Below are 72,089 nucleotides of genomic sequence, written 5' to 3'. Positions count from 1 at the left end.
AGGCCATCTGTGTGTAGTTTGTACATGCTGTGTGTACTGAAATATTTTTTACTTCGACAGTCCACCCTTTGGCAGTCATCAATAACTGCCACACTTTACTACTAAACAGAAAATATTATCTACACAATATATACAAGTTTGGATGATCGGGGGAGAGTTGTAGGTGTGAAATGTATAGCCTAGTGGGATAGTAAAAAGCATGTATGTATGAATCAATGTCTGAGAGGCATGTATCATCATGCCGTATATGTTCTAAATAAGCTTCGAGGTATTGCGAAGTATACATTAAATCTTTCTTATCCCGTATTAAGGGTCTGCACTTGGGCAAACAAACACTACCGAGCTTCGTTCGGGCAAGGGCTTTTAATCCCTCGCCTTTTCGGCTTCTAGTACCAACAAATGGGGAGCACATTTAGTTGATGATACATGGAGGGGGAACATATGTGAGTGCTAGTATATGTGGATAACACCTGTCGACTATGTGTGCCATTAACTGAGGGTTGCAGAGATTAAGATAAGACACATAGATATAAAAATACATTCACATAAATATTGGGTAGGGTTGACGTATTTTCCGGTTGGATGTTTTCCGGGTAAAGGGGGAAACAGAGAAAAATGGTGAAAGAAACAGGCCATGAAATTCATTTGCAATCCTTATCATAACACTGTTTCTATTGATGGGTCATAAACCAAATCTGCTGCTGTAACAACACCCTCGCTCCTTAGACTCATCAAATGTGTGCCGTGCTTGTGCCGCGTTAGAATTCGAACACACCTGAATATCAGACCAATAATTATGACGACATCCAGGATACAAAGCAGAAACTTCCCCACACTCATAATAACATTCTGTGCCCACTCTCCTAACCCTGAGAACCATTTGCGTGGGTTCAACCATGAGACCCAGCCAGTCAGTTCATTACCCACAGCCGTCAAGGTAAGATTGTGCTTCCTCCTGAACTCCCACTTCAACTGCAAGATCTCGTACATCTTTTGATCGATGATCTCTGTGGGGTCGTCAGTGCTACTCGTAATATACGTACAGCACGTCACATCATATTGAGTTGCCAGGGTAACACAGTACCCACCCATCACAGCTCTAACATAATTAAGGACCATTCTGTGCTGGATCAGCTCTTTCTTGTAAGCTTCCTGTATACCTGTAGGTGTCATCATACATTTCAGTGATATTATCTATCAATAATGCTGTACAACACTAGTGGCAAAACTTCTGGCCACAACAATCCAGTTTCAGCCATCACTTTGCTCAGCTTGTTCTTAATAGTGCTATTCATTCTCTCCACCTTTGCACTCGCCTGTGGTCGGTACAGAGTATGTAGCTTGCTATTAATTCCCATCAGTTTGCACATGACCTGAAAGACTTCACCTGTAAAATGGGTACCCCTATCACTTTCAATCATTCTAGGGATACCATATCTGCACACAAATTCCTGCACAATTTTCTTTGCAGTGAACACAGCAGTATTTGTGGCAGCGGGGAATGCTTCTACCCAGCTGGAAAACACATCAGTACATACTAACACATATTTCAAATTCCTACAGGGGGGGTAACTGTATGAAGTCGATTTATATTACTTGAAAAGGTCCGTCTGTAGGAGGGATATGGGATGGCTCCGTTGGTATTGCCTTACCAATATTCTTCTTCAAGCAAGTAAGACATGTCATTGCTCTCTTACCTGCATGAGAAGAGAATCCTGGCGCACTCCAGTAGGCTCTTACCAGCTTGCACATACCCTCTTTGCCCAGATGAGTCAGACCGTGTGCCGCCTCACCTAGACTTGGAAGATATGCTCTAGGGGCCACTGGCTTACCGTGTCCATCTGTCCAAAGTCCTGAGGACTCCTGACCATACCACTTCACCTTCCAGACCGCCTTTTCCTGTAGGGAACACAAATTTTGCATTTCAATTAGCTGTTGCATGTTAACTGTTTCAAATGTCATCAGTGATGTGATGTTCGTTTGCATGGTTGTGCTTGCTGCTGATTTAGCAGCTTCATCTGCCCGGCTGTTACCAAGGGAGATTGGGTCTTGGTTGTAAGTGTGTGCTTTACACTTGATAACAGCCACTCTGTCTGGTTCCTGTATTGCTGTCAGAAGCCTTTTGATGTGGGATGCATGCGCTACAGGTGTGCCCGCCGCCGTCATGAAATTTCTGAGGCGCCACATAGCCCCAAAATCATGCACCACTCCAAAGGCGTACTTAGAGTCCGTGTATATATTAGCTGCCTTAGCTTTGGCCAACTCACATACTCTGGTTAGGGCGACCAGCTCAGCGACTTGCACTGAGTGTGGTAGGCCAAGGGGTTCAGATTCTATGATACCTTTGTCATCTACAACTGCATATCCGGTGCACAAATCTCCCGATTCCGTCTGTCTGTGGTAACTACCATCAGTGTAGAAGGTAATTCGACTCATTCCAGTGGGTTGTCACTGATGTCAGGTCTCGCTGTAAAAGTTTGGTTCAGGTATTCCATGCAATCATGCATCTCAGTATCTGCACTAAATCCTCCTTCACCATCATTCTCATCCTCCACCCTTTGTGCATGACCAGACACACTTGGCAAGTAAGTTGCAGGATTTAGTGAGCTGCATCTCTTAATGGTGATGTTTACAGGGGCCATCAGTGATAATTCCCACTTGGTAAACCGAGCAGATGAGAAATGTCTTGTTTGGGCGGAGTTCAGCAAGGCTGATACTGCATGAGGTGTATGAATGGTCAAGTCATGTCCTAACACTGCGTCCTCGCTTTTACTTACCAGCAAAGCTATCGCTGCAACACTTTGCAAGCAAGTGGGGAGAGACCGTGCTACGGTGTCCAACTGTGCACTGTATTAGGCTACCGGTCTGCTGGCATCACCATGTCTCTGTGTTAAAACTCCTGCCACGCACCCAGCACTTTCAGTACCGTACAATTCAAAGGGCTTCTCATAATCTGGCATACCTAATGCAGGTGCTTGTGATAAACACTGTTTGAGTCTCTCAAATGCTATTTCGGACTCATCTGTGTGAGAAATCCGTTCCGGTTTGTTCGAGGAGACCATTTCTTGCAAAGGTAAAGCCTGTATGGAGAACCCAGGAATACAGTTACGACAGTACCCACACATTCCGAGGAAAGTGCAGATCTGTTGCTGAGTTTGAGGCAGAGTCATGTCGCAAATCACCTGTATCCTATCAGCGGTCAGGTGCCTAAGTCCTTGTTTCAAGTAGTGTCCCAAGTATTTGACCCTGGTCCGGCATAACTGAAACTTATCTTTTGAAACCTTGTGTCCTGTCTGGGAAAGATTAAACAGATGCTGTTTAGTATCTTTCAAGGACGACTGGAGTGAGTCAGAACACAACAACAAGTCATCAACATACTGTATTAAGACTGACCCACTCTCAGGTTGAAAAGATTGCAAACAGTCATGTAAGGCATGGGAGAAAATACTTGGGCTGTCAATGAAACCTTGGGGGAGACGAGTCCAGGTGTACTGTACTCCCCTGTACGTAAAGGCAAAGAGGTATTGGCTGTCAGGGTGAAGAGGGACAGAAAAGAAAGCAGAACAGAGGTCAATGACAGTGTAGAATTTTGCGGTAGAGTGGATTAGCATAAGGATGACAGCTGGATTGGGCACTACGGGGAATTGGCTCTCAACTATTTTGTTTATCCTCCTTAGATCCTGCACTAGCCTGTAACCCCTCCCCCCACTCTTTTTCACAGGGAAGATGGGACTATTGGCGGTGCTGGACGTCCTGACTAGGATGCCCTGCTGTAGCAGCCGCTCTATGATGGGGTACAGTCCTAATTCTACCTCTGGCATCAGAGGATATTGAGAGATTTTTGGAGCTATCCTGCCATCTTTTACTTGTACTGCTACTGGAGCTACATTTGCCATCAATCCAGTGTCCTGTCCATCTTTGGTCCAAAGGGAACCCGGTATTTGTGAGATCATTTCCTCTACCTGCGATGGACACGTGTCTATAACAGTAGAATGCGACATTAGCCTTTGAGGGGTGTCTAGTATATCTTGCACTTCTTGTGCGTGGTTCTCAGGTATATCCAAGAAGACACCCTCAGGTGTACAATATGATATACCGCATTTTACACAATAATTCTCTGCCGAGTAGATTAGTTGGAGCCAATGCAGCCAGCAGAAAGGAATGTTTTGTCTGCAAGGGCCCTATCGTAATCTCTGCAGGTCTACTCAAAGGGTATTGTTGCACCGTTCCTGTTACTCCCATTGCCGAAATCGGTTTACCCGTGGTTTTTACACCTGTTGTGGAATTCAACACTGACCTGGCCGCCCCTGTATCTACAAGAAAAGGTAATGATACACCAGCTACATCAACCATGACCTCAGGTTCACTACCAAAGCTAGCAATCAACTTCACTGGCTGCAGACTACAGGTGTGGCCCAACCCCTATTGTGTAGTGGGACCCTCCCGCAGCACGTTGGCAGCTACAATATGTGAGGGGGTTAGCTGTGAGTTTTCGGAGGCCTGCCAGTCCCTCCTGGGTGGATACCTCCTTGTTTCCCCTCTATGTGGCACGCATTCTCTTCTATATGATCCCTGATCCCAATTATGTGAATTGTAGTGTGGCTCGTATTCAGGTCTAGGGGGTCTGTATATGTTATGTGTCCTTTTACTCCTACAATCCCTTGCAAAATGTCCTTCCTACTTACAATTGAAACATACTATTGACCGTGACTTACCATCAGACGTCTGGGGTCTTGGCTGATGTGGTTTTGCTGTAAGAGCCTGTATACTTACCGTCATCAGCCTATCCCCTTGTGACTCCCTGTGTTTACTGATGTTACAATCATGATCGATAGCGAACTCTCTCAACGCAGCCACCGAGATACCTCTCCAGTTAGGTAGAGAGGTTTGCACCCTTGTCCTTAGCGATTCCTTTAAACCGTCCATCAACACAGAAACAGTTACCTCCCTGTGGTGTGCATTATCCTTAATAGTCTCGATCCCAGTGTATCTAGCTATTTCCTGCAGTGCTCAATGGAAATATTCAGATGCCATTTCACCTTCCTTTTGTCTTATGGAGAACATTTTATTCCATTTGACAACAGTAGGGAAATATACTCCTAATTGCAGATTGGTTTGCTTTACTTTCTCTTGATTGTACTCATCAGTGAGAGGTACCTCTGCATCTAACTTACAATCCGTTATGACATTTTGTGATGTCAATATTTGAGGGTAAGCACACCCATAGCACTGGTCGCCAATCTTTATTTGTGGGTTCATGGGCGTTACCTAATTCTTTAAAGAATTTCTGGCATCCGACTAGATCTTTTCTGGGATCGGGGAATTCTGACATAATTGACCTTAACTCTGCTCGGGACCAAGGACAATGCATGGCAAAGTTCCTGATGGGAGTTACTCCCTGATTGTCAGTTCTCCCATTGGGAACCGCAATCACCCTGACAGGATTTAGCTCAACTATATAAATTTTGTTTGATTCTATAATGCGGGGAGCTATCGTCTCTGCATAGTGTATGGTACCGTACTTACCAGTGGACACAACCTCACTCACCCCTCCGCTGGGGGGTATCGCTACTAATCTTGGTGGTTGGGCCGTGCCCACCTAGGTGTCCCTTATGGTGGCTGCTAGAGAGAGTGCCGATATCGTGCTGGGCTCATCTTCCTGTTCACAATCCTGGGGAAAATTTAAGATGGGATACAACTGGCATTGATCAATCACTTTCCTATCCTTTATCAATGTACCATTGCTTGTAGCCAATTTCTCCCCATCAACATATGGTGGTGCGCTCGCAGTTGCTTTCCCGCTAGGTTTGGAACCTGTTGTGCGAGCTACTTTCTTCTGCACCTCCCCCTCTTGCTGCCATAGGTTTAAACAATCAGTATGTCTGACCCTTTGTTTTCTAGATTTAATCAGACATATTTCAATCCTTATGTTCTGCAGTACCTCTGATTCAAAGCTACCCACCCCAGGAAATGCTGCCCTATCTTTAGCAGTCATACATACCCATTCATTATAAAAAGCTTCCGTGTGCGAACCATATTTCTCACACATAATAAACCTTACTGATCCCCTGGGCCGTAATTCTCCAGCCTGAACCCTAGCTACCAAACGTCCACTGCATGTGCAATTGGATCCCATCGCTGACTTTTTGCCTGTAAATGCAATCCCCAAATGCACAACACAATAGACGGTGAAAGACACCTAACGCTTTCACTCGCTCCTTCTCTGCTGATGTACCATGACTCACTCCAATAGTGACCACCGCGTACCCAGTGAGGACCCTACCTGGCTTCTATTCACTGGAAGTTTTAGGAGTAACTTACCTCTTCCAGTGAATATCTACCGATTAAGATTTTCATGAGAGAGACCAGCGAAAACTTCCCTTTTTGACGTACACAAATCATGCTTGCGTATGCTCTATGCAGCGCTAATGATACCGTGATTTTAAGCAATGCTCGCAAAGGGGTATCAAGTTGTGCTGCGTATCGCACCCACAAACATGCGGTCCAATCGCACAGCGTATAGGTACTTGTTACCTATCCGCCCTACGATCATTGGAGATGAATATACAAGCTGCGCTCCTCATCCGGAGCATAATACTAAACCTTTAAACTTCAATCCACAATATCTATACTTCTGCACAATGCACAATTCTATATCACGCTCCTCTGCAAATCGCCTCACGATTTGCGTATTATCTCTATCTGTATTAACGTATGTTAGCCGCCTCACGCCACCAAACCTCCACTTACTTGGTGTACCATGGGACCCGAATTTCCGGGGTTCAACTCCACTCACTCAGCTTTCACTCACTCAAATACACCTTGTTTTTCTTTTCTGTAAAGAAAATTTCCACTCCCCTAGGTTGATGGTTGCTTTATCCCAGAGGTACTTACAGTTTTAAACTAAATGTTTAAAGAAACCTGTTTTTGAAATTGGATAGTTATGTGCTATTGTATTATATGTATACTATCCCGCCTTTTAATTGAACAAACTATCGTGTGATTTGTACTTAGCGTCCGTACTCCTACGCAACCTTGCATACACATGCTACCATGCGTGCCTTTTACGCCGCGTGTACGACCCTGTACTTTGTCCGGACCATGTGTACAAACGTGCATCTGTAATAAAACAAACCACACAATCTCTATAAATAAGAACAATACAAACTATAATCACTCACAAATACTACCCACACTTGTTCTGTATAAACCTTTACAACCAGGCCAGAAATGCGTTTTGTGTCTTTATAATTACTCCCTTAATACACTTATTTAAAATTTATCTATATAGCAAACAAATGTATCCGATTTCACACAGGTCTAAAATGACTAATAACCTATGGTAACACTATGTGGGGGGAGTATGCAAAATATTGGTACGCTTTTGGCGCCAAAAAAATTACACAGATTATTAAATAGCTTTTTTTCCTGTTTACCTACAGGTTCTTTCAGCACCTCTGCAGACCAGACAGAGCAGATGCAATCTAACAGCACACAAATAGGGTTTTAAAAAATCCAACCAACCAGAAAAAGGTTTAAGTTAAAGATGTATTTCCACCCTTTGCTAATAGATTAAAGTCTGCTATGAACTGCTAGCCTTTGAGCATGTGAAAAACCGGATCGAGACCCCAGTTGTAAATGATGATTTACTTACAGGACTAAAAGCAATACTTTAAAATACACTCAATACACTTTAAAATTGAGCCGCTGCGGCAGCTGTATTCAATCCTTACCCTACGTACTTTTTACTCAGTAAGCGTACAAAGCCCCGTACCGTGTACGCACTTTGCACGGACATACAAATTACACGCAGTGCATACACACACACACTGACACACTGAGAGCACAATGCAGCTTCACGTGTGGTTGAAATACACTTATAACCTTAGCAGGGAAAGAGACACGACACCAATGGTATTTAAAAAGTTGGGATCCGACCTGCTAACATATAATTGATAACAGGGGGTTACAACAAAGATACAATTACAATAACAGAAAAGAGGCTACAGTCAATGGTACATATGTTTGTACACCTGCGCTTTCCGGTCTGGTCCTCAATCATCAAGGTAGATGATCTTCAGAGATTTGTGTGTGACCGGGCCTGCAGCTGGCTTTTTATACATTTGTCCAAAACCTAACACAATGGAAACTGTAATCTCTTTGTCTATTGGTCACTGGGAGGGTCATTTACAGTACAGGAGAGGTCATAGGTCAGTTTGAATAGGTGGGCGATGTCTGGTCCAGGTGCACTTGCAGATGTTCTCCACTGGGTTCCCGCCGAATATCAGGAGTACAGTAAATACAGTTGATATTAATATTCTGCTCCTATGCATAACTATTCGCAGGAGCGTGCGATTCGCAAACCAACACCGGAATATTGCTCTAAAAATACCCTACCGTTGGATACCTAACACCACCTCATAACCTAATGCTGTCCCCTCATATCCTGTAAAGGTGAATCCCTTTGTCATTATACCCTTTAAGCAAGTATAACTCGCTGGTGTGGTGCATGTAGACTATGTGGGTCATTCCGAGATGTTCGCTCATTGCCGATTTTCGCAATGGAGCGATTAAGGCAAAAATGTGCATGCGCATGGTACGCAGTGCGCATGCGCTAAGTAATTTAGCACAAAACTTAGTAGATTTACTCATGTCCGAATGAAGAATTTTCATTGTTGAAGTGATCGGAGTGTGATTGACAGGAAGTGGGTGTTTCTGGGTAGAAACTGGCCATTTTCTGGGAGTGTGCGAAAAACCCCAGGCGTGCCAGGATAAAACGCAGAAGTGGCTGGAGAAACGGGGGAGTGGCTGGCCAAACGCAGGGCGTGTTTGTGACGTCAAACCAGGAACGAAACGGGCTGACCTGATCGCAGTGTAGGAGTAAGTCTCGAGCTACTCAGAAACTGCAAAGAATTATTTATTCGCAATTCTGCTACTCTTTTTCGTTCGCAATTCTGCTAAGCGAAGATACACTCCCCGTGGGCGGTGGCCTAGCGTGTGCAATGCTGCTAAAAGCAGCTAGCGAGCGAATAATTTGGAATGAGGGACTATGTGTACATTGTGCACTATGTGGATTAAATATGTAATGTGTTTTTATGGCTTTTCATGCGATTACAAATACTACCGTAATTACTCATAACACGCGCTAATACGCAGGACCGCAGGAGCGGTCATACGCAACTTGCGAATATGTGCACACACGGCAGAACAAGCACGCGCACGGAGGCCATCTGTGTGTACTGAAATATTTTCGACTTCGACAGTCTGGTACTTCTTCCATCTTGATCCTTATTATTTGCCTGTTTCCATTTTCCAACTTCTTGTACTACATATACAATACTTCTCTGTAAACTTGTTTTGTCTTTCAATTTCAGGATTCTTTTTCGTGTTAACTCTGGAGCTGCTGGTGCTCTTATCTTCTGCTCATGGCACCACCCCTGTAATCTTGCCATGTAATACTGACCACTTTCAGATGTCTTACTTTCCATTTCTAGTGGTGCTGCGATTATAATTTCACAACCATGTTCAGCTACTTGTGCTGGTCTTGTAGCTATTTCATGTGCTGCTCCTGTTCCCAATAGGGCTGTACATAATTGGTCTAAGTCCACCCATGCTGGTGCCCAAATTGCATGAACTTTCTTCATGTAAGACCAAAATGCCACTGGATTTTTTCTGGGGTCAGGTGCTTTTGATACAATGTCATTCATATCAGAGGCAAACCATGGACTATGCTGCTGGTTACCTATGATAAACTCTTGTCCCACTGCTGGTTGTATTGGATTAGCAGCCAGATTTTCTGGTATATAAACTGGGTTTCTTATTCTTTGTACTTGTATTGGATATGTTTGTGGTCTTCTCGAGGAGACTCTCCTATACTGGAACCTTGATCCGGTCTTGTTAATAATTCCACCCCTGAATTCCATGTGTCTTTAATCCTAGTCATGATTCTGCTGGTAGATTTAACAGGAGTGAACTGCATCAAATCATTACAAGGTGGTTGGTCTGACGAAATTTGATTTCCACAAAATGAGCATACTATGGAATTTTCAGAAAAACAATTAGCACACACTGAACATTTTCTCTGAGGATAATGTGCATATTCTCTTGAACTGGCTCCATCACTGCCCAGAATCCATGTTGTTTCCTGTCTAGTGAGTGTGAGTGGAGGTACTATTGGTTCCTGTTGCCCTGAGACATGAGTCAGGGTCACTGGTGCTGTGGGCATTGAACATAATGCTGCCCCATATGGTGGTGGGTTTGTCTAGGGTCTGTGATGAGAAATGAATGGTGAAATAATTTCAGTCATTTCTTCCTCTATCCATTTCTGTTTTTCTCCACATATTTCCCTAGCCAAATTTGTCCACATTGCTACTTGGTCTGTATACTGATGTTTATTTATCCACACTCCATTCTTGGAGGCAAATTGTTCCCATTTGTCATAATTTAAAGTTCCTTCTGGTGGAGAGCCTGCTCTCTTAAAAAGCCTCTGTTTGCCTTTTAAGGCTTTTTTTGCTTCCCTCTGTTGAACAATATCCACGGGTTTGTCTGGCCTCGACATTTTACTACTGGATGCACCCATATCTAGTAGAATAAAAGAAATAACCTCTATTAAGCAACCCTGCTGAAGTTTTGCCTTCAAAAATTACTGAAATAGAGTGAAGTCCTGTTAGGGTCTCCTGCCCTGTGCTGCCACGTCGTCATGGCAACCGGGAGACAAGTGCTAGTGGAGTAACCTGAGCGCAGCTGATACTCCGGTTCGGGTCTTTTGCTGTGCAGTGGTTATAGGCTCTGTGCACGGCAGGGGATCCGGTGCTGGTTTTTGTGCTCACAGTCTGTGAGGTCTGAGTGGGGCGTGGACAGCACCTGCTTTATAAGGCCTCTTTTCAGGGTAAGCAGATGCTGCTGAATCTCTGTTGGTTAGTCAGTTCATGAAAGTTAGCCAGTACTGTGTAGCTTTGTATTTGTTTGTTGCTTACTGCAAATAGGCCTGGGGATTTGGTATTACACTCTGCCAATCCAGACCTAGCAGTAAGACTGGAGTCAGTCGTTTAGCTTGCTGGGGTTCTGTTATTACTCTGTGAACTTAGCAAGTTTGCGGCTGTATTCTAACACTTGCCTGTCTAATCCTGTCTCACTGTGCTAGGTGTCAGGGGTCAGTTTAGTGGCAGTAAGCTTAAACCTGTGCACTGCAAGTGAGAATCAGGATTGTGGAGGCTCTCCTTGTGTCTATCATTCCATCTCTGACCAAGGAGTTTACTGCCACACCCGTTGGTAACCCTTTAGGGTTTTGCTGTTGCCCTTAGCAACAGCATTTCGGGTTCTCTACGTATTAAAACACAACATCTTGCTTTTTACATCTGAGCAGTTCTAATACAAGGGAGATACCCAGTTCCTTAGCCTCTGGGCTTCTCTGTTCACTGTGTGTGTATTTTGTTACCCTATCACCTTCTGTGTACGTTATGTCATATTCCCCAGTTTGTCTGTGAGTCCATTTGTTTTGCATAACAGTTCAAACACCAGTACATTCCTGCAGACACTGGAGTGCATAACAGTTCTGACACTAGTACTTTCCTGCAGGCACTGGTGTGCATAACATATTCAGCAGCCTAATACTCCTGTTGAAATTTTGTGGGAATATGGAGCATACCCCTCAAAATACGTTGCAACAGGTGGTCGATCAGGTGCAGGTCCTGACTCGGCAATTTAATGATTTGTCCATTAAAATGCACACCTCCCAGGCTGCTGGCGGAGCTCCCGCAGCAGCAGCACCTGCAGGGGTTAAGGAGCCGAAAGTAAATCTCCCGGATCGTTTTTCTGGAGATCGCTCGCAGTTCTTTTGTTTCAAGGAGAGCTGCAAGCTATACTTCCGGCTTAGGCCTCAGTCTTCTGGGTCGGAGATTCAGCGGGTGGGCATAGTGATTTCCTTGCTACAAGGAGACCCACAGGTCTGGGCATATGGGTTGCAGCCTGACTGTCCGTCGCTTAAAAGTGTTGATGCTTTTTTTACGGCACTGGGCATGTTGTATGATAACCCTGACAAGACGGCCTCAGCCGAGGCTCAGATTTCGATCCTTAAGCAAGGGCGAAGGCCAGTTGAGGTTTACTGTACGGAGTTTCGGAGGTTGGCCCATGATACCCAGTGGAATGACCCAGCCCTGAGACACCAGTACCGAAGAGGTCTTTCTAACCAGATAAAGGACCAACTGGTACAATATCCCTTGCCTGATAGCTTGGATCAGCTCATGCAGTTATCCATCCGGGTGGATAGACGGCTGAGAGAGCGTAGGCTTTAAAGGGAGACTGAGATTTCCTTCCTTCCCAAGGGAACCTCAGACTCTGAGGAATTTTCTGAGGAGCCTATGCAGATTGGGGCTACCCGCCTCTCCTCGCGTGAGAAGACGCGGAGGAGACAGCAGGGGTTGTGTTTGTACTGTGGGAATAAAGGTCATGTGGTAGTATCATGCCCAGAAAAGCCGGAAAACTTCAGGGCCTGAGGGTGATGGGAAATATCCTGTCAGGCCAGAAGTCAGAATTTCCCAAGAAGACTTTTATCATTCCGGTGACCTTGAAGATCCTCGGTCAAACTGTCAAGACTGAGGCCTTTGTGGACAGTGGGCCCGACGGGGTTTTTATGGACCGCCAATTCGCCCTAAAACACTCTGTTCCCTTAGTACCCTTGGCATCGGAAATTGAGATTTGTGGGTTAAACGGGGAACCATTATCCCAAGGTAAAATTACCTCTTGCACTAGCCAGATTTCTTTGTTTATTGGAGCCACACACTCTGAGGAGTTGTCCTTTTATGTGACTGTCTGTACTTTTGCCCCATTGGTGTTGGGGTTACCCTGGTTAAGGGCCCACAATCCTCAATTTGACTGGGTCTCTGGGGAGATTCTTAGTTGGGGTACTGATTGTTTCAGGAGTTGTTTGAGCCTTCCAGTCAGGCTCTCGCAGCTAAGTTTGCCAGGATTGCCAGGGTGTTATGCAGATTTTGCGGACGTGTTCTCCAAAAAAGTTGCAGAGGTACTACCTCCCCATCGCCCCTATGACTGTGCCATTGATTTGTTGCCAAATGCTAAGCTTCCCAAGAGCAGGTTGTACTCCCTGTCACGTCCTGAGACTCAGGCTATGGCAGAGTACATTCAGGAGAACTTGGCTAAGGGATTTATCAGACCTTCACAGTCTCCAGTTGGGTCGGGGTTCTTCTTCGTGGGTAAAAAGGACGGTTCGTTGCGACCCTGCATCGACTTCAGGGAATTGAACCGTATCACGATTAAAAACTCATACCCACTGCCTCTCATTTCGGTCTTGTTTGACCAGCTTCGTACTGCCACCATTTTTTCTAAGATTGACCTACGCGGTGCGTACAATCTAATCCGAATAAGAGAGGGGGATGAATGGAAGACTGCCTTTAATACCCACTCAGGGCATTATGAATATTTGGTGATGCCTTTTGGGCTCTGTAATGCCCCGGCAGTCTTCCAGGATTTCATGAATGATGTGCTCAGGGAATATTTGGATAGATTCTTAGTTGTATACTTAGATGACATCCTAATCTTCTCCCATTCCCTGGAGGAACATCGGAAGCATGTACGCTTAGTCCTCCAGAAACTCAGAGACCACCGGCTTGGGGCGAAGCTGGAGAAGTGCGAATTTGAAGTTCAGCAAATCGCATTTCTAGGATATATTATCTCCCCAGAAGGTTTCCAAATGGAGGGTTCCAAGGTACAGGCAGTCCTGGATTGGGTGCAGCCCACTAGTTTGAAGGCGCTTCAGCGTTTCCTGGGCTTTGCGAATTTTTATAGACGATTTATCGCTGGATTTTCGTCTATAGTGGCGCCCTTGGTGGCACTCACTAAGAAAGGGGCGGATGTTGCTCACTGGTCTTGTGAGGCTAAAGCGGCTTTTGCCCGTCTCAAAAGGGCATTTGTTTCGGCCAAGGTGCTGCGACACCCAGATCCAGAGCGTCCTTTTGTGGTGGAGGTGGATGCCTCTGAGATGGGTATTGGGGCAGTGCTTTCTCAGATGGGAGTGTCTGATAATCGCCTTCATCCCTGTGCTTACTTTTCCCGTAAATTTTCGCCTGCCGAGATGAATTATGACGTGGGTAACCGGGAATTGTTGGCTATTAAGGATGCACTCGAGGAGTGGAGACACTGGCTTGAGGGGGCTAAGTTTGTGGTCTCAATTCTCACTGACCATAAGAATCTGGCATATTTAGAGTCAGCGAAGCGTCTCAATGCCAGGCAGGCACGATGGGCTTTGTTTTTTGCTCGCTTTAATTTTTTGATAACATATCGCCCTGGGTCAAAAAACATCAAGGCTGATGCGCTCTCGCAGAGTTTTGCTCCAATCCAGGAGACCACCGAGGAGCCGTTGCCCATTGTTTCCCCATCATGTATTAAAGTGGGCATTACCCAGGACCTCTTATCATTAGTCCTTAGAGCACAGGAGCAGGCTCCTCCAGACCTTCCGGTAGGTCTTTTGTTTGTGCCTCCTAGGTTAAGACAGCGAGTGTTCCTGGAATTCCATGCCAAGAAGTCGGCAGGTCACCCGGGTATTGCCAGAACTCGGGAGTTGCTATCTAGGGCGGTGTGGTGGCCCTCGGTGGCTAAGGATGTGGATCAGTGGGTTCGGGCATGTGACATCTGTGCCCGAAATAAGACTCCTAGAGGGGTTCCTGTTGGCCCATTACATCCACTCTCTATCCCATCTAAGCCATGGACCCACATTTCAATGGATTTTGTGGTGGACTTGCCCAAATCCTCGGGGATGACAGCCATCTGGGTTGTCGTTGACAGGTTTTCGAAGATGGCGCACTTCGTTCCACTGGTTGGGCTGCCATCAGCCAGACGCCTGTCTGAATTATTTATGCTGCATGTTGTGCGTCTCCACGGGTTGCCACTTGATGTGGTCTCTGACCGCGGATCCCAGTTTGTGGCCAAATTCTGGAGGGCATTTTGTTCCGATCTCCAGATTTCTGTCAGCTTGTCGTCAGGCTACCATCCGCAGTCTAATGGGCAGACTGAAAGGGTGAACCAGTCCTTGGAGCAGTTCCTCAGGTGTTATGTCTCCAAGTGTCAGACTGACTGGGTTGCTCATCTGTCCATGGCGGAGTTTGCCTATAACAACGCGGCTCACTCTGCTACAGGGATCTCTCCCTTCCTTTGTGTGTATGGGCATCATCCTAAGGCCAATTCTTTTGACCCCCTGGACTCCACGCCTGGTGGTTCCTCTGTGGTTTCGGTCCTTAGAGGTATTTGGCGGAAAGTGAAGAAAGCCCTTGTGTCTGTGTCATTAGTGACCAAAAGGGTTTTTGATAAGCGGAAAAGACCCTGCAGCTTCAAATTAGGAGACTTCGTCTGGTTGTCTACCAAGAATTTGAAGTTGAGACAGCCATCTCATAAGTTAGGGCCCCGGTTCATCGGCCCTTATAAGATCACCAGGGTTATCAATCCGGTGGCATTTCAGTTAGATCTGCCCCGTTCTTTGGGTATCAATAAAACATTTCATTGTTCCCTTTTAAAACGGGCGATTAGTAATCCTTCTTCCAGTGGAAGACCTTCCCCTCTTCTGATACGTGGCCAGAGGGAGTTTGTTGTTGAAAGGATTCTTGACTCCAAGGTGGTTCGGGGTCGGCTGTCATTTTTGGTGCACTGGAAGGGGTATGGCCCGGAGGAGCGGTCGTGGGTGCGCAGTTGTGATCTTCATGCCCCCAGACTGATACGCTCTTTCTTCTCGCAGTTCCCCGATAAACCCGGTGGTAGGGGTTCTTTGACCCCTCGTCAGAGGGGGGGTACTGTTAGGGTCTCCTGCCCTGTGCTGCCACGTCGTCATGGCAACCGGGAGACAAGTGCTAGTGGAGTAACCTGAGCGCAGCTGATACTCCGGTTCGGGTCTTTTGCTGTGCAGTGGTTATAGGCTCTGTGCACGGCAGGGGATCCGGTGCTGGTTTTTGTGCTCACAATCTGTGAGGTCTGAGTGGGGCGTGGACAGCACCTGCTTTATAAGGCCTCTTTTCAGGGTAAGCAGATGCTGCTGAATCTCTGTTGGTTAGTCAGTTCATGAAAGTTAGCCAGTACTGTGTAGCTTTGTATTTGTTTGTTGCTTACTGCAAATAGGCCTGGGGATTTGGTATTACACTCTGCCAATCCAGACCTAGCAGTAAGACTGGAGTCAGTCGTTTAGCTTGCTGGGGTTCTGTTATTACTCTGTGAACTTAGCAAGTTTGCGGCTGTATTCTAACACTTGCCTGTCTAATCCTGTCTCACTGTGCTAGGTGTCAGGGGTCAGTTTAGTGGCAGTAAGCTTAAACCTGTGCACTGCAAGTGAGAATCAGGATTGTGGAGGCTCTCCTTGTGTCTATCATTCCATCTCTGACCAAGGAGTTTACTGCCACACCCGTTGGTAACCCTTTAGGGTTTTGCTGTTGCCCTTAGCAACAGCATTTCGGGTTCTCTACGTATTAAAACACAACATCTTGCTTTTTACATCTGAGCAGTTCTAATACAAGGGAGATACCCAGTTCCTTAGCCTCTGGGCTTCTCTGTTCACTGTGTGTGTATTTTGTTACCCTATCACCTTCTGTGTACGTTATGTCATATTCCCCAGTTTGTCTGTGAGTCCATTTGTTTTGCATAACAGTTCAAACACCAGTACATTCCTGCAGACACTGGAGTGCATAACAGTTCTGACACTAGTACTTTCCTGCAGGCACTGGTGTGCATAACAAGTCCTCATGTAATTCCTTGCTAGTTAAAAAAGGTTCCCTTCAACAGGATTAACCCCTGTTGGACCCTTCAACCATAAATTCTGGCTAGAAGAATCTCCCACACAGCCAATGTCTATGTGAAACCCTCTCCCAACCGCAGTCTTTGCTTGACATTGTTCCAACAGATCTGGATTGTGGACAAATGACTGGATTTGCTGTACTACTCTGCCGTTGTTACTTTTAATAAAATGCTTATTACCTTGGGCACTCTATGTTTGTTTGCAAAACAATAATACCAGTACAATTTTTAAACCTTTAAAATTAAACATATGTTCTCCCAATTAACTGATTGATTGACCAACAGACAAGAATAAGAAAAAGGCAAAATAAAATGTACAGGTGGCAATTATGACAGTATCACTCCAAATTCAGTTATCTTTTTCTATGAAAAAAACTGACAATGGTATTACCAAATCTTGTATGTCACATTTTGACTGCAATTTTCTTACACTAAAAGAGGCACACAGTTTCTGGCTGTATTTGTGTCTGTGTAAGTTATAGGCTTCCTCCAGTTGCATATATATTCCTTCCAAGAGGCGACTTTGAATAAACTCCTCTACCCTTGTAACCAAAGAGTTTATCATATCCGTCTGCGGACAGATGACTTGTGTTGTGGCATTGCCTTTTCCTCCTTGTGATGGTGGAAAATCAATCACCAATGTTCCCCAAGTGAGCCCTGTATAATAGACTACTTCTTCTGGACTGCTGAGGTATGTCCCTATGATTATTGTTAAATTACTCTGGGAATCTGTACCTTGACCTTCATAAATTCCTCCTTGTATCATCTATTCTGTTGCCCCTGGTATTCTTGGAATATGGTCCCCTTGAGTTTGAAGAATTATGTGTCCTGTATACCCTGGGCAATCATATCTGAGCCCCCTCTCTATTGACCCCATCATGCACTAAGGGCAATGATACACGAACTCTCTTTCTATTGAGTCCATCATACCCTTGAGTCTGAATTACAATATACTGTATATATTACAATGTGTGCACAACAATCTAGGCAGTGGTTCCCTTACCTAGAAAATGCTTTATGCCTTTAAACCACTCAGAAATATATCAACATATCACTCACAAAAAATACTTCAAAACCAAGAGCAACAACAAGCACTGACTTGGAATTTTGACCATCTTATATTTCTTATTTTCCTGTCTTGTGGATAACATTTTACCATTATCTCTGCTGCTTGAGTATGTAGCAGCTGTTTAATACTATATGGGCAAATGGGTCTTAAACCTGAAATTATATGATTTTTAGGCTAATAGTTTAAAACATTAGACCAATCGTCTTCAATGTATTGTTCTAACAATTCCCTTTTTAAATGACACCCTATTGTGCAATATGCTTCCTTTTCATTTTCAACATAACCAAATGATATGTTAGTATTTATAATTGCTATCAACCTAGGTGCAATAGACCCTTTGTATTTTATTAAAACAACAACACAGGTACAATTTTTACACACACCCATTTGATTACCTATTGTTTCAAATTCTCAGACATCAGAATTTATCTTATTAATATATAACAGTTTATATTCTTTACCTTAAAGAAAATTTCTTTTGACTGACGCCTGGTTAATTAGGATACTCTCTGATCACCACCAACTAAACCTCCACAGACAGAAGAAGTACTAAACAGAGTAAGCAGGTAGATATCTACACACAGTCGCACTCACCGGTTTTGTTGCTCAGTAATTCTCGAGATGTTAGCAAATGCTATCGTCAGTTGGTGAGATGCAGAGTATCCCGGATGAGCCCCCAGAATTGGTGAGATGCAGAGTATCCCGGATGAGCCCCCAGAAATGTTAGGGTTCAAGGACAACCTCTTGGTCTGAACATCAAATACCTTCGAACATCAGTCAGAGGTTCTGTACTTAGCAGCCGGCTGGAGACCAGAAATAATGAGACAACACACAGGAGATATGTAGAAGCTCAGCAGGTCATTTCTGATCTGACTCATTGCTCTAGGAGCCTTTCTTTATACACAAATGAACAAAGGAATAAAGGTATCGCAGTGTGTTAGCCAATCAAAGTACACCATGTGCAAAGATAAACAATTATTTAATTAAAACCAATTATAGCATTCCTGAATATATTCTTATCACTGTTTACTCATTAATTTAATGAGTAGGCCTTTTTCTTTTCGCCATCTAGGCATTAATCTCGAAAGCCTTCTTTCCATTGTCACCTGGACATTCCAAAACATACTCCTTTAATGTTCTCATCACGCAATTAAAGTTTTATCTTAGCCTGGGAGTTAACTAAATGTCCTTGTGACTGCAGCTGGAGAAATCATATTGTTCTCAACAAAATAGTTTCTCACATAAATATCTAAGTAATTCATTTAAGGAAATTACATAAACTAGCTGGCTATGTTCATTGATTATAGCAATGAACATTCTAATTAATACCAAATTAAGAAACCTAGAATCATATAACTGCTTATTGAGTTGAAACTTATATAGCATTATACATATTTTAGCTATTAAATACAAAAATTACAACAATTATTAAGATGTTTTTATATTTATAATTGTTCTATTTCCTTCAAAACGCTTGAAGGTTCTTTTCTGGGCATCTTGCCAATATCTGGGAATCTTGCCAAAAAATACTATCTAGCAACTATAAATCTGAAGGTGTGAATTCTTTAGCCTAACAAGCTACATGTACATGTAGGGAGTCTCTTCCCTGTCAGGTCATCATTTTTAACAAGCTACTGATTCTTATCATATACTAAACATACTGCTGGCTACAAATATATTTCTAACTGTTAATTGAAAGCATAGTGCTTATAAATCAGAAAGACAAAACCTATACAAAATGGAGTCTTTGTGGTTAACGTGTTTTAGCCCCATCACAATGCACATGGTTTTGTCCATTAGAGGAAAATGTTGTTTTGCAATCAACTTTGAAATAGGCCCTATGGGCATAATTCATGTTTGTAAGTAAAGCAAATTATAAAGCAACTGGGCAAAACCATGTTGCACTGCAGGTGTGGCAGATGTAAAGTGCACAGATATTTAGACTTGGGTGGGTTATATATTTTCTGTGTAGGGTAAATACTGGTTGCTTTTGCACATAGCCCACAAATATTCAACAGCTTTATTTTTCACTGCAGTTTAGATTTCAGTTTGAACACACCCCTCCCAAGTCTAACTCTCTGCACATGTTACATCTGCCCCATGTGCGGTGCAACATAGTTTTGTCCAGTTGCTTGATAATTTGCTTTATTTACAAACATGAATCAGGCCCTATCTTTGGGTACATAGCAAACCACAGCCCTAACTGTGTGGAGTTTTTATATGTTCCCCGTGCTTGTGTGAGCTTCCCCCTGGTACTCCGGTTTTCTCCCACAATCCCAAAAATAAACTGCTGGGTTAATTGATTCCTGACAAAATTAACTCTAGTGTAGGGAGCAGAGATTGTATGCTCCTCTTCGGCAGGAACTAATATAAATTGGCAAATGTTCTCTGTAAAGTGTTATGGAATATTTGTGCACCACATAAATAATTGGTAATAACAGAGCAGGCCCTAACCAATATGATGCCCTAGGCAAGATTTTGGCTTGTGCCCCCTAGCACCGCTGCTAGTTCCACCTCTAACCCTGCACCCCTTTCCCAGCACCATCACCCTTACCCATAGCAGTCCTCATTTTGCTGTTCCTACCCCCTATATTTTAAATAGGAACAGTGCACACATTCACCGCGCACAGCCCAAAAAGGGAGGTGTTCTTGCTGGGTAGGGGCATGGCCACACAATAGTTCCCCCAATTCAAATAATGCCACACAGTAGTGCAACTTTATTCACATTGTATCATGCACAGTGGTGCAAGTATAAAAAATGTCTTACGTGTACTGTGTGCGCGCGTCGAAGGCGCGCGTGCAAAAAATGGGTGTGGCCAAATGCCACATGGGGCGTGGTCAATGAAAATGGGGGCGTGATACACATATGGGGGAGGGGCAGATACACGTATGACCCCAATAGTGCCAGATACACGTTGCCCCACAGTGCCAGATATACATTGCCCCACAGTGCCAGATACACATTGACTAACAGTGCCAGATACACATTGCCCCACAGTGCCAGATACAGAAATGCCCCCAGAGTGCCAGATATACATTGCCTCACAGTGTCAGATACACGTTGCCCCACAGTGCCAGATATACATTGCCCCACAGTGCCAGATATACATTGCCCCACAGTGCCAGATACACATTGCCCCACAGTGCCAGATACACAAATGCTCCCACTGTGTCAGATATACATTGCCCCCCGTGCCAGATACAGAAATGCCCCTACAGTGCCAGATATGCCCCCAGTGCCAGATATCCCCCAGTGCCAGGTATACATGCCCCCCCAGTGCCAGATATCCCCAGTGCCAGGTATACATGCCCCCTGTGCCAGATATCCCCCAGTGCCAGGTATACATGCCCCCCTGTGCCAGATATCCCCCAGTGCCAAGTATATATGCCCCCCAGTGCCAGATATCCCCCAGTGCCAGGTATATATGCCCCCCAGTGCCAGATATCCCCCAGTGCCAGATAGAAATGCCCCCCCAGTGCCAGATATCCCCCAGTGCCAGATAGAAATGCCCCCCCAGTGCCAGATATCCCCCAGTGCCAGGTATAACATGCCCCCCCCCTTCCCTGCTCACCGCTGCCGCTGGCCGCTGCCGTCCTGTGTGAGGGAAGGAGAGCGCAGCCTGTGCCTCTCCTTCCCCTCAGTCTCCGGCGGGTGTCTCACAGTTTAATTCAGCGCCGATCCGTGAGCCAATCAGAGCTCGCACCGCGAGCTCTGATTGGCTCACGGACCGGCGCTGAATTAAACTATGACACCCGCCGGAGACTGAGGGGAAGGAGAGGCACAAGCTGCGCTCTCCTTCCCTCACATCAGCGGCGGTGCGAGGAGCGGCGGCCCGTCGGTGTGGGTACGGCGGACCCACGGCTAAATTCTTACGGGTACGCCGTACCCACCCGTACCCGCCCACTTGCACCACTGATCATGCAATAGTGTCCCTAATTCACATTACATCACACAGTAGTACCACTTTACCTTATAAACGTTACTCATTACAGTAGTGCCCCTTATTCACATTAAATCACACTGAATTGCTCCTTATTCATATTACACCACACCATATTGCTCTTTATTCACATTAGACCACACAGTAGTGCCCTTTCTATACGTTACACCACACAGTAGAGTGCCTTATACACATAATGCCACACATTGGTATTGCATTTATACACATAATACCGCACAGTAATGCCACTTACACACATTACACACATTATTAATGTCCTTATAAACATAATTAGACATTATGCCAACCTTGATTAATGCCCTTATACACATAATGCCCCTCACACATATGCCGCACATTACTAATGCCCTTATTCACTTAATGACACACATAATGTCCCTTATGCATATGCTGTACATTAATACATTTATACACATGACACACATAATACCTCTTACACATATGCTGAACACTACTGCACCACCAACCCATCCGCACATAGCACTCACGTGGCTGCTAACACTGTAACCTCTTCCTCTGCTTGGGTACAGATGTGTCCTCATACATCTTGTTTCAATATGCCATGCAGCAGGAGATGCCTGGCATGAGTCAGCTGGCAGCTCTTTTAACGTTAGGCGCCTTTTTTGATGAAAATGCATCTTATTTGCATTACTATGTGGTTACGATGCACAAGCAGCTTCTGCTAATTAAAATGATATGCGGCATGCCTATATTCTGCGTGCGACTGTGACTGTATCTGCTTACGAAATGCTATGTTACAGTGATTTCCAGGAATACATTGTAACGTAGCATTTCGTATGCAGATACAGCGCAGCCACACACAGAATATAGGCATGCTGCATATCATTTTAATCAGCAAAAGCTGCTGGTGCCCCTATGCCTAGAGCCAGCTCTGGGTAATAACTTCAAGTCAACTATATTTGGCACATAGAATGTTCATTTAAATAAGGCATGGCCTCTGAAACAAAGAGACAAAGAGGAAGATTAAAATGTCCTGTCCCCTGATGCAGCAATTTTTATATACCATGTACTTCTCCTACATTGTCTTGTACTGTAAGTCGCTGTTTTCTTGTTTTGATCATTTGTTTATGTACTTTGTTAGGTGCTGCAGAGCCATAGTGGTGCCATACAAATAATCAATAAAAATAATAATAATGGCCTGCTCACCCTCAACTTTTATATATCCCCAGGTAAGAATATTCCACCTTCTTCTATAGGTTAGCTGCCATGTTACTCACTGAAATCCTTACCTTCCCACAGACCACCTCCCTTCTCATCTTCTAACTCAGACTAACCAGCTGGCCAGGTCTCTTTACATAAAAAACAGTCACTTACTGTACATAACCCCAGACTTAAATAAGTATTCAGCTACTTTAAGTCGCCCAGTGGTTTTATTATTCCAATCACCTTGGCTTATAACCTTTGCACTATATAAATATGTAATGACTTAGGCCAGCATGTGCTTCCATCAGAAATTTTGGGGCATGGGACAGGCAGAATGGGCAGGGTTCCCCGGGCCCTTCCACTCCCCCTGTGGCCTCCACAGCTTACCATTCTGAAGGATATCAGGTGGTGCCCGTAGACATGACTGCGGCATGCCGGGACCACAGCAGCAGCACATGGAAGGAGTCTGGAGCAGAAAGCAATAGAGGCGCAGCACCGGCAGAATTTTGAATTTGGAGCCAGCCGTGAGCCCCGGACTGGCAGCCACTCAGGTGCTGCTGCTGCAGCAGCCAATCCTGATTGGCTGCCAGTCCGCAAGCTCCGTTTGTCTTATGGTAATCGTCAAATTCAAAATGCCACTAGTGCTGTCCCTCTATAGCTGCCTGTGGTTCACGACAATCTATACCATGGCCATATGGGTCCACTAATGACCCGGAACTCCAGTCCCAGCAGTTCCCCCTGATGGCGACCCGAGTCAGACAACAGAATTGATATTAAAGAGTTCACAGACAAATTTATTGAGTGAATGAATTAGAATTGTACAAGTATTTAATGGTTATGATAGAAGCAGTGTGTACCGTCGGCAACAACCCCATATTAATATATGATTTATTAAATGGGGCAAAAAAACATTCCGTCCCCGTACAGCTGGATTGAGTGGTACCACTCCCGTTTTAGTAAAGTTCCATAAGCTTCATTAAAATCAATAAATATTCATAAAAAGAAAATGCTACGAGTTATAGAAAAAGAAGTGAAAGGCAAGGAAAGCATGTAGAAAAAGTTAATAAGAGTTCTAAAAGTTGTGAATCTGTATAAAATTTTAAATAAAAATAAAACTGTACAGACAAAAGAAAACATATTTGTAAAATACAAACAGAATTGCAAAAGAGATAAAAGTTACAGCAGGCTTGAAAAGTGAGGTGAGAGTATAAAGTAATAGGTCATGTGTAATAAAACCAATTTTTACAATGCTCATCAGTCAGCCTGTACTGTATATACAAAATACAAATCCACCACCTACTCTAGTTATTTAACTCATCTATTTATTTATATTCAGAAAAAACTGATGACATCATCAATGCGTCTTCTGCGGTCACTGTGTTAATTCTTGCAAGCCAGGATGCAGTAGTGTTTAATATGAGCGTTCATCACAGCAGAATCAGCCGTTTTTCCCAGTATGTCTCGGAACCTGCAAGAATAGAGTGTATTCAGTAAAGTACTGCAATATAGACCAACACAATTATAGAATCATTTCAACTATACATTTTTAATGTGTTGCCTTTGTGTTATACTCAGTGGCGCCAAGAGAGGGGGAGAGGGTACAAATTACCTGGGCCCAGTAGGGGCCTAGACCACACCTCCTTTGATTGGGCCATGCCCCCTGAAAAGTACCTGGGCACAGCCGGGCTCTCTGCTGCCCCGGCTGGGATGTATGCCATGCTCCTATGAGTGGGTGCTTCTCATGTGCTAGACACCCCCCCAAAGTGGTGTGGCCATGCGCCCCGCATGCTGTGGTCACATCCCCACCGGGGGGGCGTGGGATGGGCCCAGAAAGTTGTTGTACCATGGCCCAGGATTTCTCTTGGCAGCCCTGGTTGTACTTATTGATGCAAGGATGTATATTGCAACTTTTATTATGATGCACTGGGATGTAGGTATGTGGTGACTATACCGCCGCCGGGATCTCACTCGCTTAAAATCCCGACAGTCAGCATGCTGACGGACAGGGACTATTCCCACTCGTGGGTGTCCACGACACCCATAGAGTGGAAATAGAACCTGTGGCGTGCACAGTGAGCCACCAAGCGCGCAAGAGGCTTCGCCGGCAATCTAAAGCTCAGGATCCCGGCATCGTTATGGTGACCGGAGGGATCCCAAATGCCGGTCAAACGAACCCAACCCAATGCACCACATCACCACATCACTTTCAAACTTTCTAACTAAAGTTCTGTTTTTAAAATGTTGGTGCAACTTAAGAAAGATTTTAAAAACAGAACTTTATTTACAATGTTTAAAAGGACGTAGGCAAATGTTTCTGTTTGTTTATGTTGGGAATATAGGGGGTAATTCCAAATTGATCGCAGCAGGATTTGGGAGGGTTATTTTGTTTCTGTGCAGGGTAAATACTGGCTGCTTTATTTTTACACTGCAAATTAGATTGCAGATTGAACACACCCCATCCAAATCTAACTCTCTCTGCACATGTTATATCTGCCTCCCCTGCAGTGCTCATGGTTTTGCCCATTTGCTAACAAAAATCCTGCTGCGATCAACTTGGAATTACCCCCATAATGTTCTGCACTGTGTCAATATCAGATGCCTTTATAATTAAAGCTGCATGATTTAACAAAGCTAATTTGCACACATCGGAGCATATCCAAATAGCCTGGATTCAAACGGCTAAAAAAAACACGGACTACTCCCCAGAGGCAGGATTTTTACTAGCAACCTCTGGAGCGTCGAAGAAAAAAAAATTATATTAAATATACCCCTCTGCATTTAACACATCAGGAAACCTCTTAAACTCCGTATTTATCACAGAATCAGTGGGTTTCTGCACGTTACCACAGATTTTACTGTGCAGGGAAAAGGCTAAATAGTTAAATAGCTCTGACCGATAAAACCAAAGCTTTGTAAAACGTGCCCTTAATTGACAATACCCCATAATGTAGGCTAACATTTAGTTTGAGAATGGTGGGGGACATGTACTAACCAGTGATAAAAGTGGAGAAGTGAGCCAGTGGAGAAGTTTCCCATGGCAACCAATCAGCATTGACGTAACATTTATAATTTGTACACTGTTATAGTATGCAAATAATAAATGTTACGTTAATGCTGATTGGTTGCCATGGGCAACTTCTCCACTGGCTCACTTCTCCACTTTTATCACTGCTTAGTACATGCCCCCGGTGTCTTTCAGGAGCAGAGAAAAGTCAAGTGACAAGCAGACCACTGGCACAGATAAAAGTCTTCTTCTTTTTTTCAATAGTAAATGCTTCATAGTTAAGGCCAGTACTCACTGGCCGATGCGGGAGAGATGTGTGCTGAGCGAACCGCAAATGTGGTGATAGCAGCTTGACACTTAACGCGTTTCCCTAGGCTAGGTCGCCTGGCTTCATCAGAATGACCTAGCCTAGGGAAACACGTTAAGTGTCAAGCTGCTATCACCCCATTTGCTCCACTTTCCAAGGATCCAGATATGGACTTTTAATCTACACTTTGCTTTTGGAACTTTCTCTGTGGGACTGCACCTTTACAGCATTGATTGGAGAGACCGAGCTTCTGCCTAATCACCACAGCTTGCCTGCTGTCAATTATCAAGCATTTGGAAGTCTCCGTCACCATGGGTAACACCAGCTGTATTTAACATCACTCTTCCCCAGGGAACTTTTATCCATTCCTAGTCCGGGATCCTATGTGGACCTACATTAGCAGCTGCATCAATCATATGCTCAGTTTTTATATGCCCCAATTTTATGTTTTTATTTGAGTATTATTGCTATGGTACACAAGTTGTTTAGTTAATACATTTTATGTACTTTTACATTCATCCACGTCTGTTTATTAATATTGGAGAAACATCATTTTGCGCCAGTTCATACTTGCTCTTTCCATTATTAGTGTCCATATATATTTGCTGTCCTTCCTTAGGGACTGATCCTGATTGGTAAAACCTTGTTGCACTGAGGGTGGGGTGATGTAAATTGTGCAAAGAGATTTAGGGGGAATTTAATTGTGTAATTTTTCACAAATTAACTTTTTGCACATATCGAGCGGAAATTATGTTTTTTGCTAGTATGCGTGCTCCTGTTTATCGCCCAATCCAATAAGAAATTTGTGAAAATGTAATTTGCTCAATAATCTGTGCTGGTGCTACTGGCGTTAAGTGTAGGTGAAAATGGGGAAATACAAGCCTATTGCTGGCCACAATAAAAGTATTATGGGTTTTTAAATTGTGTCAAATGGCTGTTACTGTATAAGCATTTGTTTAAAACAGTGAAAAAATGATAGAAAGCAAGTGTTTTTTCTGCAAAATAAATGCTTTACTTAAATTTCGGGTACATAAAAATGGGTGTTAGTATATATTTGGGTCATTTTAAGTCCGTTTTAAAAAAGTTGCAAAATAACCCAATAATTCCCACCTGCAAGCCTAAAAACGCTTGCTCCACCCCAATATACCTGCCCCATACCTTGTACCCCAATTTCCTGTATTTTGCATTTTTTCACCCCAAAACTTGCATGTAATTATTGGCCCAATCAAGCTAATTAAAAAATAATTGGTTCTGAACCAAGGCCCGACATTTTTATCTTAAAGTAGGGATTTTCCCCAACTTTCACCTGCTCAGGAAGTAATGAAAAGAAATTTGCATTAAACCTATGGAGAATTATCGCTGGTAAATGTTTGCGATTAATTAAATAGGTCCATTTGCGCTAATCGCAATAAAATACTGTCTTTTGCATGAAAACAGGTTATCACGGACAACTGAATTTCCCCTTAGAGTTGAGGGGGCATGTGCAAACTCAAAGCTAAATGGCAGTTTAAAAGTAAAAATTTCCAGCATTTGGGCTACATACAAAGCAGCAAATATTTACCCTGCATGCAAATATTGTAAATGTAGTTGCCCCACCCCCTGCATTGCAAAATGGTTTGTCCAGCTGCAAAATGACTTGCTCTTTTTGCTTTTCTCCCACATCAGTATTAGGCCCTTTACGCCCTTTAGTACATCAGCAACACTAGAACAAATTCAAAAGTATTATTTCTTGATTTACAATAAGAAAATATTTTTGCTTTCACTTGTCATTCCTGCCTTTTGGTACCTGAGTGTCCAACTACAAACACACATGATAATATATTGGCAGTTCCACACACTGTCCAGCACAATGACATATTATGGGGTATTCAATTGGTGCCGGTTTTTCCGACAGTCGGAAAAACGTCACTTTACGGCAGTTTTTAAGTCAAATATACATTAGACCTATTCAATGAAAGTGCAGTTTTTTCGACTGTCGAAAAAGACGGCACTGTCGGAAAACACGTGGATCGGCGACTTATTCTTGGGTACTGGATGGGCTGTGGCCAAATTTAGGAGGCATGGCCACACCCCATCCACAAGAAAGTAATGGAAAATACAGTGTACTATGGGGGTCATTCCGAGTTGATCGCTAGTTGTTTGCAACACAGCGATCAGGCTAAAAATTGTCATTTATGCGTATGCACCGCAATGCGCACGCGTGATGTACGGGTACAAAGTCCTTTGTGGTTTTGCACTGGTTCTAGCAAAGCTTTCAGTCGCACGGCACAACGCAGGAAGATTGACATGAAGTGGGCGTTTCTGGGTGTCAACCGACCGTTTTTAGGGAGTGCTTAGAAAAACGCAGGCGTGTCGGGGAAAATGCAGGCGTGGCTGGGCGGGTGTGTTATGTCAAAAGCCGTCCCACCATCGTTAGAATCAACACACATGAAGAGTAACTACAGGGCTGGGCTTGTTTTGCACAAAATGATGTTGCAGGCGCTCTGCTGCACAGGCGTTCACACTTCTGCAAAGCTATAATACACTCCACAGTGGGCGGAGGCAATGCGTTTGCACGGCTGCTAAAAACTGCTAGTGAGCGATCAACTCGGAATGACCCCCTATGTGCAGTGGCAGTAAGCGGTGTCATGCGCGGCAAACGGAAACAGTTGTCCCCATCACCAGCTGCCCTGGGCCCCTACAACAGGCCCAGACCCAGGTAATTAGAACCCAATGCCCCCCTCGCCCCTGCATGTACTTCTGCTCAGTCTTTATCAGGAACTCTGCTGCTCCATTTGGGTCTTTTTCCACAAATGCCTGGAACATGTATACTGCCTGGATGAAGCCCACAATGTCTGATATGGACATCCCAACTGTGACTGGTATGTCAGTGATCCTGTAAGAGACAAAAGGAATGTATACAATGGATTATTAACTACAAGGGGTTAACAAAGGCAGATTTATTCTAATTATATGATTTCAAGGCTCAGCAAGTTTTATAATGAATATCCGTTGGTATTAGAGATGAGCGGGTTCGGTTCTCTAAGAACCGAACCCCCCCACCCCAACTTTGCGATCGGAGCTGGGATCCGAACCCGGCTTGGGTTTACCCACCCACCTCAATGACGTCATTGAGGCAAAACGTCATCATCCAGCTGTCGGATTATCGCGGGTTTTGGATTCTATATAAGTCGCCGTGCATCGGCACCATCTTCACTCCGGCATTGGAGAGAGTACTGGATGGACATGTTCGTCTCAGTACTGTGTTTGTCTGGCGAGGCGTGGGGTGGGTGGTCTGTCTGCTGTATCTAAAAGGGGTGCAATGTCTGCTCTATCAGTCCAGGGGTGCCCTGTCTGCCGTATCAGTCCAGGGGTGCCCTGTCTGCCGTATCAGTCCAGGGGTGCCCTGTCTGCCGTATCAGTCCAGGGGTGCCCTGTCTGCCGTATCAGTCCAGGGGGGCCCTGTCTGCCATATCAGTCAAGGGGGGCCCTGTCTGCCATATCAGTCCAGGGGGGCCCTGTCTGCCATATCAGTCCAGGGGGGCCCTGTCTGCCATATCAGTCCAGGGGGGCCCTGTCTGCCATAGCAGTCCAGGGGGGCCCTGTCTGCCATATCAGTCCAGGGGTGCTGCTAAATTTGTCCTATCAGTCCAGGGGTGTTGCTAAGTCTGCTGTATCAGTCCAGGGGTAGCCTGTCTGCTGTATAAGTCCAGGGGAGCCCTGTCTGCTGTATCTGAAAGGGGTGATCTGTCCGTCCATCCAGGGGTTCTGCCCCAGTTTAAAATTAAAATAATGAAAGCTAAGAAGAAAAAAACTAAAATTATAATTATACATTGTTTTTTATTTTAGTGTGAGTACAGCTTTATTAAATAGAGCCCTCACATTCTAACTGCCCAATCCAACAGTGAATACTAGACCCTCACTGGACATTACCTTACATTTTACATTACCCAGCAAGCTCTACTTTTTACTCAAGCCACAATATTGGACCCCTCCTTGTACATTAGACAACAGCCTGGACATTATGGGGCAGATGCTGGGACGCACTGGGCCTCTTTCCGGCCCTGGCATTCGTGTGCGCGCACGACTACAATGGGGCACGCGGACACTGCGGCATGCCCCCATATTGCTAACTAACGGGGCACTACGGCAAGCGGCAACGGGGGACAAACCAGTGAGCCTGGAGCTGCGCTGCGTGCGGCTTTCCCGACTCTCTATGGACCGGACCGGCCTACCAGCCCATCGGCCCTTCAGGCATTTGCCAGAAGTGCCAGATGGGCACTCCGGCCCTGTGCAGATGTATTAAGCCTGGAGAAGTGATAAAGCAGTGATAAGTGCAAGGTGATATCACAGCCAATCAGCTCCAAACTGTCAATTTACATATTGGAGCTGATTGGCTGGTGCGTTATTACCTTGCACTTCTCACTGCTTTCTCACTTTTCCAGGCTTAATACATCTACCCCTTTGTTCTATATTAACCACCAGACCAAGCTCTGGTTTACACAGTTGCCGCACAAGTCACAGCTGGGCTCTGCTAATACATTAAACTAATAATGCATCATACTAGTCACAAAACTTGGCCTTTCTTACTACCCTATGTTTATTTGTTTTGTTATTAAACAGGTATATCCCCTGTATCCACAGAAGATGTGGAATTTGCACATAACATCAAATTAATGGAGAAAATACAAACAACCAACATACCACAAAAGTTTCCCTTTGTGCCTCTTCAAATCTGGGCCCTCATTCCGAGTTGTTCGCTCGCAAGCTGCTTTTAGCAGCTTTGCACACGCTAAGCCGCCGCCTACTGGGAGTGAATTTTAGCTTATCAAAATTGCGAACGAAAGATTCGCAATATTGCGAAAAGACTTCTCTGTGCAGTTTCTGAGTAGCTCGAGACTTACTCTTCCAGTGCGATCAGTTCAGTGCTTGTCGTTCCTGGTTTGACGTCACAAACACACCCAGCGTTCGCTCAGACACTCCTCCGTTTCTCCAGCCACTCCCGCGTTTTTCCCAGAAACGGTAGCGTTTTTTCAATCACTCCCATAAAACGGCCAGTTTCCGCCCAGAAACACCCACTTCCTGTCAATCACACTCTGATCTCCAGAACGAAGAAAAAACCTCGTAATGCCGTGAGTAAAATACCAATCTTCATAGCAAATTTACTTGGCGCAGTCGCAGTGCGAACATTGCGCATGCGCAATTAGTGGAAAATCGCTGCGATGCGAAGAAAAATACAGAGCGAACGACTCGGAATGACCACCCTGGTCAATATGACACCGTGCACCAATGTAATCCACAAGAGTACTTTAGTTTTGGGAGACTCAACTAGAAATGCTTTGGACTAGAATTAAAGATCATGTACACACTAAAGAAGAACTTTCTATCACTCCAGCGTTAAACATTGCATCGAGCGTCATGTACTCCTCGCTGCTAACGTGCTTTTTTGCTGCTAACTCCAGAACAGCTCTTTAAAATAGGGTGAATGGGTTTGATCCACAATGTAATTTAGTATTTTAATGCCATGTTTACAATTTTTGAAAGTCTCACAAGTTCCTTTTCATGTGGTAACATTTACCACAAGTACAGTAGATTGCTTTGAAAAAGCACATGGAAAACATATTAATATGTGTGACTAAATCATATCCTGAATTTCCAACCATATTTTTAGTGGATAAGTGTGACCTAGGTTGATATGAAACTAATGATAATTTGTGAAAACTCCAAAACCATAAATCTGGAAATTATAAGTGTAGACACCAGCCTTGTGTATGGAGTATGTTCAGTTTGTGCCAGGACACACTAATGTTGACTAGTGAACCTGTTCACCTGTCTGCTCCAGTCACCCTGCCCATTTTCTGTCTCCTGTCTGCACCAACCTCTGTCCTTCCCATGAATCTTAGCAGCAGTGTCTCCCCATCCATAGCATACAGTATGCCATTCTCTCTCTCTTTTTCCCTCCCTGCAGAAGCCTCTCTTCTTTCCCTGTCTGTGCCCATATACTGTACGTCTCTGTCCCCCTCTTTTGTGTGTGATTCTTTACTTAATCTTTGAGTGTGAGTGTTCCTTTCTTTCCCTCTCTGTGTGTCTGTCTCTGATTTTTTATGTGCATTTGTCTCTTTTTGCCCCCACCTTTTATAATTTTTTTTCCATGAGCAACTAACAATTTTCCTCTTGCTCTTCACCATCTCCTCTCTCCTCTTCCACTGCTTTTTTCCTGTTATCTTTCTCCCCTTCTGACAAAGTGTATGTAGCCCTGTTGTCTGCTGATTAATAACAATGAGGAGAGATGGAGACACAGCCACATCTGATGCCGAAAACGTGTACCTCAGGAAGGCATCTAAGTGACTCTGATTTGTTGAGCAATGACACAATGAACTTTTTCTACAGTACATTATACAGTACATCCTATTCATCAAGCTCAAAACATAATTTGCACACACACTAATGGGATTTTGAGACACATCCGACCAGGAATTCTTCACCGATAATTTTACAAAAGCTATGAGGCAGATTTATTCCTGTAGGCTGGCTATGACTCTTTTAGTGGCTAACTATGCTTCTTTAGGGGCTAGCCACATTCTTCTGTCACTGATCATTCTCCTTCTACGATGTGGTTCCGCACAACCTTCTTCATGATCCCTTGCATTTTGTACTAGCCCAGTGGGCCCTTCATTCTACAGTACAACACTGACCCTATGCCCATTACAGGTGGTCAGCATGATCAAGCACATTGCAGTGACTAGCGGTGCAGGCTTAGTGTGCTGACACTTGTCATACACTATTTGGTTGGAATGAAGAGGGTGGTGCACTTCTGATTATGGGTGTAATTTCAGACTGCATTGCTGCAGCGGCACTGGTGCGGTCGCCTCTGCCTGAATGACAGGCAGAGGAGGTCGCTGGGTGGGAGGGGGCATGCCAACGGCGCTAGAGCGCCATTGGTGGGGCGCAGTTCGGACAACGGAGGCGTGTCCGGAACAATGAGGGGGGGGCAGGCCACGATGTCACACGTAGCCGCTGCTCTGCAACCCAGGATGCGGCGGTTAGTCCCCTGCCAGCGCACAGTAGCTGCGCTGGTAGGGAGCTACTTGTCAGGTACAAAAGCATCGCCACCGTTTACTGCTTTAATACCTGTGCAGTTGGGGGGGGAGTTAGGGCCTGACATGCAGGGTGGACTAGCGCTGTGCTGGGCATCCCCCCGCACTTCAGAGAAACTGATCGAAGATATACTAAATTTAGCACATCTACGATCAGGTCTGAATTACCCCCATGTGGGAGTGCAGTATCAAACATTCTAAAAAGTAAAATTGAAGAAGCTGACATTAGAAACCAATCAGATCTCCTCTGCAGCTGTGGGAAGCCAGAGCGGAACAAAACTTTCAACATTTATTGTAGATAGGTATATATTGAAATCTCTTTTATATCTTGTAAATGAAGTATTACAAAATATTAATGTTGTCATAAATTATTATATACAGTACTGTATATACATAAATGGGTCTCTCTGGATCTAAGTCATAAGAATCTGCTTCTCTAATTACTCACCACATCTTGTCTTTTAGTGGCACAGCTTTATATATTTTTTTGTATTGGCATAGCATGTGGTTTGTAGACTTCACAGAATGCTCGAATAAAATGTTCCATACCTACATAGTTGAAAAAAATCACTTTAATGAAAGAAAAAAACATTTATTTTTTAACATTAAATAATGCCTAGTATTGGTTCGTAGGATTCTCTGGTAACCACCTAAGCAACCAATTTATTTGTTAACATTAAGATGAGATGTACTAAAGGGAAAATGCGGTTTTACCACATTTTCCTATGTACCAAGACCCGGCCGCCAGGTTTTCGCCACTGAGGGTATTGCTATCTTTTTATGGTGATACTAAACCTATGGGCTTTTTTCACACACACCTCCGCATCCTGCCGCGGAGCGTAGCACCTGCCGACCTTTGCTCACCTGTGTCCAAGCAGCGCTTCATGATCCCCAAGCTCCTTCTTCCCCGCAGCACAGCCATTTCTGCTTCCAGCTGCAGGGAGGCGGAGGAGGAGCTCGGGGACTCCCAGCACACATCATCTCCCGGGGCTGGGAGGTGACGGACCCCACAAAGCCCCCCCCCCCCCCCCGCACACCTTCTGACAGGTATTGCGGGGGGCCTCTGTCACTGCATTGCAATGTTAATCGCATATGTTAGGACATACGTGAGTAGCGTTACTGCAAGGGGCAGTGGTGTATTTTAATGCATCCTGCCCTAAGTGCTAGCATACAGATGCGTCCACATACACCTATCCACAAATTGTGCCAAATTTTCTAATTTGGACCCCACAGACTTTGCAACTAAGCCATGCCATGCATCCCACCACACAGTTTTGTACCAACTTTTCATCTTATTCCCATCACCAACGCATCATAAGCATCATAAGGCTCCCTACCTATCTGACCAGGGGCTGCTGGCTGATCTCCTTCTGACTCCCTGACTCTGCCCTCCCAGTAATTCATGGCTGACATCACTGGGAGGTGGTGCTTAAGTCAGTGGCAGTGGGAGGCAGGGCTTAAGTCCAGCGCTGGTAGATAACAGACTGGCTTCTAGGGACTGTATGGGCTGCAGCACCTACAAGACAGATTCCGTAATAGCAGGGAAGTGGCATCCCATGGGAAGCATTCTCTCTGCTATGGCTGTCTGGACTGGTTGTCCAGGGGGGAGAAAACACCTCCCGCTGGGACTGCCTGTCTAGCTGTGATTAGCAGGGAGCTTCCTATGGGAAGTCACTGCTAGGCAGTTCCTGCAAGTGGCATGCATGCAATGCCTGTGCTAGTCTCCTGCAGCCCATAGGTTAAATCACCACCGTTCAAAAGTACAAAGTAGGACTACCTTGGACACTGGCACAGGCATTGCATGCAGCAGCTGTTTGTAACTTGAATGCTTACCGGAGTAAAAAGATAAATGACTGAGGACTGATAGGAGTGCTCGGTCTGCCACTTCATTATAATTGTTTTGCAACAAAATAGTAATCCTAGGTAGAGCCGGCAACAGAAATCTTGGGGCCCCAAACAGTGATATCATTGGGGCCCCCCTTAGATATTATATATATGTGCCTCTTGAACCATTTAGCTCACCGCACGTCCCTGATATATATATATATATATATATATATATATATATATATATGAATGTGCGGCGCTAAATAAGAGCCTGTTCATTAATAAACATATATTTATACAAATATATAAATCTGTGTATCTCTGCTTCCTCCCCCACGCACACCACAGTCCGTCTCTCCCCAGTGACTCCATACTGCATTCCCAGCTCCCCCATCCCAAAGCCCTGTATGCCCTCACCGATTCACTCTTACACCGGGGAGAGACTCACCAGTGCTGCATGACCCAGACCCGCATACTGCACAGCAAGAACCATGCGGCACCCCATCAGAAGAGGTCAGTGCAGGGCAAAAAACTCCTGGCCAGTGGAGCTGCTGCCATGTCCCGTAACTGCCTGCAACAGAGCTGGAGGACCGGGAAGAGCGAGTGCACACTCACGCCGCACAATCACTGTGTGTGAGAGGCTCCTGTCACTCTGAGGCTGCGCACACTCGCTACCCTATTTGGACAAGGCGGCTCACATCCCTGCTGGGCACTAAGCGGTGTATCCTTGGGGCTTCTGTGATCCTTGGGGCCCAGTACAGGTGTCCCCTTTGACCCCCCCTGTCACCGGCCCTGATCCTAGGTGCCCAGGACACTATAAGTGACTTTGGATAGATATATGATGTGACAAAGAAGCTAAATTCAAAAATAAGCACAAATTGCTACAGGTGGTGGAGCGTCTAAGTCACCGGATGCATCTCGTGGGATATGATGCAAAAAGGATAGTTACATGAGGAGTCAGGTATTCTGTAGCACTTTACAACTGGGAAGAAACATGTAATAAAACAAGACTGGGCCTGAACAGGAAGAGAGGGAGGTACTGAAAGATGTCCCTGATCGCAAATTTGCAATCTATAAACAATTAAAAATATTTAAAGTAACCGGTTACTTTCCAACACATGTCCTATACAATATTTAACAATCAGCTCACATTTGGGGACTACAGTTAAGACCTCCAGCCTCCACGTCAGTGTTGTCAGTTTCTGAATACTTGTAGAGTGAAGATAAAATATAAAGAAATGGAAACTGACAGCAGTAAAATGTGTATGAATGACAGACTGGAAATCCGAATAGACCAACTTTAAGAGTTTATTCATAATATACCAGTATTCTGCAAAAACTCTAATCCATGCTCTCATTATCTCCCGCATTGATTGTTGCAATAGTCTCCTTACTGGTCTTCCCACGAAAAGACTCTCACCACTACAATCCATTCTGAATGCAGCCGCAAGGCTAATCTTCCTAGCAAGACGTTCATCGTCTGCAGATCCGCTCTGTCAGTCCCTCCATTGGTTACCTGTATTCTACCGTATTCAATTTAAAATACGTCTACTCACATACAAAGCTATTAACCAAACTACACCAACATATATCTTTTCGCTTATCTCAAAATATCACCTAACTCGACCTCTCTGCTCTGCACAAGATCTGCGTCTCTCATCTGCACGGATCACTCGCTCCCATTCAAAATTTGGAGGACTTTCTTCAGGCAGCACCCACACTACGGAATGCCCTCCCATGCACGATAAGACTCTCCTCCAGCCTCCAAACTTTCAAGCTTTCCCTGAAAAGTCACCTCTTCAGGCAAGCCTATCAAATTCCTGAACCGTCCACATGACCTTCAGAAGCATTCATATCTAATAACATTCCATCAGGACTGTCTTTGCAATCTGGTGGGACCGCTATGCTATAGATAGTGCCTATCATTGTGTATCCTTCCTAATTCCCTATAGATTGTAAGCTTGCGAGCAGGGCCTTCCTACCTCTATGTCTGTCTGTTATTACCCAGTTTGTCTTATCAATGTTATTTCCAATTGTAAAGCGCAACGGAACATGCTGCGCTATATAAGAAACTGTAAATAAATAATTAATATGAATAAATGGGCAATGCATTCCACTTAAATTATATCTAATCTTAAATCTGGATGGCAGTCATTAGGTCGACATACATTTTCCATGTCGACCTAGCACATGTTGACCTAATGACCATGACGACCTAGTGATCATGTCGACCTAATGCATGTCGACCAAACGTGGTCGACCCAATGTATGTCAACCTAACTCATGTCGACCTAATGAACCACACCGCTTAAATCATTTTTTTTTTTTATCTGCTGCTTAACCTCTGTCATTAGTGCTGTAAGTTCTCCTGACAGATCACCATATTCAATTTCAGTGGATGGATGGAAAGCATGGACAGCAAGGCAGCCATTGGCCTTGAGTACTCTTGCTGCTTCATGGACAAATTTGTCAACCTCAAACCAATGAGCAGCGAGACCGGCATTCACTAGGTCCACAGAGGCATCTTTCAGTGGTATCTTCTCAGCTTGTCCTACCCTAGAAAGGATATGAAATGTGATTAATGCAGCCTAGTTTTGCTACAATTTGTGTTATCTATATAGTTGGATTACTGTATGATACTCACATGTAGGACACATTCTCCGCTAAAGTGCATCTTCTGGCCAAATTTATTTGAGATTCACTGGTGTCTATTCCCAGAACCTTCTTGAAGTGAGGAGCTAGAGGCACAGTGTAACGGCCTGTCCCACAGCCAACATCCAGCGCCATTTCAGGAGAGTGCCCTTTCTGCTAAAGAGAGGGACAGGATACATTTAGTGAATATTTGCTGATCTCCATGTATGGTAAATTTCTAACTATGACAGTTGCAAATTATAAGTGCACACAGTTAACATTGCCGAATGGAAAAATGCACCCTATAATGATAGTTTAATTTTACTATGTTCATAGGGGGTCATTCCGAGTTGATCACTCGCTACCTACTTTTTGAAGCCATGCAAACGCATAGTCGCCGCCCACAGGGGAGTGTATTTTAGCTGTGCAAGTGTGCGAACGCTTGTGCAGCCGAGCAGTACAAAAACAATTTGTGCAGTTTCTGAGTAGGTCTGAACTTACTCAGCCGCTGCGATCACTTCAGCCTGTCCAATCCCGGAATTGACGTCAGACACCCGCCCTGCAAACGCTTGGACATGCCTGCATTTTCCAACCACTCCCTGAAAACGGTCAGTTGACACCCATAACCGCCTTCTTCCTGTCAGTCTTCTTGCGATCGGCTGTGCAAATGGATTCTTCGTTAAATCCATCGCCCAGCAACGATCCGCTTTGTACCCGTACAACACGCCTGCGCACTGCAGTGCATGTGCATGCACAGTAGTGACCTGATCGATGTGCTGCGAAAAACGGCAGCGTGCGATCAGGTCGGAATGACCCCCATAGTACATATGCTCTCCACATACTGTAACTGCATTTGTTAAAATAAGTGAGAACTATTACTTATTCTGTAGAGATAAAATTATATAGAATGTCACTGTACTCATTGCAAATTATTCAAGTACTGTACACAAAACATTTATTTTGCCTCAATGTGCCTATTTATTTACCTTGCACATACTGTATGTGTACAGAATTGGAGTAGTTTTAGTCACCGCCCCAGGGGGAGTGTAAATTCGTCATGTAAAGGCCAGTACTCACGGCCCGATTGAGGAGAGATGTGTGCTGAGCGGAACGCTCAGCACATATCTCTCCCGGCGCTCAGCACAGCGCGATGTGTGCTGAGCGTGCGGGCGGAGACGGGGGGGCTCACTTCACCCAGCGGGTGAAGTGAGCGACCCTCTAGATTGGCCTGCATGCAGGCCAATCTAGCAGCAGCAATAGCGGTGCGCGGGCTGCGCATCGCTATCGCTGTAGGGGGTACACACAGAGCGATAATGCTTAAATTCTAAGCAATCTAGTCAGATTGCTTAGAATATCGCTCCGTGAGTACCCCCCTTAAGTGTGCGATTGCATGTGTACACAGAGGTGCAAAAATCCACTGTGTGCAGTCTCTGCGCAGCCCAGGACTTACTCCTTGCGAAAGACCCAGGCTGATCGGGGCCGGAGCTGACATCACACACCCTCCCTGAAAACGCTTGGGCACTCCTGCGTTTTTCCGGACACTCCCAATAAACGGTCAGTTTACCACCCACGAACGGCTTCCTCCTGTCAATCATCTTGCGGTCGCATTATGGGTATTATACACAGGTGCAGCAGTATATATATGTGGGCATTATACACAGGTACAGCAGTATATACATGTGGGCATTATACACAGGTGCAGCAGTATATGTATGTGGGCATTATACACAGGTGTAGCAGTATATACACCTGGGCATTATACACAGGTGCAGCAGTATATACATGTGGGCATTATACACAGGTGCAGCAGTATATAAATGTGGGCATTATACACAGGTGCAGCAGTATATACATGTGGGCATTATACACAGGTGCAATAGTATATACATGGGGCATTATACACTGGTGCAGCAGTATATACAGTATATCTGGATAATATACACAGGTGCAACAGTATATACATGTGGGCATTATACACAGGTGCTGCAGTACATACATGTGGGCATTTTTTCCACACACTGTATAAAAGAAAATGCAAATGAGCTCTTTTTTCGTCTGAAATGAGTGATCAAACTCATTTGAGCTTGCTCATTGTAAGGGAGCTTGCATTTTAAAGTGAAGCTTGGATTTTTAAGTGTATGTGAGTTGGAATCAGCAGCAGCAGGAGCCAGAGGCCGAGTGAAAAGGAGGTGCAGTGAGCTGGAACAACTGCAACTGCTAGGTGGAGTATCGGTGCCGCAGGAGAGGTCCCACTCATATAAGTATTGATTGATTACTTACTTATTGTGTATTGATTGTATTGGCTAGTTGGTTTTTATTCTCTTTATTGTACTTTTGAAAGGTAATAGGGAGTTGAGTTCTCAAACAATGGGAGGGGCCGTGATTGAGAATCTCACTCAGTGCGTGTCGTGCAAGATGTATGCGCACCTGGAGCAGCCAACCCAGGGCAAATACATATGCACGAGATGTAAGCAAACGGTTGCCCTGGAAGCCCAGGTAACTGATCTAGAGCAGACCGTTATGCGACTGAGGGATATTCACAATCTCGAGCGAAGTTTAGATAGAACGGTGGAGGAGTTGCAGTAGGGGACACTGGTAGATGAGTAAAATCAGGTAGGCAGTTGGGTCACTGTTAGAAGGAAGAATAAGAGGGGGAGGCACGACATCTCGGATCTATCAAACCCGAACAAATTTGCCCGATTGGACGAAGATTCGGTGGATGATAGCGACGAAATGACGGAGCTGGAGGAGACTGCTCACTCTAGTAACCGGAGAAGTGGTCCCTCTGGCTCAGATGGGATGAAAGCTAGAGAGGCGCCCAGGCAGATGGTGGTGGTAGGGGACTCTATCATTAGGAAGGCAGATAGGGTAATCTGCTAATGGGACCGTGATCGCCGTATGGTCTGTTGTCTCCCGGGTGCTCGGGTACGGCACATCGCGGACCGGGTAGATAGATTGTTGGGAGGGGCTGGGAAAGACCCGGCGGTCTTGGTGCACGTTGGCACCAATGACAAAGTTAGAGGTAGGTGGGATGTCCTTAAGAAAGATTATAGGGACTTAGGCCAGAAACTAAAAAAAAGGACATCTAAGGTAATTTTCTCCGAAATATTACCAGTGCCACGCGCTAGCCCAGGGAGACAGAGGGAGATTTGGGAGGTAAATGTGTGGCTCAGAGACTGGTGTAGGAAAGAGGGGTTGTGTTCTTGGAACACTGGGCGAACTTCTCAGTCAGGCGCCATCTTTTTTCTCGTGACGGATTGCAGCTGAATGAGGAAGGGGCTGCGGTGCTGGGGGGTAGGATGGTAAGTAGGTTGGAGGAGCTTTTAAACTAGGAGCCCGGGGGGGAGGGTTTAGCTAGAAACTATGGGTCATGCAGCGAGTATAGTAGGGATGGTGGTAGTGAGATAAATGGGGGTGGAGAAAGGGGGAGGGAAAGTGCAGCCGGTAAGGGTATTTACATGGGTTCTAATAAGGGTGTTAAGAAAGGTTTTGCTAAAGCATTAAATAATAACAATTATGTGTCATCATTACAGCCTATAGCAAATGTTGTATGGGACTTAAGGGAAAATACTTATGTCAGGGTGGTGAATTTAGACGGGAACATTGGGTTGACCAAAGAGAAAAGTAAGGTGGGCAATACTAAGTACGGTGAGGTTGGAGAGGGAGCGAGAAGGACAGTCTGTATCAGTAACTCTACGGATGCACTAGTTAACCAGGATGGGAAATCTTTAGGAAAACAAACAAACAAAGGAACCAATAAACTAAAATGTATGCTTGCAAACGCAAGAAGTCTAGCAGGTAAAATGGGGGAATTGGAATTGTTAGCATCAAAGGCTGAGTATGACATTATAGGTATTACGGAAACATGGTGGGACAACTCTCACGACTGGGTTGCTAACTTGGAGGGGTATTCTCTTTTTAGGAGGGACAGGGCTAACAAAAGAGGAGGAGGTGTATGTCTTTATGTTAAACCATCACTTAAACCATACCTAAAGGAGGTTATCTATGAGGAGACTGGCGATAATGTGGAGTCACTATGGGTAGAAATCTCAAGTGGGGGAATTGATGCAAAAAAACTAGTCATAGGCACGTGCTACAAACAGCCAGGTATTAGCATACATGAGGAAGAACAACTATTGCAGCAAATCAAAACGGCTGCGGGATTGGGGGACATCCTTGTGATTGGGGATTTTAATTACCCAGATATAAATTGGAGTAACGATTCATGTGCTAAAGCAAGGGGCAGCAGGTTCTTAAATATGTTTAGGGATCACTACATGTCTCAATTAGTCGAGGACCCAACTAGGGGTAAAACTACCCTGGATCTAGTATTTACTAATAATGTGGACATTATATCAAACACTAAAGTTGGGGAGACTTTGGGTAACACTGATCACTATATGATCACATTCGACATCGGTTTCAGGAAACAGCTACAGGGGTTCCACCGAAACTTTTAACTTTAGGAAGGCTAATTTCAGCATGCTTAGATGTGCACTTAATGACATAGAGTGGTTGGTTCTGTTTAATAACAATAACACTTCGGAAATGTGGGATGTTTTAAAAGGGTTGCTGGATAGCAATATTCATAACTTTATTCCCATGGCCAGTAAACGCAGAAGTATTAAACTCAAACCGATGTGGCTTAACAAGAATGTTAAGGCAGAAATGGATAAAAAAAAGCGGGCTTTCAAAGCATTTAAATCTAATGGAAAGGAGGAGTCTTTCAAGTATTACAAGAAGTGTAATAAGAAATGCAAAAAAGCAATAAGAGCAGCTAAAATGGAAAATGAAAAGCAAATCGCTATAGAGAGTAAAACCAATCCTAAAAAGTTTTTTAAATACATAAACGGTAAAAGGTTAAAAAAGGAGAATATAGGTCCATTAAAAGATGAATTAGGAGAATTGATAAATGATGACGAAATAAAAGCGGAAATACTGAACAAATTCTTTTCATCAGTATTCACCAGTGAAGAATTGATGGTGGGAGTAGAGCATAACAATTGTGACAGTAATGATTCATGGTTAGATACTTGTTTAAGCGAAGAAGTAGTCCGGGAGAGACTAAGCAAAATTAAGATTAATAAATCACCTGGTCCTGATGGACTTCACCCGAGGGTTCTTATGGAGCTTAGTTCACATCTAGCATGACCCCTATACTTGATTTTCAATAGTTCAATTAGATCAGGCATGGTATCAAAGGATTGGCGTATAGCTGAGGTAGTGCCATTATTTAAAAAGGGATCCAAAAATCTTCCGGGAAACTACAGACCAGTTAGTTTAACATCTATAGTGGGGAAAATATTGGAAGGAATTCTAAGGGACGGCATACAGGAGTATCTACAGTCCGCTAGGATTATTAGCAAGAACCAGCATGGGTTTGTGAGGGACAGGTCATGTCAGACTAACTTAATTATCTTCTACGAGGAAGTGATCAATAATCTTGATCAAGGAAAAGCAGTGGATGTGGTCTTCCTAGATTTTGCAAAAGCCATCGATACAGTTCCTCACAGGAGACTGATGATCAAATTAAAGGAGATTGGCCTAGGAAAAACAATTTGTACATGGATAAGCAGCTGGTTGGATAGCAGGGTACAGCGAGTAGTGGTCAACGGGAAGTCCTCAACCTGGTCCCCAGTAGTCGGCGGAATACCACAAGGGTCCATACTCGGACCACTACTGTTCAACATATTTATTAATGACCTAGAAATAGGCCTGGAAAGCACAGTGTCAATCTTTGCAGATTATACTAAACTGTGTAAGGTAATTAATTCAGAATTGGATGTGGAGTCCTCGCAGAATGATCTATCTAAACTTGAACTCTGGGCGTCTAAATGGAAAATGAGGTTCAATACAGACAAATGCAAGGTTATGCATTTTGGGACTAAAAACAAACTTGCATCCTACATATTAAATGGGGAACGCCTAGGGGAAACAGAGTTGGAAAAAGATTTGGGGGTATTCATTGATAATAGGCTTAATAACCGTACACAATGTCAAAATGCAGTAAAGAAGGCAAGTAAGGTGCTAGTGTGCATAAAAAGGGGAATTGAGACAAGGGACTCAGATGTAATCATGCCGCTGTATAAGGCATTGGTACGTCCGCACCTGGAATATTTTGTTCAGTTTTGGGCACCATTGTATAAAAAAGACATCAGTGAGCTCGAAAGTGTTCAAAGGCGAGCTACTAAATTGATTAAAGGCCTAGAAGGACTGGACTATAAGGAAAGACTTACTAGGCTGAATATGTATACACTAGAAAAGAGGACCCTAAGAGGAGATATTATTAATATCTTCAAATATGTAAAGGGACATAAGTTTTTAAGTTTGTGCAGTCTCTGCACAGCCCAGGACTTACTCTTCCAGTGCGATGATCGGGGCCGGAGCTGACGTCAGAAACCATTCCTTCAAATGCCTGGTCCCTCCTGCGTTTCTCTGGACACTCCTTAAAAATGGTCAGTTGCCACCCACAAACGGACTCTTCCTGTCAGTCACCTTGCGATTGCCTGTGCAATGGCTTTTCTAGCACATCCCGTCGCTGCCCACCAATCCCCGTCGCTGCGGACCGACGCGTCTGCGCATTGCGGTGCATATGCATGCGCAGTTCAGACATGATCGCAGGCAGTAAGAAAATGCAGCCTAGCATTTCAGCTCTGAATTAGACCCTATATACTGTATGTAATGTGGTCTAAATAAAAGAGATGCATGTAAAAGGCGAAAGAAAGAAAAGGATCTGTTTTATGGTGCACAAAAAATACTAAATATAACTTTTAATTCACACTTTAAGAAAATAATGACATGTTTTATCTCATGTCCTACAAGTTGACTTATGTAAAGTATTTAAAAAAACATGTATAAAGTTTATGTGACAACGTAACAACACTGTGAATTATAAGAAAGAAAGAGAAAATAAACATAAATATTTAAAATAACTGAGCGTCTTTTTTGTGTCTGTTCTCTATAATTAATGTCTTTGTATAAATCCCTGGTATCGTGTATCCACTTTAAGTCCATATTGTGGATATTTTATGACAAAGTGTCACTTTTGTGCTTCTTGTAAAAGTTTTGGCATATTGCCCAGAAAAGACATAAGATAGAACTTTGTAGCACAATGAACATAAATTCGTAACAAAATGTTACTATTGTGCTCTTATAGAGATCTTGGCATATTGCCCGGAAAAAACGTTAGATAGTACTTTATAGTACCATAATTATTCATGTAGAAATATTGGACACATGTGCCCCAACTAATTTTACTGTTATAAGTCAGAAAAGTAGTTAGTGGAAATTTTAAACCAAAAATTCATTTAGCAGATGGCTATAATTAACATACAATTCTTCTCTTCCTAATTGCATTCACGGTGACAAGTACACTGTCAGCTTATTATGCAGTAGATGATAGGTACGAAAGATCTTATAAAGGGAGGGTTTTTTGTATTATAGATTAAATAAGTATGGCCAGAAATACCTCTCACATATAGTGTCAGATACAGGATCAGGGCCGGAGCTTCCACTAGGCAGCTTTAGGCAGCTGCCTAGGGGCGCCGGGACCTGAGGGGGCGGCCTGCTACAGCTGCCTAAAAAAGGTAGCATAGTCCTACCTTTCACAGCCACTGCAATCCCCCAGAACTCTTATCTTACAGTAGCCGTGACTGCTAAGCTCCCGTATTGCAGCCTCCAGCTCCATCTCCACCCGGCACAGGCAGTAACTTTGACAGCTCCTGGAGTACTGGCTGGGGGTGATATGCAGCACTGCTCTTCATACCAAGCTCTTTCACAGACTACTCAGTTTCAACTCTGCACTGCAGCTTGCAGGTAAGGTGGCTGCACAGTGCATTCTCTGCATTGATAAGGAAAGAGGGTGAGAGCAGCGGTGTGGTGAGGGGGTGGGGGGAGGAGATAAGGAGCAGGCATGCACACAGTCTGGGGGGATGAGCGGCAGCATGCACACAGATTTTGGGGGGATAGAACTGCAGACATTTACCAGAGTAGGGGGGAGGGGGGAGAGCAGCATGCCTTTCATCTGAAGGGTGGGTAGGGGGAAGGGGGTGTAGTATGTTATGCCGGCGGCTGGGCTCCCATCGACCAGCATACCGGCGCCGGGAGCCCAACTGCTGGCATACTGACAGCGTGGCGAGCGCAAATGAGCCCCTTGCGGGCTCGCTGCGCTCGCCGCACTGCAGGCACGGTGGCGCGCTTTGCGTGCCACGCTATTTATTCTCCCTCCAGGGGGGTAGTGGACCCCCACGAGGGAGAATATGTGTCGGTAGGCTGGGTGTCGGGATTCCGGCGCCGGTATACTGTGCGCCGGGATCCCGACATTCGGCAACCAGAAGACCACCCGGGGGAAGGGGCAGAAGGCAGAAGTTTTGCCTAGGGTGCCGAGAAACCTTGCACCGGCCCTGGGTAAGATTACCTCTTACAAATAGTATCAGTTAGATTAATGAGTCACCTCTCACATATAGTGTCAGGTGTCACAGTAAGATTTTGTTCTCCCCCCTCCAACATACAGTATAATATCAGATATATTGATGGGTCATCTCTCACATATAGTGTCAGGTATGACGTCCATCTACCTCTCACATATAGTGTCAGGTATTATTTTACATTTATTGACAAAGTCTTCTAGTTTTCAAGATGTCAAAATCACCCATGGTTCTCTCACTTAATAGTGTCAGGCCCAGAAAATAATCCATAGGGTAGAGTGACCCCTATTCATCTGATTTAATGTCTCAAGGTCTCTCACCTGTCCGTGTCAGACCCAAGTAAATAATTATTCAGAGATATCACAAATAATATAAATTCTCCCCCTCCTTTATATATAATATAATTATAATATAATTTATATTATTTGTGATATCTCTGATAATACAATAAAGGCACTAGATTATTACTAGCTAAAATAGCGGCTAAAAAAAACCATTCTATCCCAATGGATCCAGACTGACTCCATCCCATTGTCGCTTATCCTACCTAAACTAGCTCATGTTTACAGGATGGAATGGATTGAGTGCTCTTTAGAATCTAGAACTCATAAATTTTTTGACATATGGCTGCCTTATATACTTACACTATCTGTTGGAGAAAAATCATTTATTTGTGGTATAGTACACCTTACTACTACTGGCTACAATAGAAAGAGGCTCCCCACCATTCTAGGTTATTTTTTTAATAAATGGGATATGTGCCTCTGCCAATAAGACAAACTTAACTCTCCTTATCTCATGGCTGAAATATGTATATTACTTAAACAATGTTATTGTTCCTCTATATTTCCTATGACTGTATTTTTTTTTCCTTCAGCATGGAGCTCTATTCCTTTATTATTCTGATATGTTGACCTGTAATTATTATTGTACTATTGATATTATCCTAAAATATATAAAAAAAAAATAAAAATAAAAACTGATTGACATTGTAGTAGAACCAGATGGTGACATTACTTCCTGTTTTTAAACACAATATATTGTATCGGATTTAATTTTTTCTGCGTACTGCACTTTGTTTCCTTCTTTTGTATGCACATTTTCTTACTAGTATGCGAAGCATTACAGTGGAATTATGGCTGCAGATTCCACAGACAGAGATAGCGCATAGTGGTGCAAGTAGAAATTGTTTCTTAGTAAAAATGGGTGTGGTCACGTGCCATGAGGGGGCATAGTCACACAAAATTAGGGGAGTAGCTACATGACAATAGGGGCATGGCCACATTATGCCACACACAGTAATGCCCCTTACACATTATGCCAAACACCATGATGCCCATTACACATTATGCCACACATTATGCCACACACCGTAATGCTTATTACACGTTATGCCACACACCGTAATGCTCATTACACATTATGCCAGACACCATAACACCCATTACACATTATGCCACACACCATAATGCCCATTAAACATTATGCCACACACTGTAAGGCCTTACATTTTATACCACACCGTAATGCCTATTACATATTATGCCACACAGTTATGCCACTGACACCATTTTATGTCCCACACACAAAAATGCCCCTTATAAATTATGCCCCAGCTGTGGGCCAGTGGTACTGAGTACCACCACCATATTTCTTAATGGTAATCCGTACCACCCCGTACCACCCTACTTTCAGCACTGGATAGCGCTTAGTGAGACCCATAAGTGTATATACTAAAACCCCGTAAACACTGGGCGACATACTAGAAGATATGAACGATAACAATCTTTTTTTTAAAAGATCTATCATTCATATCGTCCAGTGTGTATGCCTGAACGATGAACGATGTGCGCACCCCGGGTCATTCTCGTTCATCCATGATCTACCGAACATGCAGCTCAATGTTAACTATGGGGGTGATTCAGACCTAATCACTAGGCTGCTCTAAAATTGTTGTTCTGCGATCAGATAGTCGCTGTCCAAAGGGAAGTGTAAACATGCGATTGCATGTTTACACTGAGCTGCTAAAAAAATCCTTAGTCAGCAGACAGCTGCAAATCTGTTCACACCTCACTCCCCTGTGAATGGATTTTACCAGTGTGTGCAGTGTGTGCGCAGCCCAGAACTTACTCCTACAGTGCGATGACGTCACACACCCTCTCTGAAAATGCTTGGGAACGCCTGCGTTTTTCCTGACACTCCCAGTAAATGGTCAGTTACTACCCACAAATGCCCTCTTCCTGTCAATCAGCATGCAAATGGCTTTACGATTAGAATTTTCGCACAAGCCTGTCACTGACCGGTGATGCCAGTTGTTGTTTGGCGACACGCACATGCGCAGTTAATGCCTGAATAAGGTTCTATAACTTTGAGCTGCATGTTCGAGGAGTGAAGGGGGGTGATGTCACTGAACTATACCGTGCATTGATATCGTTCAGTATGTATGCACTGACGATCTCCCCTAATTAGCAATCAGTGATATAGGGCTGATTGCTAACTAGCTGAGGTCACCCAGTGTGTACCCGGATTAAGTGTTGTTTCTGCTTCTCAGTATTATCATACAGCTATTTTGAATATAAACAACAGTATTTCTTTTACACAAGCAATTATTAACTTACATAAAAATGCATGAAACTAGAGAGGAATCAATTAATCATGTACAGTAGATAGGTAATTCAGACTTACTTTGTCTTTAACATAAGATAAAATCATATTGATTATATTATTGGAGACTGGGATCATGTACTTCTGATAAACTGACGAGAATTCCTTCTGTGTGAATAGCTGAACTGCCATGTTTCTTGACTTTCCTTGAGAATTATAGGTGAGAATCTGTGTAATTAATGGAAAAAAAAAATCAAATACACTGTATCAGTGTAATTTTATATACACATATATTGTTATTATAACAATAAACATTAAATCCCCCAACAGGTGGTAAACACATCCAGTGATCTTCACTTGGTCTTGCACACCATAGATCTGCTTATGATTCATCCAAACTTCCACTTGGAGTGCTTAGTATATTCTCTATATGGCTAAATGATGACTCCCCCCCACCCCCTCCCCCCAGCCACCCAAGGATTGCTTTGTATGAGTTCTCCAAGATTGTGCACTTGAGCTATGCATTATACACATGTTAAATTATAATACACAGAACTATGGTGTATTTACTACAGTGCATTGCTGTACAATCTGGTACATTATAGCAGCAGTATTTCCTATATGTATTTATATGTTATTGGAAATCTCTGAGTGCCGCTGCATTTTTCCTGTACTTGTTATACCTATTTTAGCGAGAGGGCACCGGAGTAAACTGTTCAGCTTATGAGAGTGCCAGTCCATGCATCTTTTGTTATAGATATATATATATATATATATATGAAGAGGCCCAGACCATGCACTCTCTAATGATTAGCCAAGCCCCCGTGGTGACTGGCCACTCCCCTAAGCATGGGCCCCTTCCACTGATTTCCCCCAGTAGTCCCTTTCATGCCCCAGTCCTACTGTGCACTCTCTCCACCCCAGCCAAAATATGGATTCCCCCATAAGATTAAATACAGCAAAAACCTGGAAATAGGCACACAAAAAATACACAACTTTCGTTGATACATTTTTTGATACTGGTGGCAAATAAAATCGCTGGTGAAGACATCCCCAGCCGCAGCCATTGCAGATATCCTGTATCTCCGGTGCCAAGGCATCAAGAACCCAAACAACCTCCCTTGGTTTCACACAGGTACCCCCATAAGGGAGGTATTTGTGCTTCACCGTGTATTAACAGGAGGGTGTCCTTAAGATCATCACTTAACCCTTTATGACTGCTCTTCCACCATGTTGTGACCTTGCTGAAATAAACATCTTACTGCTAAATCGAATCATCTTTACCTGGCAGTGATCGTGTGAGATCCTCAGGATACTGTCCCCACCATTTCCCGACCTCTTTTTAAATCCAATCAATCCTCTAGAGTCAGCCCTTTTTACTTGCCCGTCCGTATGGCATTCTTTGTGGCCTGTCCATCTCCCTGCTACACAAAGGCAAACTGTCCACATTCTTAATAGATGACTGACATACCAACCTCACGCCTTATCTGCCTTCAGGCCTAATTCAGCAGTGTTTTACGTAAGTAAAATAAATGGAAATAACATATACAGTAGGGTGGGTTACTTTTAAATGTATTTTCATGTACTGTGTGACAGGGACGTGCGGTAAGCTAAATTGCTCAGGAGGCACTGGTTAGCACCAGAGCCAGATTTACATGTAATATACGAGCCAAAGGGTGCATCTGGGCATTATACACAGGTGCAGCAGTGTAAACTCCTGGAAATTTGGTGAGTTTTGATCAGAGACGTGAGGAAAAGATAGACAGGTGGGGCACCTGCCATAGACTTTTTACTCCAGAGTTTTAACTATAAAAATTATTAAAATAATGCAAAGAAGATATTTAAAACAAATTCTTTGTATTTTTCATATACTTTATATAGTCAAAACTCTGGCACAAACTTTAGTATGACAGGAAAGCCTCTGCCTCACCTGCCTCACCCCACCGTACGTCACTGCTGTATGATCCCTGAAGCTTTTAAAAGAAAATGTAACACGTGCAATATACAGTATGTAAGTCAACCTTGATTGTCTTCAGGAATGTGAGATGATTCATTTTTACCACAACTTTGCACTACCGCTATACATTACAATGTGAAATATATATTACTAAAAATAAAACAGTATTTATAGTAGAGATGAGCGGGTTCGGTTCTCAGAGAACCGAACCCTACCGGACTTCACGTCATGAGCCCAGATCCGAGTCAGGCTCGGGTTTTCGTACCTGACTCGGAAACCAGAACGAGGCAAAACGTCATCATCCCGCTGTAGGATTCTCGCGGGATTTGGATTCCATATAAGGAGCCGCGCGTCGCGGCCATTTTCACTCCAGTCTCGGAGAGTGTAGTGACAGGACGTGTCTCTGTCCTCAGTGTCTGTGTGGGTGGGAAAGTGGGGTGCTCAGTCCAGTGTAGTCAGTGTCTTATGCTGCATCAGTCCAGCCAGTTACAGTGTTGGTGTCCTCTGCTGCTATATGTCCCCAGTGTTGCTGGCTGCTGTATAAGTACCTTGCAGTTTTGTTGTTGCACTACCCCTGGTCTGATGCAAGACAGCATCAGACCAGGGGTAGTGTCTCTCTTGTGCAGCATCAGTCCAGTGACCAGTCACAGTGGTGGTGTTCTCTGCTGCCATATATCCAGTGTTACTGGCGTATAATACCAGTGATATTGCCGTATAATTACAGTGATATTGTTGTATAATTCCCGTGATACTGGTGTATAATTACAGTGATATTGCCGTATAATTCTCAGGATACTGCCATATAATTCCCGTGATACTGGCGTATAATACCAGTAATATTGCTGTATAATTACAGTGATACTGCCATATAATTCCCGTGATACTGCCGTATAATTACAGTGATATTGCCGTATAATTCTTGGGATACTGGCATATAATTCCTGTGATATTGCCATATAATTACAGTGATATTGCCATATAATTCCCGTGATACTGGCGTATAATTACAGTGATATTGCCATTTAATTCTCGGGATACTGGCATATAATTCCTGTGATATTGCCGTATAATTCCTGTGATATTGCCATATAATTCCCGTGATACTGTCTTATAATTACAATGATATTGCCATATAATTCTCGGGATACTGGCGTATAATTCCTGTAATATTGCCGTATAATTACAGTGATATTGCCATATAATTCCCATGATACTGGCATATAATTACGGTGATATTGGCGTATAATTTTCGGGATATTGGCGTATAATTCCTGTGATATTTGTGTATAATTACAGTGATATTGCCATATAATTCCCATGATACTGGCGTATAATTACAGTGATTTCGCCGTATAATTCTCGGGATACTGGCATATAATTCCTGTGATATTGCCATATAATTACAGTGATATTGCCATATAATTCCCGTGATACTGGCGTATAATTACAGTGATATTGACGTATAATTCTCAGGATACTGGCATATAATTCCTGTGATATTGCTGTATAATTACAGTGATATTTCCATATAATTCCCGTGATCCTGCCGTATAAATCCAGTGATCCTGCCGTATAAATCCAGTGATCCTGCCGTATAAGTCCAGTGATCCTGCCGTATAAGTCCAGTGATCCTGCCGTATAAGTCCAGTGATCCTGCCATATAATTCCAGGGGTACTGATGTATAAGTCCAGTCCAGTGATACTGCCGTATATGTCCAATGATACTGCCGTATATGGCCATTGATACTTCCGTATATGTCCAGCGGTACTGCCGTATAAGTCCAGTGATCCTGCCATATAATTACAGTGGTACTGACATATAAGTCCAGTCCAGTGATACTGCCGTATATATATATATATATATATATATATATAAAGAGCAAGTTCAGGCGGCACTCCACGGATTTTCAAAACCAAATAAGACAGCTACACCAGCTTGATTGACAATCAAGCTGGTGTAGCTGTCTTATTTGGTTTTGAAAATCCGTGGAGTGCCGCCTGAACTTGCTCTTTGTATCTGCTCTGTTTGGACCGTGGGAGGGCACCCAGGTAATTAACTAGTTGTTTGGAGTGCCGGTCATTTGGGAACTATATATATATATATATATATACCCTGGTGCAAAGCAGATTACTGAGGCCAGAACAACTATGCTGGTGTTAGACGTGCTTCCGGTATCCGCCACTAGTGCAGTGGGACTGCAATGCCAACCCTAGATGGACCAGGTGTTTGTGCAGCACACTTGTGTAATTTAGCTTAGTCAAACAGCTACCTCATTGCCCTCTTTTACTTCTTGGCATGATGTGCTGTTTGGGTACTATTTTTTTTTAAGTGCCCTCCTGTCTGACACTGCAATGCCACTCCTAGATGGGCCAATTGTTTGTGTCGCTTAGCTTAGCTTAGCTTACTCATGCAGCTACCTCATTGCACCTCTTTTACATCTTTGCATGATGTGCTGTTTGGGGCCTTTTTTTATATCTGCCCTCCTGTCTGCCACTGCAGGGCCACTCCTAGATGGGTCCGGTGTTTGTGCCGCACACTTGTGTCGCTTAGCTTAGTCATACAGCCACCTCGGTGCAACCTTTTGGCCTAAAAACAATATTGTGAGGTGTGAGGTGTCCAGAATAGACTGGAAATGAGTGGAAATTAATGTTATTGAGGTTAATAATACTGTAGGATCAAAATTACCCCCAAATTCTGAGATTTTAGCTGTTTTTATGGTTTTTTCAAAAAACATCCAGATCCAAAACCAAAACACGAGCGGGGGAATTAGAACCAAAACCAAAACACAAAACACGAAAAGTGCCCGCCGCACATATCTAATTTATACGTATTACCAACATAGATAGCTAGGAGTAAGAGGAAAATAAAGAGCAGTTTGCTTCCAGAATAAACCATTTTGCGCTGCAAGGGGTGCAAATACATTTGTGTTTTTGTATGTAAGGAAAATATTACAGATGTACACGGAAGTCTCGTGTTTTGGTTTTGGTTCTAATTTCATCTTCATGTTTTGGTTCTTATTATATTGTCTTGTTTTGGTTTTGCAAAAAACCACCCTTAAGCATACCTCCCAAATTCTTATCATTCGATATCGGGACAAGCCACGACAAAGGCGTGACCGTGGCCGGAAAGGAGTGGGGCCTCGAATGGAGGAGGTGGGGCCTCTAGTGGAGGGGTGGGGCCTAGTACCGCGATCCCCCATTATTTTCATTTTGGGGGCATACCCAGTGCTCCCTGAGCTGCTGGGCAGCCCCCGGCTCCACTCCCTACACTGATAGATGGCATGTGCATGCACACGGCATCTATTCAGGGATTACCGGCTACTTTGCAGAGCAGAGTGGTGGTGATCACTGGCTCTCCCAACTGCCCCTACCCCCGACCGCTGGACACTGCGTGGGACAGCGGGACAGTGTCCAATTAGCAGGACTGTCCTGCTGTATTCGGAACAGTTGGGAGGTATGCCTTAAGTGTTCTGGTTTGAAATTCAGATATAAAATCCAGATCTTGGGTTTTGAATTTCATACTTTATTGTACCAGACAGCCTCCATCAAGCGTCAGCGGCTACCTCGACCAAGACCCACAGATAGATCTAGCTATAATCGCTGCCTGCGCCGCTGCAGTGATCAGCAGGATGCAGGCAGTGGTTGTGGAAGGATTTATCTGTGCCTCCCTGACACCTGGTGCCCAGGAGTTCCGTCACTGTTTCCAGCACTAGAACAAGTAATTTCTAATCTGTTAAGGTAGGGCTTGATTCAGTGATGGACGCAATGTCGATGGACAAAGTGAAGTGATTATTTGCCCCTGCACATGCTCCAAAGCTGCATTGTGCGTGCGCTGCGATGGCTTTGTAAAGGCGCATTCAGAGATTTATTCGTAAAGTGAGTGACAGTCAGTGTTTGAGGGAGGTAATGGGGGTGGCTAGAAAAATGCAGGCATGTCCGTACCATTTTCTGGGCGTGTCCTAGTGTGCTGCTGCAAATTAATTCATAGATGTATATGACCCAACCTATGGTTGCTTAGAGGTCCGATGTGAGCCCCATGTTCCCACTTGTGTACGTGAGTGGCAGATGTGAGACGGAAGGTGAGCCATCACAATATACGCAAGTACCCTGCGGGCGGAATCGCATTAGATACATTTCTGAATCAGATACATAATCTCTATATGCTATTTCAGTATTTCAGCCGCTTGCACCCCAAGCCAGTTGCTTGCACCCCACTGCGTCAGCCAATTTACAGATTACAAATGGGTGGGCCTATAGGGTCAAATGACGCAATTCATGCTGAATCGTGTCATAGTAGCCCCATCCCCCTGCTATACCACGCCTGTTTTCTTAGCACTCTATAGTGGGGGGCAGAGCCACGATGATGTGTTCATGCCACCATGCCCCCTGCACAGCCCACCTTTGCAGCTGCCATGCCCCCTATGCGCTGACCTTGCTGCCCCCTATGTGCTGATCATGTTGCCTCCTCCCGGGGCAGCAAAGTCATCACGTATGCTAGAATATACCATATAAATGATTGAGACAATGATCATTATATGTAGAGATGTGCACCGGCCACTTTTCGGGTTTTATGTTTTGGTTTTGGATTTGGTTCCGCGGCCGTGTTTTGGATTCGGACGCGTTTTGGCAAAACCTCCCTTAAGAATTTTTGTCGGATTCGGGTGCGTTTTGGATTCGGGTGTTGCTGTTTTTTTAAAAACCCTCAAAAATTAATTTTGAGCCTATAGTATTATTAACCTCAATAACCATAATTTCCACTCATTTCCAGTCTATTCTGAACACCTCACAATATTATTTTTAGTCCTAAAATTTGCACTGAGGTCGCTGGATGACTAAGCTAAGCAACCCAAGTGGCCGGCACAAACACCTGGCCCATCTAGTAGTGGCACTGCAGTGTCAGACAGGATGCCACTTAAAAAAATAGTCCCCAAACAGCACATGATGCAAATAATACATAAAAAAAAGAGGTGCAAGATGGAATTGTCCTTGGGCCCTCCCACCCACCCTTATGTTGTATAAACAGGACATGCACACTTTAACAAAGCCATCATTTCAGCGACAGGGTCTGCCACACGACTGTGGCTGAAATGATTGGTTGGTTTGGGCCCCCACCAAAAAAGAAGCAATCAATCAATCTCTCTTTGCACAAACTGGCTCTACAGAGACAGGATGTCCACCTCCTCCTCATCGTACGATTCCTCACCCCTCTCACTGTGTACATCCCCCTCCTCACAGAGTATTAATTTGTCCGCACTGGAATCCACCATCAGAGGTCCCTGTGTACTTTCTGGAGGCAATTGCTGGTAAATGTCTCCACGGAGGAATGTATTATAATTCATTTTGATGAACATCATCTTCTGCACATTTTCTGGAAGTAACCTCCTACGCCGATCGCTGACAAGGTGACCGGCTGCACTAAACACTCTTTCGGAGTACACACTAGAGGGGGGGCAACTTAGGTAAAATAAAGCCAGTTTGTGCAAGGGCCTCCAAATTGCCTTTTTTTCATGCCAGTATACGTACGGATTGTCTGACATGCCTACAGTGATGCTGTCACTCATATAATCCTCCACCATTCTCTCAATAGTGATAGAATCATATCCATTGACAGTAGACGACATGTCAGTAATCGTTGGCAGGTCCTTCAGTCCGGACCAGATGTCAGCACTTGTTCCTGACTGCCCTGCATCACCGCCAGCGGGTGGTTTTGGAAATTTGATACTTTTCCTGGCAACTCCAGTGGCGGTAGAAAATGAAGGAGGAGCTGTTGGCGGGTTACGTTCCACTTGACTTGACAAGTGTCTCACCAGCAGGTCTTTGAACATCTGCAGACTTGTGTCTGCCGGAAAGAGAGATACAACGTAGGCTTTAAACCTAGTATCGAGCACAGTGGCCAAAATGTAGTGCTCTGATTTCAACAGATTGACCACCCGTGAATCCTGGTTAAGCGAATGAAGGGCTCCATCCACAAGCCTAGAGGAATCGCTCTGCTTTAGCTCCTCCTTCAATCTCTCCAGCTGTGTCTGCAAAAGCCTGATGAGGGGAATGACCTGAGTTAGGCTGGCAGTGTCTGAACTGACTTCACGTGTGGCAAGTTCAAAGGGTTGGAGAACCTTGCACAACGTTGAAATCATTCTCCACTGCGCTTGAGTCAGGTGCATTCCCCCTCCTTTGCCTATATCGTAGGCAGATGTATAGGTTTGAATGGCCTTTTGCTGCTCCTCCATTCTCTGAAGCATATAGAGGGTTGAATTCCACCTCGTTACCACCTCTTGCTTCAGCTGATGGCAGGGCATGTTCAGGAGTGTTTGCTGGTGCTCCAGTCTTCGGCACGTGGTGGCTGAATGCCGAAAGTGGCCCGCAATTCTTCGGGCTACCGACAGCATCTCCATTACGCCCTTGTCATTTTTTATAAAATTCTGCACCACCAAATTCATTGTATGTGCAAAACATGGGACGTGCTGAAATTTTCCCACATGTAATGCACGCACAATATTGGTGGCGTTGTCCGATGTCACAAATCCCCAGGAGAGTCCAATTGGGGTAAGCCATTCTGCGATGATTTTCCTCAGTTTCCGTAAGAGGTTGTCAGCTGTGTGCCTCTTATGGAAAGCGGTGATACAAAGCGTAGCCTGCCTAGGAACGAGTTGGCGTTTGCGAGATGCTGCTGCTGGTGCCGCTGCTGCTGTTGTTGCTGCGGGAGGCAATACTTCTACCCAGTAGGCTGTCACAGTCATATAGTCCTAAATCTGCCCTGCTCCACTTGTCCACATGTCCGTGGTTAAGTGGACACTGGGTAAAACTGCATTTTTTAGGACACTTGTGACTCTTTTTCTGACGTCTGTGTACATTCTCTGTATCGCCTGCCTAGAGAAGTGGAACCTAGATGGTATTTGTTACCGGGGACACACTACCTCAAGAAATTCTCTAAGTCCCTGCGAACTAACGGCGGATACCAGACGCACGTCTAACACCAACATAGTTGTCAAGGCCTGAGTTATCCGCTTTGCAACAGGATGACTGCTGTGATATTTCATCTTCCTCGCAAAGGACTGTTGGACAGTCAATTGCTAACTGGAAGTAGTACAAGTGGTCTTCCGACTTCCCCTCTGGGATGACGATCAACTCCCAGCAGCAACAACAGCAGCGCCAGCAGTAACAACAGCAGCAGTAGGTGTTCCACTCACGGATCCATCGGAGGAATCCCAGTTAGGAGATGACTCGTCAGTTTTGCCAGCGACATGGCCTGCAGGACTATTGGTGTTCCTATCTAAGGAGGAAATTGACATTGAGGGAGTTGGTGGGGTGGTCTGCAGGAGCTTGGGTACAAGAGGAAGAAGGGATTTAGTTGTCAGTGGACTGCTTCCGCTGTCACCCAAAGTTTTTGAACTTGTCAATGACTTTTGATGAATGCGCTCCAGGTGACATATAAGGGAGGATGTTCCTAGGTGGTTAACGTCCTTACCCCTATTTATTACAGCTTGACAAAGGCAACACACGGCTTGAAACCTGGTGGTAAATTTACTAAGATGGGAGTTCTATTTAAGATGGGATGTTGCCCATAGCAACCAATCAAATTCCAGGTATTATCTTCTAGAAGGTGCTAGATAAATGAGAAGTACAATCTGATTGGTTGCTATAGGCAACATCCCATCCTAAATAGAACTCCCATCTTAGTAAATTTACCCCCTGTTGTCCGCATTTCTGTTAAAATAATTCCACACCGAAGAGGTGATTTTTTTTGTATTTTGACCAGGCATGTCAATGGCCATATTCATCCCAAAGACAACAGGTGTCTCCCCGGGTGCCTGACTTAAACAAACCACCTCACCATCAGAATCCTCCTCGTCAATTTCCTCTTCAGCGCCAGCAACACCCATATCCTCACCCTGGTGTACTTCAACAGTGACATCTTCAATTTGAAGATCAGGAACTGGACTGTGGGTGCTCCTTCCAGCACTTGCAGGGGGCGTGCAAATGGTGGAAGGAGCCACCTCTTCCCGTCCAGTGTTGGGAAGATCAGGCATCGCAACCGACACAATTGGACTCTCCTTGGGGATTTGTAATTTAGAAGAACGCACAGTTCTTTGCTGTGCTTTTGCCTGCTTAATTATTTTCATTTTTCTAGCAGGAGGATGAGTGCTTCCATCCTCATGTGAAGCTGAACCAGTAGCTATGAACATAGGCAAGGGCCTCAGCCGTTCCTTGCCACTCCGTGTCGTAAATGGCATATTGGCAAGTTTACGCTTCTCCTCAGACGATTTTAATTTAGATTTTTGGGTCATCATTTTACTGAACTTTTGCTTTTTGGATTTTACACGCTCTCTACTATGACATTGGGCATCGGCCTTAGCAGACGACGTTGATGGCATTTCATCGTCTGTGCCATGACTAGTGGCAGCAGCTTCAGCACTAGGTGGAAGTGGATCTTCATCTTTTTTCCTATTTTACCCAACAAATTTTTATACTCCATTTTTTAATGTGTGGAATTATATGCCAGTAATATATCTGGAATTAGACTGCAGTAATGTCTGGAATTAGATACCACTATATAGATACCAGATACCACTGTGACTGGAATGATGATGACCTATGCACAGTAACAGGACACTACCACAGCACCCTACAGCAGCAAGATGCAGCACAAGACACTGGACTTTTAGTCACCGCAATGCAGCACTGACACTGAACACAGATATTAAGTACTGTTCAGGATACTAGAAGTGACACGGTGCAGCAAGATACAGCTATGGCCTACAGTACTGTACTACTATATACTGGTCACCACAATGCAGCACTGTACTACTATATACTGGTCACCACAATGCAGTACAGATATTGAGTACTGATCAGGATACTAGAACTGAGTCTGACACTGAGCTGTAAGAAACAGCAATGGCCTACTGTACTGTACTACTATATACAGGTGGTCACCACAATGCAGCACTGTACTACTATATGCTGGTCACCACAATGCAGCACAGATATTGAGCACTGATCAGGATACTAGAACTGAGTCTGACACAGAGCTGCAATATACAGCAATGGCCTACTATACTAATATATACTGGTGGTCACCACAATGCAGCACTGTACTACTATATACTGGTCACCACAATGCAGCACAGATATTGAGCACTGATCAGGATACTAGTAGTGACATAGAGCAGCAAGATACAGCAATGGCCTACTGTACTGTACTGTACTACTATATACTGGTGGTCACCACAATGCAGCACTGTACTACTATATACTGGTCACAACAATGCAGCACAGATTTTGAGCACTGACCAGGATACTAGAAGTGACAAAGAGCAGAAAGATACAGCAATTGCCTACTGTACTGTACTACTATATACTGGTGGTAACCACAATGCAGCACTGTTCTACTATATACTGGTCACCACAATGCAGCACAGATATTGAGCACTGATCAGGATACTAGAAGTGACACAGAGCAGCAAGATAAAGCAATGGCCTACTGTACTGTACTACTATATACTGGTGGTCACCACAATGCAGCACTGTACTACTATATACTGGTCACCACAATGCAGCACAGATATTGAGCACTGATCAGGATACTAGAAGTGACACAGAGCAGCAAGATAAAGCAATGGCCTACTGTACTACTATATACTGGTGGTCACCACAATGCAGCACTGTACTACTATATACTGGTCACCACAATGCAGCACAGATATTGAGCACTGATCAGGATACTAGAACTGAGTCTGACACGGAGCAGCAAGATACAGCAATGGCCTACTGTACTGTACTACTATATACTGTTGGGCACCACAATGCAGCACTGTACTACTACATACTGGTCACCACAATGCAGCACAGATATTGAGCACTGATCAGGATACTAGAAGTGACACAGAGCAGCAAGATACAGCAATGGCCTACTGTACTACTATATACTGGTGGTCACCACAATGCAGCACTGTACTACTATATACTGGTCACCACAATGCAGCACAGATATTGAGCACTGATCAGGATACTAGAAGTGACACAGAGCAGCAAGATACAGCAATGGCCTACTGGACTGCACTATTATATACTGGTGGTCACCATAATGCAGCACTATACTACTATATACTGGTCACCACAATGCAGCACAGATATTGAGCACTGATCAGGATACTAGAAGTGACACAGAGCAGCAAGATACAGCAATGGCCTACTGTACTACTATATACTGGTGGTCACCACAATGCAGCACTGTACTACTATATACTGGTCACCACAATGCAGCACAGATATTGAGCACTGATCAGGATACTAGAAGTGACACAGAGCAGCAAGATACAGCAATGGCCTACTGGACTGCACTATTATATACTGGTGGTCACCATAATGCAGCACTATACTACTATATACTGGTCACCACAATGCAGCACAGATATTGAGCACTGATCAGGATACTAGAAGTGACACAGAGCAGCAAGATACAGCAATAGCCTACTGTACTGTACTACTATATACTGGTGTTCACCACAATGCAGCACTGTACTACTATATACTGGTCACCACAATGCAGCACAGATATTGAGCACTGATCAGGATACTAGAAGTGACACAAAGTAGCAAGATACAGCAATGGCCTACTGTACTGTACTACTATATACTGGTGGTCACCACAATGCAGCACTGTACTACTATATACTGGTCACCACAATGCAGCACAGATATTGAGCACTGATCAGGATACTAGAAGTGACATAGAACAGCTAGATACAGCAATGGTCTACTGTACTGTACTACTATATACTGGTGGTCACCACAATGCAGCACTGTACTACTATATACTGGTCACCACAATGCAGCACAGATATTGAGCACTGATCAGGATACTAGAACTGAGTCTGACACGGAGCTGCAAGATACAGCAATGGCCTACTGTACTGTACTACTATATACCGGTGGTCACCACAATGCAGCACTGTACTACTATATACTGGTCACCACAATGCAGCACAGATATTGAGCACTGATCAGGATACTAGAACTGAGTCTGACACGGAGCTGCAAGATACAGCAATTGCCTACTGTACTGTACTACTATATACTGGTGGTCACCACAATGCAGCACTGTACTACTATATACTGGACACCACAATGCAGCACAGATATTGAGCACTGATTAGGATACCAGAAGTGACACAGAGCAGCAAGATACAGCAATGGCCTACTGTACTGTACTACTATATACTGGTGGTCACCACAATGCAGCACTGTACTACTATATACTAGTCACCACAATGCAGCACAGATATTGAGCACTGATCAGGATACTAGAAGTGACACAGAGCAGCAAGATACAGCAATAGCCTACTGTACTGTACTACTATATACTGGTGGTCACCACAATGCAGCACTGTACTACTATATACTGGTCACCACAATGCAGCACAGATATTGAGCACTGATCAGGATACTAGAAGTGACATAGAACAGCTAGATACAGCAATGGCCTACTGTACTGTACTACTATATACAGGTGGTCACCACAATGCAGCACTGTACTACTATATACTGGTCACCACAATGCAGCACAGATATTGAGCACTGATCAGGATACTAGATCTGAGTCTGACACGGAGCTGCAAGATACAGCAATGGCCTACTGTACTGTACTACTATATACCGGTGGTCACCACAATGCAGCACTGTACTACTATATACTGGTCACCACAATGCAGCACAGATATTGAGCACTGATCAGGATACTAGAACTGAGTCTGACACGGAGCTGCAAGATACAGCAATTGCCTACTGTACTGTACTACTAAATACTGGTGGTCACCACAATGCAGCACTGTACTACTGTATACTGGACACCACAATGCAGCACAGATATTGAGCACTGATTAGGATACTAGAAGTGACACAGAGCAGCAAGATACAGCAATTGCATACTGTACTGTACTACTATATACTGGTGGTCACCACAATACAGCACTGTACTACTATATACTGGTCACCACAATGCAGCACAGATATTGAGCACTGATAAGGATACTAGAAGTGACACAGAGCAGCAAGATACAGCAATGGCCTTCTGTACTACTATATAATGGTGGTCACCACAATGCAGCACTGTACTACTATATACTGGTCACCACAATGCAGCACAGATATTGAGCACTGATCAGGATACTAGAAGTGACATAAAACAGCAAGATACAGCAATGGCCTACTGTACTGTACTACTATATACTGGTGGTCACCACAATGCAGCACTGTACTACTATATACTGATAACCACAATGCAGCACAGATATTGAGCACTGATCAGGATACTAGAACTGAGTCTGACACGGAGCTGCAAGATACAGCAATTGCCTACTGTACTGTACTACTATATACTGGTGGTCACCCCAATGCAGCACTGTACCACTATATACTGGACACCACAATGCAGCACAGATATTGAGCACTGATCAGAATACTAGAAGTGACACAGAGCAGCAAGATACAGCAATGGCCTACTGTATACTGGTGGTCACCACAATGCAGCACTGTACTACTATATACTGGTCTCCACAATGCAGCACAGATATTGAGCACTGATCAGGATACTAGAAGTGACACAGAGCAGCAAGATACAGCAGTGGCCTACTGTACTGTACTACTATATACTGGTCGTCACCACAATGCAGCACTGTACTACTATATACTGGTCACCACAATGCAGCACAGATAGTGAGCACTGATCAGGATACTAGAAGTGACACAGAGCAGCAAGATACAGAAATGGCCTACTGTACTGTACTACTATATACTGGTGGTCACCACAATGCAGCACTGTACTACTATATACTGGACACCAAAATGCAGCACAGATATTGAGCACTGATTAGGATACTAGAAGTGACACAGAGCAGCAAGATACAGCAATTGCCTACTGTACTGTACTACTATATACTGGTGGTCACCACAATACAGCACTGTACTACTATATACTGGTCACCACAATGCAGCACAGATATTGAGCACTGATAAGGATACTAGAAGTGACACAGAGCAGCAAGATACAGCAATGGCCTACTGTACTACTATATAATGGTGGTCACCACAATGCAGCACTGTACTACTATATACTGGTCACCACAATGCAGCACAGATATTGAGCACTGATAAGGATACTAGAAGTGACACAGAGCAGCAAGATACAGCAATGGCCTACTGTACTACTATATAATGGTGGTCACCACAATGCAGCACTGTACTACTATATACTGGTCACCACAATGCAGCACAGATATTGAGCACTGATCAGGATACTAGAAGTGACATAAAACAGCAAGATACAGCAATGGCCTACTGTACTGTACTATTATATACTGGTGGTCACCACAATGCAGCACTGTACTACTATATACTGATAACCACAATGCAGCACAGATATTGAGCACTGATCAGGATACTAGAACTGAGTCTGACACGGAGCTGCAAGATACAGCAATTGCCTACTGTACTGTACTACTATATACTGGTGGTCACCCCAATGCAGCACTGTACCACTATATACTGGACACCACAATGCAGCACAGATATTGAGCACTGATCAGAATACTAGAAGTGACACAGAGCAGCAAGATACAGCAATGGCCTACTGTATACTGGTGGTCACCACAATGCAGCACTGTACTACTATATACTGGTCTCCACAATGCAGCACAGATATTGAGCACTGATCAGGATACTAGAAGTGACACAGAGCAGCAAGATACAGCAGTGGCCTACTGTACTGTACTACTATATACTGGTCGTCACCACAATGCAGCACTGTACTACTATATACTGGTCACCACAATGCAGCACAGATATTGAGCACTGATCAGGATACTAGAAGTGACACAGAGCAGCAAGATACAGAAATGGCCTACTGTACTGTACTACTATATACTGGTAGTCACCACAATGCAGCACTGGACTACTATATACTGGTCACCACAATGCAGCACAGATATTGAGCACTGATCAGGATACTAGAAGTGACACAGAGCAGCAAGATACAGCAATGGCCTACTGTACTGTACTGTACTACTATATACTGGTGGTTACCACAATGCAGCACTGTACTACTATATACTGGTCACCACAATGCAACACAGATATTGAGAACTGATCAGGATACTAGAAGTGACACAGATCAGCAAGATACAGCAATGGCCTTCTGTACTGTACTACTATATACTGGTGGTCACCACAATGCAGCACTGTACTACTATATACTGGTAATGTTTTTTATTTGAATATTGCAACCTTCATACATCTTATTTACATATTTACAAATTTACAACATATAAATAAAGTAAAAAAAATTGAACAATAACAGAAAATTTCCATTTATTATTATTAACATTTTCCCTCATTTTACATATTCCCTTCACACTTTCCCTTAACAATTTCCTTTTGAAACTTTCTTTTACCACAGTTAGCCTCCTCTTCTTCCTCCATGCTTCCCCTTCACCTGTTCTTGAGCCCATACATTCCTCTCTCGCTCCTCCTTTCATTCCCCACCACCACCATTCACTCCACTCTCATTCCACCCATCCTCTTACCTTTTATACCATTTACTCTACTTTCATCCCGAACAAACCAACATTTAAACGAGAAGTCAATAATAATCTGGGCAGCACTTCCAGTGTATGCAACCATTTATAAAAGAAAACCAGTATCAAAATTCTATTTCAACTTAAAATTGAGATAGTTATAGAAAAGTTTTTCCCAGTACCTGGAGGCTAGAAATTTTCCGTCACCCACTAAGGGGGCTTCAGCTGGCGCCACAAGTGGGACCAACTGATGACATACAATCTCTCTTCCTCCATTTCCATCATCCGCTTCACCTCATGTAGTATTAAGCCCTCCACCACTTCACAGGGAAGGATTTTATTTCTCAATGAAACCTGACACCGTGCATTCCATAAGTGATACCTGACAGCTAAACTTATCATAAAAATTGTGCATAAATCAAAATCCTCATACCCTTTGAATGCCCCATATGCCCATCCCTGGTAATCCAAACCAGAAAGACAAGGTATTCCTAGAGCTCTTGACACTCTTTTGTAAATGAAAGAAAAATTTATACACAAATCTACAGCGCTCAAAAGGAAAAAATATATTGATACACCTTTAAAGTGAAAAGATAATAGGTTGATAATCACCCTAAGGATTTTCTCAAAGGAGCACAACCTTGTAATTTCTATTCCACTTTTTCTTTAGTTAAACGGTCTCGACTGGAACCTAAAAAAACAATGCAACCCCCTCCACACAATGTGTGTGTTAGGGTGAACACATAAAGGAAAAGATAGTGCAGTGAAACCCTTTTTTTAATTAATGATTCTCATCAATCGAATGCACTTACAAACGGTTGTAATTAAATCAGCACGTCTCATATATTCCCATTAGGCACACAGCAGTTGCAGTATCGTCATTAGCCCAAGATAATGATCCAGATGATGTTGAGAATCTAGGAAAATGTGACTACCTCCACATAACCATGTTTTTGAGGTTAAGGCACAAACAATAAAAGAGAATATAGTGCGATGATCCTTTTAAAATATATGAAATTTAATGACATCAAAGCACTTACAAACAAACGTGATTTATTCAGCATAAAAACATATCCATGTGATCCGGTAGACAAACAGCAACCACCCTCAGGTTCAATCTCAAATGGAAAAAGCAGGTTGATCAGGTGATCTCTCAATCCGGATATAGAGAGATCACAAACCAAAGAATAGTTACCGCAGTCACCGCCAAGTCACATGGAAAAGGAACACTTAACGCGTTTCTGACCTGTTGGGTCCTTCATCAGAAGTTTGTGATCTCTCTATATATATAAAGGGTTTCACTGCACTATCTTTTCCTTTATGTGTTCACCCTAACACACACATTGTGTGGAGGAGGTTGCATTGTTTTTTTAGGTTCCAGTCGAGACCGTTTAACTAAAGAAAAAGTGGAATAGAAATTACAAGGTTGTGCTCCTTTGAGAAAATCCTTAGGGTGATTATCAACCTATTATCTTTTCACTTTAAAGGTGTATCAATATATTTTTTCCTTTTGAGCGCTGTAGATTTGTGTATAAATTTTTCTTTCATATCTATCTTTTAGTGTTTGTGGATGTACACTATAATACACTAATCTTTGGCTGCACCTGGGGATTAATTGCGCACTAAGTTTCTCACCCCTTTTTCTAATACTCTTTTGTAAATGTTTATATTAAAAGGACACTGAAGCAAGAAATGGTCCATACTCTCCTCCTGACCCGGACAGTCCTCCCGTGGGCAATCACGATCATTGGATCTTCTAAACTTCAGGTTCCCCTTAACATAGAGCTTCCCTTGGAATGAGAACCAGGCGATGTCCCTAAATTTCAACGGGATCCTCTGAGAATTTATCAGAGAAATCCCTTCTGAACATACAGTTTCTGGGCAATCCTTCAGGGCCAATGGGACATGGAAGTGAGTTTGCAAGACCCTCTTCCCCAACTCCTTCCTACTGAGATCTCTTAACTCCCCCACTCCCAAGCCCCATCGCCCAATCACTTTCAAGCACTGGATCACATAGATCGGGAGGCGGCCTCTTCTACGCGAGAGTTTCTCAAGTGACCTCCTTCTATCCATACTGTGAGGAAGGGAGATATCCATTCTCTAAAACCGTCTGCCCACTTAGGGGGGTTCTCTGAAAACAGACCCCCAAAATTCATTTTAAAAAAAGCTGTTATAAAAAACACCACCGGGTTGACCATATCCAGTCCCCCCTTGGTCCTCGGTTTGCATGCAATGCCTCTCTTGACCATATTCATTTTGTTTCCCCACAACAGCAAGAAAAACAAAGAGCCAATTTTAGACCACAGTGGTTCTGGCAAAAAACATACATAACTGACATATAAAAACAATGGAATCAGATAGGTTTTACACAAATCAACCCTTTCCCTCAGGGAGAATTTCCATCCTCTCCAACTTTTTACTTTCCGGGTCGCCTCTTCCAGTATCCTTTCCCAATTTGCTGTGGCATAATCGCCCTGGTCGAATCTTATTCCTAGAATCTTAATTGGATGGCTGGCCATGGGGAGGCTGTCCGGAAAGGTCGAATTCTCTACCTTCCTCCCCCATCCAGAAAGCTTCACACTTGTCCTGATTTATCATGGAGCCCGAGGCTCCAGAGTATTCGCCTATCAGTTGGTCCACATCACAGGCCTCTGTATTTGAAGACAGAACCACTGTGACATCATCAGCATAGGCAATTACCCTTAGTGGTTCTCCCTGGCCCAGCTGCACCCCTCCCACCATGCTGTCCTCAATCCTCCGAATAAAAGGATCGATAGCAAACACGTAAAGAAGAGGGCTCAGGGGGCAACCCTGACGGACACCAGAGTTCACCACAAAGGCAGGCCCTACCAAACCATTAACAAGCGGGAAGCTCTCGGCCTTGCTGTACAATATACGTAGCCAATTGACTAGTTTAACTGGAATGCCATACCTTTCCAGCAAAGTCCAGAGGTACTTGAAAGGATATGTCCCTATATTCTTTAACCCTCGATGTGATGGCCTCTCAGACGTCTGTGAGTGTAAACCTTTAGCCACAAGGAACATGCACAACACAAGCAGTAAAGATTCACACTGTTTATTGTTCGTTTAACAAAAGTATATAAAAGAAAGGATTTAGGGCGTGTATATCCCAAGTCAATAACTAATTGGACAGAACACAAAAAGGGGCTAACATAACATGATTGGCTAGGAACTGCCGCAGTGGAAGGATATGCATATATGGGCAAGTTTGTATTTCAAATAGGGAGGTTGTTCACACGGTATAAGAAAAAGATAAGAGACAAGGACAGTAGCAAGGAATGTGCTGGAACATTAAGTTCTATAACACAAGCAATTCTATGACATTGAAGCAGAGACGAGCTTTAACCCTTTCAATCCCCTCTTAGAATCATTATTGTTATACTATATGATTCTTGCAAAGCTTACGTCTTTCTGCACACCAATGGTGCAATTTTTAGCCTGAGCGGGAGTTGCAGTAATTGTTGGGCATTTTAAGAAGGGTTAATCGTTGAGTTAATGATGTTCCGTGTTTACCCTTTTCATCTAAGGCTTCAGCGGGCTTATAGCCCCATGGGGTACCTGTGTTCCAGGCAGCCGCGGACCATGAGCTGCAATCATTTCCCCAGTTATGGCCTGTAACGCAAATATAGGGTACCTCGGGCTTAGGTTGTCTGTGGTGTCAGCGCGGATCTGGTAGTCAACAGACTTTTGGACAGCAGCTAGTTGGGGGAATTGGAAATAATCTAGTATGTAGGTTGCGGTGTATGTGGTGGAAGAGTTATACCATAGTGTCAGTTTCCCTTATTCTGAGTTATATCAACCTCAGTCATTGAGAAGGGAAAATGGGCCAGTAGGGCTATCAAGATAGTCCCCAGGGTAAAGATAGGGGGCAGGTTCTTCATCGTTTTCTGTTCTTCTGTCTTCGCTAGGTGGGAGGTCAGGGCTGTCTGCCCCGGTTCGTACCTCACTGGAATCACTTGCTTCCCTCTCTAGGTCTGGTCTAGGAACCTTTTTTTACTCGGGATGCATGGATCCAGGTAGGACTTTCCTCTGTCAGGACTGCTGTTCGGGTAACTGCTACGACCTCTGTCTCTGGACCATAGGTGAAGTCTCCTGGGCTCTTGTTCCTGGGGAGCACCTTCACCACGACTCTGTCTCTGACTTTAAAGGGGTGTGTAGGTTCCTGTGGATTCAAAGGGTTTTTACAAACAACCTCATGTTCAATTTCATTCAGTTTTGTTATCAGGGACCTGACATACTCTTCTCTTATAAATTCTAGATCTCCTTCCTGTATCATCAACGGTTTCTTAGCCCAGGGTGTGGGGAAGGGTCTACCCATTAGTATTTCAAAGGGTTCAAAGGGTGAGTATCCTAGAGTTTTCTGTGGGGTCATTCTGATTTCTGCTAGGATAATGGGAAGGACCTGCTTCCACTTGTGGAAGGTACCTCCTGTGGCCTTCCTTAGTTTGTCTTTGAGGGTCCTATTCATTCTTCCTACGACCCCTGAACTCTGCAGGTGGTACGGGATGTGAAACTTCCACTCCACCTGCAGAGCTTTTACTAAGGCCTGTGTGATTTTGGCTGTAAAGGCTGAGCCTTTATCACTATTTATTTGCAGGGGGCACCCCCATCTAGGGATGATTTTCTGTGTTAGGATTCTTGCTACTATCTTGGCATCCTCTGACTTAGTTAGGAATACTTCTGGCCAGCGAGAGAACATATCTACAATGACCAGGGCATATTCTTGTTTACCTGTACCAGGGATATGGGTAAAATCAATTTGTAAGTGTGTAAAAGGGGTGGTGGGGTATTCAAGATGCTGGTGTTTAGCTTTATTAGGGTTGTTAGGGTTGTTCCTGAGGCAAGTGATGCATCTGCTAACATACTGGTCCACAAGTGATTTGGCATTAGTAACATAAAAATCATTGGTTAGTAGGAGGAGTGTTGTGGCTTCACCACGGTGACCAACACCACGGCACTGGGCAACGAGCAAAGGGGCACTGGACTGGGGTATACAGGGTTTCCCCTCTTTGCAGATTAATCCTGATTTAGGATTTTTTTCTGCAGAATTGGGTAAGTCCAGTCGGAGAGATCAGTATTAGTCGCAGCAGCTTGAAGTTGAGTGAGCAGATGGACGCTGTCAAGGGAGGGACATGCTCTAGTGAGTGCAATGAGTTCTGCAGCTTGCGCGGACTGATAAGGTATTGGCAGGGTTTCCAACACAGTGTCAGGGAGGGTGACAATGGCATAGCCAGCCTGGTATGTATTGTCATTGGGCCTACTACAGGAGCCGTCAACAAAAACTATGTCTGCGCCTGGTATGGGAACGGGAGACATGTCAAGTCTGGGAGAAGTTTCAGCTTCAATGGAAGCAGCACAGCCATGTAGGTCGGGTGGTTCATCCTCGGGACCTTTCAAGCCTAAAAGGGCATTGAGAATGGGTGCAGGGCCAGAAGAACTAGCAGTGTACTTGATGGTAAGGGTAGGGTTACTCAAAAGGAGTACTTCATATCCACTAAGGCGTTGTGCTGACATGTGCTGTGTGTGCAAGCCTTTAAGTATTGCCAGGACATCATGTGTGGTGTGGAGTACTGTGATGTGGCCTAAAGTGAGGGTAGTGGCCATTTCTGCAACCATTGCACAGGCTGCCAAAGCCCTGAGGCAGGCAGGCATACCTTGCACAGACACTGGCATGACTTTGGAAAAAAAATGCCACGGGGCGCAACTTCCCTCCATGAAACTGTGTGAGCACCCCCGCCATGGTTTTACAATTGTCCCTTGCATATAGATGGAAAGGTAGTACATAATTGGGGAGGCCAAGTGCCGGACTTTTCATCAACATACATTTTAAACTTTCATATGCAGTTAACATTTCTTGTGACCATTGTACAGTTTTAGGTTTGTCCTTCAGTGTGGCTTGTCTCAAAATGTTATCATAATAAGAGCAATCAGAAATCCACTGTCTGCAGTAATTTACCATACCCAGGAAGGACAGTAGTTCCTTCTGGGTAGTTGGGGTGACCAGGCCCAATACAGACTGTATGCGTTGTGGACTGATTTTCCTCTCTCCCTGAGTGAGCACAAAACCTAAGTAATCAACATGCTTTTTACACCATTGCATTTTTGTTTTGGACACCTTGTGTCCACATTCACAAAGCCAGTTTAGTAATGAAACACCATCCTCTCGGCAGGCCTCCTCAGTTTGACTACAGAGCAGCAGATCATCTGCATACTGTAGCAGGACTGAACCATGGTGAGGTTGCCAGGGCCCCAATGTGGCCTGGAGACAACAGGTGCGTCAGTAATCTGCACCAGGTAAGTTGTTTACCCTCAAAAGAAAAGGCAAAAAGTAATTGTGTCTGTGAATCTACAGGTATGCTGAAAAAAGGCATTCTTCAAATCAATTACAGAGAAGAACGCAGCATCTGCAGGGATTGCAGAAATGAGTGAGTTTACATCTGGAACAATTGGTGCAATTGGGACAATTAACTGATTGATCGCTCTGAGATCCTGTACAAATCTTATACTGCCATCAGCTTTGGCAACAGGGTTCACAGGAGTACAGTATGGTGATACAATATGTCTGAGAATACCCTGTTGTAAGAATTGCTGTATCATGGGGCGGAGACCTTCTATCTTTTCTGGTGAGAGGGGATACTGCATAGGTCAGAACACAAAACACTGGTTGTTGCACCGCTGTCCAC

General features: G+C 44.1%; 1 protein-coding gene across 1 annotated transcript; it reads right to left on the bottom strand.

The window, feature by feature from the left end:
- Positions 1-24,241: 24,241 nt before the first annotated feature.
- On the bottom strand, positions 24,242-49,080 carry LOC134943364 (uncharacterized). Its single transcript, XM_063932253.1, has 6 exons — positions 48,940-49,080; positions 37,842-38,005; positions 37,540-37,753; positions 33,819-33,919; positions 29,032-29,169; positions 24,242-24,451 (listed from the first exon to the last, which is right to left on the bottom strand). Exons 1-6 carry the CDS (start codon positions 49,048-49,050, stop codon positions 24,364-24,366), a joined length of 816 nt encoding a protein of 271 aa, XP_063788323.1. The 5' UTR covers positions 49,051-49,080; the 3' UTR covers positions 24,242-24,363.
- Positions 49,081-72,089: the final 23,009 nt, after the last annotated feature.

This window comes from Pseudophryne corroboree, chromosome 7 (genome assembly GCF_028390025.1).
Source record: "Pseudophryne corroboree isolate aPseCor3 chromosome 7, aPseCor3.hap2, whole genome shotgun sequence".
Taxonomy (NCBI): domain Eukaryota; kingdom Metazoa; phylum Chordata; class Amphibia; order Anura; family Myobatrachidae; genus Pseudophryne; species Pseudophryne corroboree.
Note: the sequence above shows the minus strand (reverse complement) of the source record. Positions and strands in the feature narration are given on the sequence as shown.

Bases quoted from the DNA above. Each gene is read 5' to 3' on its own strand.
- LOC134943364 (XM_063932253.1), bottom strand. From the start codon at position 49,050: ATGGCAGTTCAGCTATTCACACAGAAGGAATTCTCGTCAGTTTATCAG. The intron at 38,006-48,939 runs GTAAGTCTGAAT...CCCTCTCTTTAG, and splicing joins TATCTTATGTTAAAGACAAA to CAGAAAGGGCACTCTCCTGA. The intron at 37,754-37,841 runs GTGAGTATCATA...TATCCTTTCTAG, and splicing joins GCGGAGAATGTGTCCTACAT to GGTAGGACAAGCTGAGAAGA.